The following is a 69,144-nucleotide window of genomic DNA, read 5'->3' as shown; positions in this document are numbered from 1 at the left end:
GAGTAAAGCAGCTTCTGAAGAGGATGCTCTTGGCAGCAGCAGGCGCCAACCCCAGGCAGCACCTACGAGCTTGAGCTCTGGAGGTGTCTGCCCTGGCGAACCCTCAGTCACGGGCGTCCCCACGGCCCAGCTCCAGCTCCAGGAAGGAGCCAAGCAGAAAACCCAGCTCAGAAGGGAGGGAGTTTGGGTGCAGTTTGGTGACCTGGTCCTGGTGTGGGCTCATCTCTGCACCCGCTCCGGCTCTCCCACCTTGCTGGGGCCCGTCTTCTCTCTGTGCCTCCCACCTGCCCCATCAAGGACTGAGTGCACCCCTTCGAAACCACAGTCAGGCGTCCACCTCCAGTGGGTGTTTTTCCCTTTCAACCCTGTATCGATTCGATTTCAGAGCTCACTTTACAAATGAGGTCATTACTCTCCGGCGAGCCCCCCAAACCCTCCTGCGAAGCGGCGCAGCACGGCCCGCAGATCTCTCTCGTCTCCATCCTCTTCTGCTGAATTGCAAAGGAGCCTGGGTCGCTGTAAATAAGAGATTCCCCGCAGGACAGCGCCCGGCCGGGCCTCCCGCGGTCTCTGCCTGCCCCCCCGCGGCAGCAGCCGGCACGGGCGCCCGGACCCACGGGCGCCGGGACCCACGCTGGGACCCATGGCCAGACCCGCGACCGGACCCACGACGGGACCTACACCCGGACCCACACCCGGACCCATGGACGACTGGACCCACGCTGGGACCCATGCCCAGACCCACGACTGGACCCACACTGGGACCCATGCCCAGACCCATGCTGGGACCCACGCACACCGGGACTCATGGACAACTGAAGCCACACCCGGACTCACGCGTGCCCAAAAAAACGGTGACCTCTGCCGTTGAGCATCCCAGGCAGAGCCGGGGATAAACCCCGAGCCCCAGGCTGCCTCGGCGGCGGGAGCACCCTGACGGGGCGGCACAGGCGAGGAGGGGGCAGGACTCGTGAGCCCCCTCAGACCACTTTGCATCCTCTGGTTTTAATGGCGTTGGCCCTCAGGTGTGCAGGCGATCTCAGCGTTGGGGCTGGCTGTCCTGGAGGGCTTGCCGAAGGTTTTGCCACAAACCAGGGTGCCTGTCTCAGCAAGGCGGGGGCAAGGAGCTGGGGGTACACGCTGGCCAGCTGAACTCCATTAAGGAAAAAATACCAGGACACATTCTCCCAACAGCTTGTAAGCAGTGAGAAGATAACAAGGCAAAGAAAGCAGTCAACTTGGATTTCTCAAGAAAAAATCATGTCAAACCAATCTAGTATTTCTTTTTATGACAGAGCAACAGCCTTATGGATAGAGAGAAGCAGGAGTTGTCCTATATTTTGTCTTTAGTGCCTTTTGATGTTGTCTCTCATGGCACACTCGTAAGCAAGGGAGAGGAAAACTGAAATGATGATGAACTGGGTGCTCCCGAAACCTGCGCTAATGGAGAAGTTACCCAGTGTTCCTGCCAGGCTGCAAGCATGCACAGAGAGGATTTCAGAAGGGTTGGCTCTGGGCTCATGCATTCATTAATGGCTTGGTTGATAGAATGAGAGTCTGCCTATTTATTTTGCATATGTGATGGAGCAAGAAGGACACAGGAATAGGATTTGAATTTGAAATGATCTCGAGAAATAGGAGAAACAGTCTTGGGGGAAAAGTGAAGCACAGTTCAACAGGAGTAGATGAAGTTTTGCCCTTAGGAATGATCAAGTGCACAGAAGCAGGAGGGGGACTGGCTGGCAAGGCAGGCTCTGAGAATTGCAGTGGACCTCAAGCTGAACATGAGTCCACCATGCCACCCTGAGAGAGAAAGTCGGACGTTGCCTGGGCTGCCTAGACAGCAGCAGCATTTCTGAGACGTGGAGTACGAGCTCTCCTCTCTTTGCCCTGGAGGTGCATCAGGAAGAGCAGTTTGGGGCCCAGCAATTCAAGAAGGATGTGGGAGAACGCCAGAGAAGAAGGATGAGGAGGATCAGAAGGAAATGCTGAACCACTGGGGGACATTTACTCAAGAGAGAAGACTGGAGCGGGGACATTATCATCTTCAAAGATATAAGCTTTGGGGCTTACACCAACCTAACATCACTCCAGCTCCCTGCAATTTCAGCCACTCCTGCCAGTGAGGATGAGATGGGTCCTGCCTGCATGAGAACGGGACCTTCTGGAGGCTTCCAGAGCTGGCCCCAGCCCAGCCTGGCTCTGCAGGCTGTTGCCATCTCCCCTACCCCACACTCTGAGAAGCCTGTGGGCCCCGGAGCCGTACTGCTACGTGCCCAGGAAGGACACAAAGACTGGCCCAGCAGCCAAGGGAGGGGTTTGAATGCCGGGATCCCCAGGGGACCCTTCTGCAAGGCTCTCAGCTGGCACGGTCAGCGAATGAAGATTAAATAGCCAAGTAAAGTTGCTTTGCCTCTTATCAAAGGGCTGTTGCTCTCCCCTCCGCTTGCAATGACTCATGCTCTGCTAAAGCACTTTCCCCAGCCTCATCTGGGATGCATTACTGCCTTGGACCCCACTCCATTTCCTTACAGATGTGGATTCTCCTGGAATGTCTGCCTCCTCCTCCTTCTCTCTAGTGTTTCTGCTTCTCAGGTGTCCCCCTGCCCAGCTAACAAAGCAGTGCCCTAAGCAGGGCTCCCCTTGGCTTGTGCCCAGCTCCTGGGAGCCCCTTGTAACACGTGCCCCGGGTCCAGCGCTGGCTCTGCTGCCGGCTGCCGCCGGGGCTGCGGGCACTGCGTCCCTTCCCTGGATGTTTCCTCGGGGGGACTCCCCAGGTGTGAGCTCGCACCCCGCAGGGGAAAGGTGGGTGGGAGCCAGCTGGGCCACGCTCTCAGCCCTCCTGGAGGCTGCTGCAAGGAGAGGGGTCGTGGCTGTACCGGGAAGTGGCCGCTCATCCCATGAACAGCAGAGCTGGAGTGGGAAGCCAAACCATCCTGGCAGGAGTGAGAAGCAGCCAGGAGACAGTCTGGGATCTGGCAAGCCTCAGGCATCATATGGAGATGGATGAAAGATCATATGAAAGGAGAGAGAACTTTTGCCACCAGGTGTGATGCTCAGGTACACGAGAGGTGAGGGACCACCTGCGGTCCGTCTGGAGGTGAGCAGGAAACTGACCCTCCCTGCAGCGAGCACCCAAGCTAACCCAGTGAGTGCCCACTGCAGTCATTGCTGCTCTGACAAAGCAGCCAAACTGTTTGGAAAGAGGATGCTCCCAAAAGGCTCCCCCTTTTTCAGAAGCCAAAGAGGCCTGTCCATGCCCGTTCCTGCCCGCTGGCCCCAGCTCTGCCTGCGTGGGTTCTCTCCACGGCGGGTTTCAGAGCCGTCCTACTCTCCTGGACCAGTTTAATTCTCACCTGAAGAGGGGAAGGAGGAAGACATTCAAATTCAAGGTAGTGAGCACAGATTCATTGGATCTTCATTATGAGCTGCCAGCTGACATTTCAGAGGGGGTGATCGCACACCCCTCTGTTTAGTAAGGTTTAATTTAACTGTCTCAGAAGCCCATACATCTTTCAGTGCCTGGGACAGTGGTGAGTCAAGGAGGCAGCAGAGCTAAATCAGATGCCAAATACTGATTCCTCTGCACATCCCCAGGGACTGACAACTGGAGTTACTCTCACCATCTGTCTCCCGCATGCAGCCCCTGGAGAAGATGCGCACTCCTTCAGCTAACAGTGAAGACAGCAAAAGGACAAATGCTTTCATTTCCAAGCGTATGGATTTTCTGTTCAGGTATTTCGGGAATGCGCTACATTAGGGGAATGTGTTTTGTTCGTCTCCGTAATGGGAAGTAGCTGCTGCACTTTGCTGTACTAACAGGTGTTGCACCGTGCCCGTGCTTTACTGCATGTCACGGACGGCTGGACCGAGCCCTCCGCATCCCCTGCCCAGGGTGTGTTTCGGGGCGGTGTGTTTGTCCTTTGAGATCCTCAGAGGAAAAAACGTGTAAAAGATTGGCTTTATTGTTCCCCGTGCTCTCGCACACCAGGCAAGCTTGGAGACTGAACGGGTTGGCCAGAAACTTGGGTCATATGATAAAAGCATTTTCTTTCTAGATAGGACACATCTTCATGGGAATGAGTCCGGTATTAATAAACCATCAACTAGCAGCCAAGTTTGTTGTGTTAACTCAAAAGTAATGAGGTCGTTGTGAATCACTGGGAGTCTGGGAGGTGGGGGTAGAAACCAGCTTGGAAAAATACTAGATTAGGCCAAAACCTGGAACTGAACCCTTTTTATTTCTTTATGGCTGAAACTATTTAACAGTTTATATTCCTCACATTAGTCTTCTGTTTCATGCTTCCAAGAAAATGAGAGGGGAAACCCCAGGTACCGCAGAAACCATCCTGGCCACGGGGGACGCAGGAGCTGGCAGAGGCAAGGGGCTCGGGCAGCTCTGGCCTCTGCGCCCCCAGGCAAAGCCCCCCAAGGGGGGCAGTGCCCTGCCCCAGCTCCGCAGGGACCCATCCCCGGATCGCCCGCGGACAGGGCTGGTGGTGATGCTGCTGTGCCGGAGGACCCGAGCCGGGGAGGGAGGATGGGCCGCGAGCTCTGCCATCCTGCCTGGTCTTGGCCTGATCTTGGACACCAGGAGGAGGAGGCTGGGGCCACCTCCCTGTTCTCCCCAGCTGCTCACCTCTACAGCAACAGGTCTCAAAGGCTTTTTGTTCCTTGAGGGGCACCCAGTGGGCAGGGCACCCACGAAATGTGGGGAAAAAACCCATTTGCAAAAGTTTTCCCAGCTACAGGTGTCTGGGGACTCTGGGGAAATGGCTCGGTGACAGGGTGACATCCAAGTTAGACGAGTTCTCATGGAGAAAGGGAGCCGCGGTGGGAAAAACCCTTCTCCCCAGCTTTGCATATTCATTTATTATGATTAACAGGCTAATCCAGTGCCCCTCCCTACACTCTGACAACCTCAATATGCATCTGCGCTTTGAATTACCTTTTTCCCTGCAAAGTCTGGCTCTTCCGACCACCCACAGTATTGTCAAAAACTCCTTCTTATCCCCCTGCCCGTACTGTCTCCCAGGGAGCTCCCTCCCTTTGCGCATCACCCTGGGATGCCAAATTCAGCTGGGAGCAAAACCCCAGCTCCAAACACTGCTGTGCTTTGGGGGAGCTCATCCCCAAATCCAGACAAGTCAGCCTGAGCTTCTCTCTGCTTCTCAGGCTCCACACAGTTGTGCCCCTGCCATGCCTTCCTCAGCTCTTCTTCCCATGCTCACTTTCTGGGAGGTTTTCCTCATCTTCCTCATCCAACCACCCCGACCTCTCTTCCTCAGTGCCCACAGGTGTCCGAGAGCACCTCTGCCTGCACGGGCATGCCAGGCGAGGTGGCACCTCACCTTCCTCCCGCCCACCCTGCAGGGGAGCCGCCTCTTCCCCTGCATCGAGCCCTGCTCCTCCTGAGGGCAAGTGCAGGTCTCTGACCTTCTGCACCGATCCCGATAGCTCTGCTCCGCATGCCGGCATTGCCACATGCTCTAAAATACCAACTGCAGAAGCCCGCAGCCAGGAGCATCCCAAGGGGCTGGTTAAAGCCCACAAGGTTGCTGGAGAGGCATTGCCCCGCTGCCCTCAGACCTCAGGAACCCCCTGCCTTTGCTCTAGCAATGTTCTCTGGTAGTCCCAGAGCAGTGAAGGTTAATCCATCTTCTTGGGGGTGAAAACTGAAACAGGAGAAGGAATATATAAGCTCTTCCAAACTGTGAGATGCAGCAAACCCATCGGATCAATGGGATCAGAAATGCCCCACTCTGACCGTCGATGTTTTATTCAGCACTAATTTGCAAGTCTGTACATTCGAGATGATATTGAAATTACTCTAGTTTCCAACAATGGTAAAACCAGGGCTTACACAGACCTGGAGGAAGTTCGTCTGCTTCCCCGCCAGCATGGCTCCCACGGCATTTCTGAGAAGAGAGGAGAACAATTCTGCAAAGAATGAGCTGAAAAGTGACATATTCGCCCTCCTTTGTTTTCATTTCCATCAGCCGAAATCTTCCTAGTCTCTAATTCCTGAAAGACTCTCATTGTAATTAACTTCGTAGGAACATGTGAGCAGCACGATGCCGCAAGTTCCTCAGCAGCGGAGGCAGCCAAGCAGAGAAATCCGCAGGAAGCTGAGGCTGTGCTTTGGTAACACCCGTCCCCACGGCTCGCATCTGCCTGGCACGGGCCCGGGCACGGAGCAAAGCTGCTGCTCCCTTCTCCCAGGGTCCCCTTGCTTGCATGGAGCTGGGCCCATCACGGCCGCAGCCCCCGAGGCACCTGCCCGGACCCCAGAGCCCGGAGGGTTCGTGCTCCTGGCAGCCCCAGCCAGGGCCCTTGGCTGCGCTGGCTGCCGCTGCTCCCCCATCCCCGGGGGGTCGTTCAGAGCAGGTACACTTTTTATTGGATTTTGTTAAATTAAACATATGATCCCATATTACCTGACCCAGCTCTGAAATCTCCCAGGCACAAGTAAGCTCTGCTGTCTCAGCTTTTCATTTACATGTTTATTTACTGCCTTTCAGATCACCCGGTTTGCACTGTGCAGCCTCTGATGAATAAATAACCAGTGCCCTTGTAGGCCAGATTGATTAAATGTATTTAATTAATGAGCCCAGCTCCCCTTGAGGACTCTCCCAACTAAAATACTGAAACCAGCCTCTTGTATATGACACCGCCAGGACCCATTGATTTGCAGCAATATGAGAGAAGAATAATTCAGTAACTTCATTGACGCCATAACAAGGACATCCCCGAGGACGGGGAAAGGCTGCCGAGGGGTTGGGTCACCGGTGGTTCACCCGTGGCTTGCTCCCCCTCACCACTCGGCCACGCAACGCCTGCCAACGTCTTTATTTCTGGTGACGGTGGCTGTCTGTCCTCCCCTCGCCGGCTGTACCCTCGCGGTTGGAGGGACTGGGTGCTGGGGAGCCAGCGCTGCCGAGTGGCTCCCAACGGGCACCGAGGGCACACGGGTCCTGGAAAAAATGGGGAAAGAGCAATTGTCCTCCAAGGGAAAAAATAATCTGCTGCAGTTCAGAAGGTGCTTACTCCTTTGCTCAGGTCAATAAATAGCGGTTCAGGGGAACAGGCAGGGCAGGGATACTGTGTGAAAGGAGCACAGAGACATTGCTGGAAGCCAGGGGAGACGTGCTGGAGGAAGGCTCGCAGTCCATCCAAAACGACCACGGGAAAAGGTATGGAGGAAGGACTTCAACGCGGGCTCTCCATCAGAATCGTGCAAAGCAGGGTGTGCCAGGAGGGAGCTACCGAGCCGTGCGTGCGAACGAAGCAGCGTGAAGGTGCCTGGGAACCGAGGGGAAGGGGAGCTGCGCTGCAGGGCCGGCGCTGGGGCGGTGGGGTGGCAGCAGGGGCTTCACCTCCCGCACACAGCTGGTCCAGCGCGGAGCTCTCCCCTCCCATGGCACGTGTCTGCACCCACATATGCCATCTCCTCCAAAGGGGAAAGCCCAGCCTGGTGCAGACCAACGCCGCTCCCTGGTATCTGCCCGGCGAGCTCGAAGGATAACTGCTTTCCAGGCAGCAGGCGGGGGGAGGCGGAGGGTGCCCCAGACATCAGACCTGAGGACCCATGGCCCCAGCGCAAGCAGAAAACCCAAAGACGAGCGCTGCACAGAGCTGAATTCAGGCAGAGGCAGCACTGGTTTCAAGGACAGCGGTGTTTATGGAGGCGGCGCTGCCTGCAGCCAGAGCGATGAGCAGCCTCCTGCCCAGCCCCTGGGCTGCAGGCAGGGAGGCAGGCAGCAGGCAGCAGGCAGGGTGAGGAAAGGGGTGCAGAGAGGGGTTCTGGCCCTGTGCTTTCTCGCTGACAAATGCCTGACCTACAAAGGCTCACGAGGAGCCTTTCTGAAATCCGCCGCTGAATCTTCTGCCCTAATTCTCCATTAGCAAATGCGATGACAGGCAGATGTTAAGAGCTCCCCCGGGCCACTCCTCACCAGGCAGGTTGCTGAGACATCACGATCCGGGGCTCAAAACCTGCTGTGAGCAGCTCTGTGCACGGACCCGCGGCGATTTGTACCTGGGGCCAGGAGCTGCTGAGCTGTGGCTCCCGTGGGAGGCTGTGTCCAGCTGCTGGGGACAGCGGGGCTGCAGGGGGCCGAGCGGCCAGGGACCACAGGGGATGCTGCAGCCAGGGTGGCGGGGCTTTGCCAGGGCGTGCATGACGTTACCCCGAGAGGAGACAACTGGGGCTGCTCCTCACCAAGGTCAAACCTGGAGGTTTGCAGGAGAGGGGAAGCTGGGGCAGGACTGCGGAGCCTGAGCTGGGCTGGGGCAGGGGGAGCTGCCCAGGGCCAGCCTGAGCAGCCGTGTGCTGAGGACCACGTAGCTAAAGGGGACAGACTGGCTTCTGCCAACAGACATGCAGCCAGGGTGTTCAGGCAAGCTGCCTCCCAGCTCCCCAGCTTTCCCTGTGCGAAGGCAGATGGCAGGCCCCGCCAGCACCTCGCCCAGCCGCAGACCTTGCCCTGCCAGGCTCAGCAGCATCCTAGAGAAGATGCCGCATGGGTTTATTAATTAGTCCATTAAATTATTGCTGAAGCTAATTGAGACCCACACGTTCCCCTCCAGCTCCCTCCCCACCGGCCGGCAGCTCGGGCAGGAAGACGCAGCATTACAAAGGATCAGTAGCGTGCAGCTAATTAGCTGCCGTTGGGAGCATCCAACGCCAAGCGAGCCGCATGTCCTCCGTGCCGCCTGACACAGACGTCTGCCAGGCTCATCTCGGTGACGATCATCAGGTTTTAATTAGTCTCAAACACTATTCCTGTCACAAACACTCTGCTGGGGGTTGTTTGTTTTAATTTGATCAGCGACAGGCAAAGAGAGGGGGAAGAAGGAAGGTAATTAAATTTGACTAAAAATCTTGGAATGCTATTAAGGCTGATGTCCTCATCTGCATAATCCGCTACCCGCAGCGCCCAAAATGTCCCCCCGCTTCCCTCCCCCCGCCGCCCCTAGGTGGCGCTGCGCGCCCGCGGGAGCTGCGCGGGGCCCCGCGGAGCCACGGGGCGGGGGGGGGGGCGGAACAAACCCTGGCTTGCTTTGAGCAAGTTGGGGGCTGCAGGTGAAGTGGTTACAATACCCACACCTGGGCTGAGTGGTTACAATACCCACACCTGGGCTGAGTGGTTAAAATACCAACACCTGGGCTGAGTGGTTAAAATACCAACATCTGGGTTGAGTGGTTAAAATGCCTGCATTTGGGTGGCTCCTCTTCTTGAGGCTGGGGCTTGCTGAAGGTAAGTGCTCCAGAACTCTGCCGAAGTGCTCAGGAGCAGCCTGCTAGGGATGGCTGAGCCCTGAGCGAGGTGCAGCAGGGTGTTGGGTCCTGCTGTGGGCGAGCCAGCAGGAAGAGAGGCAGAACGACGAGGCTGGGGGGCTTGCCAGCGTGGCCAGCTGTGACTCCAGGTCCCTGGACTGGCTGCGACTCCTGGCCTTGGGAAGGGGTTTCTGTCCCCAGCACAAGGACAACTAAGCAGCAGGTGGGTACAAAATCAGGCTGGACATTTCTACCCTCAGCCCTCCCTTTGCGTGGCCTTAAACAGCTCCTTTTGTCCCTTGGTGCTTCTGTTTCCCGACTTGTGTTTCCCTGTTTAACATGGAGAAAATACTATTCCTAATTTCCTTGCTTGGCTGTCCATAAAGCAATTATCTGATAATTATTTCTGCTCATTGGCAACTTAGTTCTAATGATGTTTGCTAAATGTTTGATTATTATTGCAAACACTGCTTTTGCGTGTGGAGTCAGGGCTGCAATTGCTAGAGATGGTTTCTGGGAGAAGTAGGTTTTACAGGCAGGTGCTTTGTTTTATAGAGATATCACAGTCAGAGCTAGAACTTGTGATGTTGTTAGGTTTTTCTGGTTATATAGATAAAATAATGAAGGTGATAAGCTTACACTGGGTCAAAAACAGGTGTTTGATGATTGATAGAATTAAACAGCAAAAATCCTGGATGGTTTCGGAAGAAACACAGAGAGGAAGAGGGAATAGGGGTGTTGGGGGAGTAGACGCAAGGAGGGACGTCCCCTGTCTGTGCCTGGGATGTGCCTTTACATCCAAGCAGAATCCTCTGGCTGGTTAAAGCAGGAGTATCTGCCCCCATGCCCCAAGCCTGGCAGCAGCAAATGCAGGACACGAGCCAGGACGATGCTCTGGAGCCGGTGGCTGCAGGCACCCAGTGCCTGCTGAGGGCTGCTGCTCCCCAGCCGAGCTCCCGCCAGCCCCTGCTGCCTGCGTCGGCAGTTTCAGACGTTTCTTGGAACCGATTGATTTACCTCCCACCACAGCCATCCTTTTTCAAGCCCTGGAGACTATTGTGCACTGCTTGAGAAATGTTATTAAAGGCCTTTCTGGATGATTTTCTGTAATCAGGGCCTTATACCAAGAGCCCTGGGGTATCAGGAGAGGGATCATCCCTCTGCCACATACTGCTTTCCTACAGAGGATTTGCCCGTGGCTCTTAGCTGTCTAAATGAACACAAGCTTTTCTTACACTGCTCCCTCTCACTGCAGGAGCCCTGGTGGCAAGAAGAGCCCAGAAGAAACAGTAGAGTGGGTTAGAGTGCAAAATGCCCAGGTGTTTGCTGAGAATAATGCAGAGAAAACTGGAGAGAAGCTTCATTTCAGCCTCCAGGTGGGCTCTAGGGGAAGGAGAAAATCTCAGTTAGAGGCACATAGCTGCCCAAGCGGCATCGGCTCTTATTTGCTTGGGAGATAGAGCCCACCCTTACATCATCTGGCGTTGCCCCTTCCCCACAACCTTGCTGGGAATAAAACCTTAGAATGAAGGAAGGAGAGAAAGAATACAGAGATGGAGCTCCTAAGTGTTGGGAAAGCCAAGGGATTATTAGTACTGCTCCAGGTGCTGGCAGAGCAGGAGAGGCTCTTACAATACAAATACTATATAAAAAAGGACTAAAGAGAGACAGAGCAGCATAAAGAGGTTGAGCTATTACAGGAGCAGAGGAGGGGAAGAAACAAAGTGATGTGGGCAAAATATAGGAGGCTTTTAGCAGCTGAGGACACTTTGAATGAGCCTGCGCTGGCTGCAGAGGCTGTGAGGGGTGTGATGGAGGGGCATCACGACTGTGCCTTGCAGTGTGGGCAAGAATAGAAGGAAGCTAAAAGGCCGCTCGCTCCTGGCTGGTCTCCGGAGGCAGCAGCACCCCTCTGGAGAGCACCCGAGGAGGAATTGCCTCTTCTAGTGGCACTGTGGAAATTGGGCCTCTTCCTCCAGTACAGTAAAGCTGCCACCACCAGAGATAGAAGACCGAGCTTGCACCAGCCCGGAGCTCGTTGTCTGACACTTGTTATAGCAGCACACATTACCTTTATGAGGTGATGTGGTGGTGTTCCTGCCTTAGAAAAAGGAATGAATTGCATTTATCATGGGCCCCAGCAAAAACAGGATGTCATAAAAATGAATTGCGCTTGTGAGCAGGGTAACATCTGTTGTTACTATGGATGTGCCTCGGGAGCTCCCTCGGAAACAGTCCCAGCTACGACTGCAGCAGTCCTGCACCCTGAGTATGGACCGGCCGAGGGTGCTGGGAGGACATGATCCTCTTTTGCACCTTCTGCAATGATAGCACAGGACTTGCAGGACTTCAGTCTCAAGGTTTTTTTAAATAGGAGGATAATGACACGTTAGCTGTCACTAAAAGGAGAGCTGGAGCGTCCTCTGAGCACCTTTCCCCAGCCTGCATGCTGTTGCTTTCTCTGCTGCCATGTGGCTGAAGCACGAAGTATTTGCAACGTGGCTGGAGAAAAACGGGCATCATCCAAAAGCCATTGCTGTTGCTATTCCCCCTCAATATTCAGCTTACATGTGGGGTTGTTTAGCTTCTCTTGTGCATCTTGCAGCTTTCTTTTGATCGCACAGTTGTGGGGCTCCTACCGAGCTGTGTTCCCTTCCCTCCTCCAGTGGCGTTTTCCCATGGTGAGCCACCGAAGCACTGGCACCTCCTTGCAGGGCTGCAAAACAGGCGTGGTGTGCACAGGACCGTCAACTGGGATTTGCACAGTGCTTTAAATCTTTCAATGAAAGGCAGCCCAGTTGTCCACTTTCTCCCTGGTCTCACGCCCTCTCTGCTGTGACGATCACGTGTAATGATCTGTCCTTATGCAGGCAATGTTCAGGAGTTTCAGGCTGCCCAAGCAGCCAAGGGCACAGATGTCCAAGAAAGCTCTTTTAATACAGTATGAATCGGAAACCCCATGAATTTCAAGAGAAATCCATAGCTTTGCAAGGCAAGTCCAGATTCACAGGGGTAAAAACTACCTAAAAGTGTCTAAAGGACCAACCAGTAGCAAGAGGAAAGTCATGCTGGTTCCCCAGTAAAGCCCAGAACTGGCTTAATCCTTGTCCAGACCTGGTGGCCTTCATGGAGCCAGTTCTCCTGGGCCTGAAAATCTGGATTTCCCTGCTGCAGTGGCTCCCAAACATCCTCCTGCAAGGTACTCAGCAGGCTGTATCTCAAGATACCTAAAGCAATGGAGGGTATGAACCCTAAAAAGCAGCACAACTCAGTATTTACGTCTAAAATCCAACATCAGAATAAGGTGTTGTGATAAAACTTCTTTTCTGGTTTAAGGTTGGCAATTTCACATGATTTCAGCATGACGACTGGAAAGCAAAGGCCCAAATATTTTCCTGTGATTTATTCTGCAATGATCTGCAGAAATAAGAAGCCTGTAAGTTTGCAGAATATGTAAGAAACTGCCGAGTGTGCCAGCTTAAACAGCTTTAGCAATTTGTTCCACTTCTTCTTCCCAGCCGTTGCACAGCCCAGAGCAGTTATGGGCTGCTCCACCTCTGCCCCAGTTGGTCTCTGGTGAAACTGGTTCTGTTCCTCTCCGAGTTTAAACCATAAATGGGTGGGGTAATTATTTCACTTCAATATTTATAGCTTTGTTGCCTGCAAGCATGTTTCTGCCCAGCTCTGGGAACCGTGAGCGCTGGTCCGATGGTGGTGGGTTCATGTGCTTCCTCCCTGGCTCCTATGGCCTGAGCATGGTGGCTGGTAAAAGCTGACAGGAGATCAGGGGTCAGAGCTGCTTTACAATGCAAATGCTAACTCAATTAAGCTAATATTATATAATATTATATAATATATATAGTTTCAACCATGCATTTCCCTTTATGAATTCTTCTGGGCATCCAGCTTTTATAATGGTTCTGTTTTCCACTTACCAGTTCCCTCTTAGTGGCTGTCCTGCTAAGGTAATGTTATGCTTTTGTGGGGGCTGCCCCATGGCAGAAGCAATCTTGGTGGCTATGGAGACCAGTTTCACCAAGGGGTTGGATATTCAGCACGAAGACCTCGACCTGGACGCCACGCTCACTGGCAGACTCTGCACGGAGCAGCCCGGCAAGCCCTGCAGCATCCCCTCGGGCTGTGACTGCACGAGTACGGATCCCTGTGCCGGGATGAGTGTCAGCACGTGTTAAAATGAGAACAATGTGGTAAGAGGCATATTGGACTACCATGCACTAGCATTTACCCTATTTCACTGAGCATGTGCAGACAGCAGCCTTTGTGCAGCAAGGAAATGTTCTTTGGTCCTGTTTTGTAGTGGTACTAGATAAAATTTCCATCAATATTGGAGGTTTTCGACCTCAAATGGCTTTGCAGCCCACAGAATAAAATTAGCAGCAGTGAAGCACGGCCACATCTGGAGCAAGCACACAAACCACGGAGGGAAGAAGTGTTCAGCTGAGACTGCAGAGGAGAACAAGGAGGCAGAGCATTTCTCCCCGGCTGGAGCTGACACCCCAAGTAACCTCTTCACACCACCAAGGTTGGAGTTTATTAAAGACCATGAGTCAGCCAAACCTTGAGTATGAATCTCATTCAGCAGTAGAGCACTAACATGCCCTTGCTCCTAAGAAAGACTTTGTCTCCTACTTCTTCCAGTTCCCAGGTCCTTCCCCTTCCACCAGGGACATGTCTGACTTCACTTACCCCCAGGTTTTGGTCAGATTTGTGCAATCTCTTTTTCCAGCATGATAAAAAGCGATAATGGGCAGGAGAAGTGTGGAACAATGTGAAACTCCATGGGGATTCACACGTGGTGGGCAACAGCTTCCTGCAGCATCCCCAGCAATGCCGGGACGTGGCTCTGCTGCGGCAGCAGGGCAAGTCAGGGTAAGGATGACGTGAGCGAGGTCTGGCTCATGCTGTGGCTCGGGGCATTTTCACTCAGTCCAGACTGATTTCTCCTCAAGCGCTGCAGCATTGGTATAGTCCTCGTGGTGTTTGCTAATGAGGTATTTCTGTCCATTACCTGTGAAGTAGTGTGGTAGAGAGAAAAGCACTTCTGATGTGGAAAGTGGCTTCCCAGGGCAAAACACAACCCCAGTGCTGACAGTGAGCCACGGCAAGGTCTGGGCTTCGCTTCTCCAGCCCCTGTGCTGCGGGAGTTGGGACCAGACCACCTGGCTCTGCAGCATCACAGCTTTGGAGAGAAACCCCCCGGAGCTGTGCGGGAGCAAGAGGCCAAGCCTCAGCAGCAGCGCTAAGTTCAACACTGCTGTTCGTAGCAGAGGCCTCCTTCCCAAAATGCAGCCCTCTCTGCCTCCTTGAGAGCCTTTGGGGCATTCCTTGCAGCCCCCCAGGTCTGGGATAAAGCCATCGCTCTCCAGGAGTCCAGCTTCAGCTCCTGGGTGGCCTTGGGAACTGTTTGCTGGGGCTGGAGACCTCTGCTCTGTTGCTGTCATAGCATCATCTCTGAGCTGTTCTCCTCTGGACTTTAGTCTCCCCACCCACAAAGTGGGGGACAGCAATTGCTTTTTACCCAGCCATGGAAAAATGAGGTATAAATGAGCCTTCATTATTGTTCCTTGGCCCAAGACGGCGAGGGCTGCCGATGGGAAAGGTGCTGTAGTTCCCAGTCATGCAGCAGCGGGCAGCGATGCCTCGGGCTGTGGCTTATGGGGGTGCTCTCCCGCAGTGATGCAGCTTTCAGTCACTCTAGCGAAGACTGGCAGAAATTCTGTTTGCTTGTCCCGGGAGGAAACCCCTGCCCAGTGTATGTGCACACCTCCCTTGGCACCTCGAGGAATATTATCCATTCTTGATAGAAAAAGGGACAGAGCTGAAGTGGTGTGAGCTGCCCAAACGCCTGCAAGATGTCTTTTTAAGGCAGGAGGGAGCAGGGATTATTTTCAGGTGAATCAGAGCAGCTGCAGGTTGCAGTATTTCGTCACAGACCAGCTTTGCAGAGAAAGGAGCGATGCTCTCCCTGCTGCCCCTGCTCCCAGGGGGTATCAGATGCTGCCTCTGATTCTCCCTTTGCAGTTTCATATGGAGTCATGGATTTCCACTTATCTGACACAAAGTTGTTTCTGGGAGCTGTTAGCTGGTCTATATTAGAGAAGCGGACAAGGCAATGTGTGTGTAGATGGACTGTCCAGGGGAAGATCATGTACAAATGTGTGCATTGTTAATTATTACTGTGTTTTCTTACAGTTCAGCAGCGAAAGGTTTCTCCTGCCCATTTGCTTGTTACTTGGCAGGCTCTCAAACCTGTGACCTTCTTCCTCCCTGTCATCTTCTGCCAGCTAATAAATGAATTTTTTGGAGGAAGGTGTTTTCAAGTTCACTGCCTCTAGCTCTTCTTTGCTGTTAATATGGCTGATAATGGGATTGAACTTTGCCCAGGTTCCTTTTTTACCTTTCAAAGCACCACTTAGAGCCGCGTTTTCTCCGATTTGCCCTTTTCTCCATCTCCTTTCTGCCTGAAGGATTAGATCTGAGGACAGAAGAGGAATGCAGAGACCCGATGAGGTGCCTCCCCACTGGGAGCTGCAGATGGATAATCTGTGTTTTTTAAACGGGCTGATCCCTCGGGAGTCCTGCTGCCTGCTGGGATCACTTGTTGTCCTACGGGACGTGTGGCAAGCCCCTCTCCAAGCTGGGTGCAGGGAGCCCAGCCCGAGAGGAGCCGTGCCCATCAAGGGGTGTCAGTGCAGCGCTGGCTGGACAGGGAGTGCTGCGCTGGTTGCAGCACTTTATTATTTGTAATTTGAACACGTTTGCCAAAAACACCCTGCCACTGGGGTCAAGCAGTGAAGATGCATGAATTTCCTTCTAGTCCTTGAACAAGATGACGTCTGTTCAGCAGGGGTGCTGGAACCATCGTGCCTGTTGATGTGACTGCTGCACTGGGCAGGTGGCACAGGCTTTGCCCAGAGAACTGCAGAGAGGACTTAATCAGGACCAAAATGCATGCTTCCAGCATCTTGCCTGGCTGCAGATGTCATCCTCGTCTGATTAATCCTTCCTGTCTCACCAGCACTGCCCCATTCCTGCAGGTTTTTTGGTCCCTCTGAAGTCAGTTGTGCAGAAGGGCTGTTGGTACGGGATGCTGCTGCAGAGGGTCCCTCCTCCACCTCTTCTGAAGATGGGAGCGGAGCCTGTGCCTGGCTGGTGAGGCATTGATAGGAGAGGGAGAGAGATGCTGGGCAGCACCAGGGATGTTTCTGCTCTGAGTTTAGCTGTGAAGATTCAGAGCTTTGCCTGAACGTCCTGGAGTTCGGGCACAACGCTGCTGCTGGCTCCGGTGTGCTCAGGTTTGGACAGGAGAGGAAACCTGCCTGCCCCTTTGGCAGGAGGGTGAGGATGGGCAGATGGGTGGGAAGAGGCTGCTGACTTAGAGAAAGACAGATCAGCTTCACATCTGCCTGCTCTGCCTCACTCGCTCCTCCAGAGGCAGTTTCTCCAGCTGATGTGCATATTTCTGCATTATAACACCAAACCATGGCTGTTCTGCTGAGCTCAGCATCCTGCTTCCCAGGCTGGGAGCAAGGCAGCAGGCTGTGACTGTTGTCAGATGGATGAACAAACCCAGTAATGGCCCCAGACTAACAATTTCATCCAAGTGATCCAGTCCCACAGCAGCCAGATCAACTGCCTTGACAAAGGCAGATGCTGCCTGTGCCTGGCCGAGAGCAGAGCTGGGCGTGCAGGGCGTTGCACACGCAGCCAACACTGACTTGCCCAATGCCTGTGGGAGAGTGGAGCCCGTCCGTGACGTGCAGCTCTTGGCCTCAGACACAGGCAGAGACTCACCTCAAATGGAAGGGAAAAAAAGCACCAGAGAAGTCAGGCCTGAGTGAGAGCCAAGGGATGTGGCATGAGGAATTATCCCAGCAGAAAACAAAGTAAAAGTGAAAAGCTGGCTTGATTTGCTCAGAAGTAACACTATCCAGGGGAAGGCAAAGACAGCTCCAGTGGGGAAGGCGCTGTGCCGAAGCAAAGGCTGCCCAGCGGATGACTGCGGAGCTCTCTGAAGAGGTTATGCTTTTAAAATCCTGGGATATAAATCTATGCCATACAATTGCACAAGTCTTCTCCAAGCCCCGTGAGGCTCTGTATCATAATGTATTGCTGGGCTTCACAGCCCAGAGATTTAATGCATGCGGGGAAGTGTCCAACACCCATACATCATCTGGGTGGTTGGTGGGAGGTGTGTCCCCAAGAGCTGGAAGAAGAATGCTGCCAAAGGGCGGAAATTTTTTGGCCCATTAACAAAGCTCATGTTAAGAAATACAAACTTGATGTAAAGATGCTGACAGCCTCCAGGAACAAGGGGGAAGAAAGCTGAAAGGCTCCGAGAGCACAGAAGGTTGGTCAAGGACCAGAGTGTAGAACGGGCTGTGGAGATGCCCCAGAGAGGTGCAAAAGCAGCAAGTTGGATGAAGAGCAATGAAATGTGGGGTGTACGTAAGAGAAGATGGGCACCCCTCGACTCCTGCTGGGCTTCCTGAGGGGAGCAGGCTCAGTTGTTGGGTTGGAAGCAGTATGAGATGCGAAGCGGGACGCCTTTCTGCGCAAGGTGCTTCCTCACTCCCATTCCTGATGGAGCATCTCCAGCCAGGTCCAGTTTCAGAGCAAAGTCCTGACCCTGCGCCTTCACACCTTTGCAAAAGTTCGCTGCACAGATCTCCCCAGGTTGCCCACAAGCCACCCAAAATCCCAGCCCATACCTGTGTGCCACGAGGACGTTTCTGAAGGCAGGTTCCTCAGCTCAGGCCCATCGATTGCTGTTGGGGGTTATAACTTCCAGGCGGCTGTTCTGTGGTGCATACGCAGCTTCATGTGGGGATGTGGGACAGGGGCTCCTGAAAAGCCTGCAAAAGAAATGTTGTCAGTCCCTGAAACACACTTTAATTTTGGAGCATTGATATTCTTTTTTTTTCTGGCTGCAGGTTCGAAGGCTTTGCAGTCACTGCTGTCCAGCACCTTGGCATCCGGCAGCAAATGACCAAGCCTGAACACTAGGGCAGAAAAGTGAGTTTGTCTTCTGACACCGAGCCCCCATCCAGCCCTCGACACCAAAGTGAGTGCTTTAAACTGCAGCAGTGGAATTGCAAAGCCTCTTCAGAGGGTCTAAGATTTGCAAGCACAGAACTTTTTTCCAACAGCTTCTTTCCTCCTCTGAAAAAATGGAGTATTTTGCCTCTCTTCTATTTCTTCTTCCCCCACCAGCCTCACCCTATCTGGCTTTTAGCTTCAGACTGCCCTTAGAGCTTAAATAAATTTGATCTAGAGCCACAAATACTTTATATCATGTTCTTTTGGAAGCTGTTCCCTTCTTCCCTGGGCTGTGGTCACGGCAGGGCCAGCTGATGGCTAGAGGGAGGTGGCGGTGGGAGGGAAGGCTGCGTTTCTGGGACCCCATTTCCTTCAATGCAGAGGAAAGGGGCATCAGTACCAATGACAACCAGGGATAGGGATAGAAACAGTTGTTGGGTTGTTTTAGAAGCATCAACGAGAATTTTTATAGGTTTATTAGTAGCTTTAAATGCATTAGTAGGAATGTGCGAATAAAAGGGGGATATTGTATGTCATTTAATCCCTTGCACTTACGTCTTCAGGTCGAGGAGAGGTGGGATAGTAGGTCCTGTGACCTGAGTAAAGATTTGCTTTCCAGCAGCAGGGGAGGGGTTAAATTTTTACAGATTTTTCTGGACCTGTAACAAGCCTTTGGAAATGCTGGGGGAAGGAGACTCCGAGGAGACCCACACTCACTGTGCAGATGGTCTGGGAGCCAAGCATGGAGGGCAAAGCCATGGTAGGGGCTTGCTCTCTGACCCAGACCACCTCTCCTCCCTCCCACTCCCCCACCATGAAATGCTGATTCTGCTCTCTCCTTCTCAGGGCTGGGGTGAATTTGAGCCCGAGAAGCTGTTCCATCCAGGGACTCCCCCTCCTGTGCTTCCCACCATCCTGGTCCGTGGGGTTTCCATGCAGCACGAGTTGCTGAGGAAGGGCAGCCTGCAAAAGGGGCGGCTGTGCCACCACTTGTCCCTGGCCGCTTCGCAGTCACCGATGGGCACAGCCAGGCTGCCTGGGGACAGTCCCTGCAGCGGGAGGGCCTGTGCCCGGGGTGGGATGCACAGCACCCCTCTTATCCTCTGCTCTGCTCACCCCCCGGGTGCTTCGGGGATGGGCAGGGTGTGCACAGGGGGCCTGGGAGGGGTGGGTGAGGCAAGGGGACAAGGAGGGAGTCCCGGACAGGATGGGGATGGGGACAGTGGGACCACAGCATTGGTCGGGAGAGAGGGAGGCCCCTGCCCCTACCTGCAGCCCTCTGCAGCCCTCCCGGACCCCAATCCACAAACTCCGAGTACCCTGACGTGTGCTCAGGTAGAGGCTCCGGGGTCATGTCTGCCTTGTCCCCACTGGGGCTCTGTCCCTGCACCAGGATGGCCAAGCGGGGCGTGTAGTGCAGGGATGGGGCAGAGATTCCCCGTGGAAGCCACCGCTGGGTCCTGTCCATCGGGCCACCGGACATCAGTGGGTGCAAGTGCTGACTGCAAATCCAGCAGAGGGCTCTCTGGGGGACGAAGCATCCTTCCTCCTCCTCCTCCTTCTCGTCCTCCTTCTCCTCCTCTTTCTCCTCCTCCTCCCCAGGCTGGCCCTAGGCTCCCCTGGGGCCGGCACCCCAGGGTGCCCCGCATTCCCCCTGGGGTGGGGAGCACAGGCAAAGGGCTGGATTAATTTCCTTCTCTTCTTTCCTCACCATACGCGTCCCCTCGCTGGATTTTATGTGCAGAGTCCCACGCAGGCTGCGGGGTGCTGCAGATGTGCCCGACTGCCGCTGCACCGGCACCTTCCCCGGGACAGCGATGGAGGCATGGTGCGTGGCTTCCCACGGACCAGTGACAACCTGTAGCATCCCTGGCGTGTGCGCTCCCGGGAGACATCGGTGCGTTCATGTACATTAGCAGGAGAGGACCAGCAGCATCTCCACATTCCTCTTCCCTCCTCCCTCCACCGCCCAGCAGCCCATACCCTTTCCAAGCTGTTTGGGGCTGGGGACTGCTCTGCCAGCGGCTGCTGCCATGAGGCTGCTCCTGATTATTCTGCCATCGCTTTTCTACACTGCTACAAGTAAGTGGCTGTCTTTGCAGGTCACGTCATCCAAAGTGGGGAGGGAATCAGGCCATTTGACCAGGGTGTTGGTGGGGGGTTGCAGAGAATTTTGTAGTGGGATTTGGGTGTAGATCCTGGTACACGGTACAGGGATGCTGGCTGCCTGAAAACAGCCGTGCTCCGCCAAGAAAGTACCATCCTGTGAAGAGAGTTTGTGTGCCTGCTAACACTGCTTTCTGCACTGCTTACTGCTGGCTTTTCTGGGCATCTGTGTTACCTGTAAACCCGGAGATAGCTGCAAATTGTGATTCTGCCTTTTATTCAAGAGAAGAGAGAGGGAGCACAGGAGTGGAGGGGGAGCAGATGCAGCCGCTGCGCCGATGTTACGGTCTGGAAGAGGAGGGAGCAGTGGACAGAAACCAGGCTGAAAAGCGACACTTTTTGCTGGAAGTTAGGAAGGGGGATGGCAGAAAGGCAGTAGCTCTGCATTATTTCCATTTTACGCTGAGTTGTTGTGGTTTACTGTTCTGGATGGCAATGCAAACTGTTCCCTCCCTGCCCACCCTGCGGGAGAGAGGAGGGGGGTTAGACCTTTCTCTCCAGGCAGTTAATTGTTTGTGTCTCTTTTCTCCCTGTGGGAAATGTAAGGGGAGTTGTGCATGGTGTGCCGTGAGAAGGGGGTTGCTGTCCTGGGCGGGGGGCAGCGGGGATGCGCCGTGGTGCGGAGAACCTGGGTGCTAGAGACGAACGGGACGAGCAGTGCATCACCCCAGACCACGTCGTGTGGCTCCAGGACTTTGCTGGCAGAACTTACACCGTGTCTTTGCAGACAGAGGCAATGCAGACTGAGGGCGTGTTTCATTCAGCCTGTTAGTTTCTAGAGAATTTGGTCACGGCTGTTTTCTTGGTGATGCGTGGGCTTCGTTTACAATCCTGGGTGGCCCTTGTGAAAAGTCAAGGCAGATGTTGAGGTTAATCCTGGCTACGTTTGGCCACCGCCTCTGCTTCCTTCTGTGGCCCCGCAGAGCCGGGGCAGGGAGGTCCCCGCTGCGGCACAGTGCCCGTGTCCACCGCGTCCTGCCTCTGCCAGGGAATCTGTTGATCTAACAGGCTGCATCGTCCAAAAATCACCTGTTTTCTCAGCGTTTTACCTTGCCTGAAACGTACACTTTTTCTCTGTGTGTTGTTGGGGTTTTTTTTATTTCACCTTCTCCTCTGTTGTCTCGGATTGTTCCCTGGTTTCTGTCCTGCACCATCCCTGGTTTCTGTAGCCCTGAGGGGGGTTAATGCAGAACGAGGTCCTATGGGGGTGGCTGGAAAGCATCAGTTTAGCTGGGAATCTGGGGCTTGAGCGTCATTCCTGAAAAAAGTAGAAGATATCTGTGTTTATATATATAAATATATATATGTATAAACTCGTCTCTCTTAGTCTTAACGTAGCTCCATATGCGGATATGCTCTCTGCAATAGGGACCTGGAGGCCCTGGAAAGGTTCCCATTCCCTTCTGTAGGTCCTGCATAAATCCAGACTAAGAAAACAGCCAGAAACCTGCGTGGCATGACAGTATGCAACAGAGAGCCTCCCTGGATAACTAGAAATGGAACCAAGACAGGAAAAAATCCCTCTGGAGGGACGCAAGCTCAGGTCTGAGGGCTGGGGTGAGATCCATTTCCATATGCAGGACTTGGAGAGGGTAAGGGACACGCTTCCCTCTGCAGGACTGCAAGAGGGCAAGAGCCAGGGGTCTCGTACTATCCCCATCCCCCCTGGTTTGTATTTTCTTACTCCTTCATCACCCAAAACACTGTCTTAAGGAGACATGTTTTTCCTTACAAGCTCAGCCCCTCGCCAGCCGCTGCCTCTGCTGCCTGCAAGGGCAGGACCTGACGGCACCTCCGAAATCTCATTTCTCCTGCCACCACTCTGGCCTCTTTTAAGAGGTTTCCCATTTGGACGATTTGCAGTGAGACTCTCTTAATTGTCCTTAATCTTTGTCCACGTTGTAATTCACTGGTTAGGTGTTTATCTTGCAGGGATCCTGCAGAGCTGTGCCAAAGCACAGCTCCAAGCCAGTGTGAGCAGGAACGGGCCAGCGGAGATAGCAACCGAGGGAGCAGCAGGACCACCATGGGCGTGCTTAAAACACACATGCATGAAAGCACATTAAACAGGTCAGCAAACTTGCTTCTTGGCAGGTTGGCTCGACCCCGGTGCATGGTCCTTCAGGCAGACTGAAGGCTGTCTTCAGGGGTGCTTGGGGATCTCTTTACTCTGGCTGCAGCACGGCAGGAGCTGCCCCTGCACCTAACACAAGCATTCACCGGTGCATTTTGGATGCAGGATGCTGTGAGGGAGTTAGCTGGTCCCCACGCACACATTCACCGGAGTCCTGAGCAAACAGCAGCTCTCCTGCACTAGCAGGAGCCCTCCCGGCATTGCACCCGTGGGCTGCGGCAGGGTCCCGTGCAGTGCTCAGCAGCGCTCGCTGCGAGCACCCACAGAAAGCTCTCATGTTCAGGAGCAGCTTCCAGCTTCTCTCAGGTACTCCACGCTGATGTACAGCGCAGGCTTGAGCTGTTTTGACACAAATGTCATTTTATTTAGTTTTTCGCACATGCTTTTATTATTGGGTGTGATCTGCCAGCATGAGGTATTTTTAATAAAGATGATAAAACTCTTTTATTGAAGCATTAACACTCAACAGTTCTATTAGAAATAAACTTACACTTAAACTTGGCTCAAATTTTTATGGTATTCGCTGCCTTGGTGAAACAGGTGCTTAGGAAAATCAAAAGGCGCAGTCACATATGATGAGTTTGCATTTGTTCATCTTACAACACATGAATTTGTTAGAGAAATTGCTTGTGCATGCCCTCTACGAGATATCCACATACCAGAGCTTTCCACTGGTCTTTATTCCCTCCTTGGATGGGTGTCCTTGCTCAGCTGCTGATTGACACCTGCCCGAGCCTCTGGTGCCCCATCTCGACCTGCTGGCAGAGAGCAGCTCCATGGGCACCAGCCCTGCTCCTTGTCAAGAGTATTTTTTGTACGTTGCTGTGGTGCTGATTTTAGTGTATGAAACCAAATCTTGCAAAATCAATTCCCCTTCCAGCTCAGTTATAACTAACAAGTAGAAGTAAAAGATAGGTTTTCTCTTTTCCTCACCCCCCTGGTTTTTGGCAGCAGCCCAGCCCTGTTCAGTCTGACCGCCTGGGAAGAGGTGGCGTGAGTCACGCCATTGCTGGAGGAGATGCCTCCAAGCAAGGTGTTATTCCAGGCGCTGGCTTTGTTCCAGGCGAATTGTTTGGTGACACTTCTGCTGCTTCCCAGCAGGATGGAGGTTGGTACCTAGGAAGCCCTATTCATTTTGGAGCAATGCAAGCAGGGAGGGCCATGCACAGGGTCATGAACAGCTGCGGGAGCCTTGCACCACGCATCTCCAGGAGCCCGTGCCAGGGAGCAATGTTGGCTGGCTCCTGGGTGGGCAGCTTTGGGTGGACCGGAATTTGCTCTTTACAAGTAAGAAACTGCAGTGCTAAGCGACTTGCCCTTCATCACGCAGGAGATCTCTGTCTGTGTCTATCCTCTTGGAGACATTTTGGCTTCATAAAGCAGAATCACACCCAGAAGCATTTAAAGTCACTGAGACTCTGCCCTAACAAGAGGTCTTGGACAAGGCTGTCCGGTAATGAGCCGCCCTGGACAAATTCCCTGGGAAATGCCGCGGCAGCAGGAGCCTCCTGCGCTGCCTGCACCACTCACCGGAGAGAATCAGCCATGTGCCAGCTTGTGTCTTCCTTCTTTTAGCTATATGTAACGTTGTCGTGGCATTTGCAGGCTGGGAAGGGAAGACCTCCAGCGCATGCAGCAGCCCTCACCCCGTCTCCAGTGACTTGTCTGTCACAGCCTCGACTCGCGTCTATTGTGTTATCAGAAGAAAATAGATGTTCTTTCTCCCAGCCAAAGGAACGAAAGATCACTCATAAATGAATTTTCAGTGATAAATTTTTTCAATATTTAATAGCAGATATGCTTTTTAATGTCCCAGGCAGACAGTAATTCGTTTGACAGTTGTTACGCGTTTTCAGTGTTCTGCAGTAGCATGCGTGATACCCCCGTGGGTTCAGACACGTCTAACACAAAAATATAGCCACAAGCATTTATAAAAGTCTAAAATTATGTCTTGGTTTGCAAAAAGATTAGTCAAAGGCAGGCACTTCCAAATCAGAGATCTCTGGAAATCCGATGTACTATACAAGCTCTACCAAGGCTACAACACCAACAACAGCTCAGCCTTCAAAACCTTATAGAAATGGGGTTTCCCTTCATGCCTTAGGCTGCCCCGCGGCTGGGGCATGGGGTCCCGGCTGAGTCAAGTGGGAGACGAAGAAAATCAATAGCGTGGGTCTGTTAAAAATGTTTCTTGGACCCGCTTTATGGCTTCAAGTGGACAGAGATCCACTTGGGATGGCTCCAGTTTTCAGGAAAGATTTATGGAGCCGTGATAGACTCTGTTCCAAATCTTAAAACACTTTGAATCATGTTGATTAATTCCATCGCATTTTGTGTGGATTTGAAGTCCTTATTTTCCCCAGAACAAACACCCCAGATGTGTCAGTAAATCCTGGGGAAGGCTTGTGGGACCCCCAGTCGGTCAGAGGTGTCCGGGCAGGGATTCAGGCAGTGCGTGCTGTTTATGTCTAGCTCAGACAGCTATTGCAGAAAGCAGGGATATTTCTAGTCTAATGGAAAAATTCCTCAGGTCCAGGCATGACCTGTCTGCAGGCAAACCCCATTGGAGTGGACGGGGCACCCGTGGTTCGGCTGCCGGGCCGGCCGGAGGGGACCGCGTCCGCGTGTGCTGCCTGCCGTGCGTTGCAAGCCCCCACCGGTCACCCCTGCGTCCTACCCATTCCCACATCACGCCACAGTGCTTGCTGATGGGATGGTTAACAGGGTGTGTGTGTGAGTGAGGCAAAGTGCTTTTAATTATAGCATGCACCATTAGCCATTAATAGTCTAGCAGTTGGAGAAAATCCTGAGCGACAAGCTGGGCCCCCCAGCCGTGCTTCCCTGGTGCCCGACGGCTGCCACTTCCCCAGGCCCTGATCAAAGCAGGCTGTGGAAACGTTTAGCTGGATCTGAAGCATGCCTCTGCCATGGATAATTGCAGGATATTAACGAACAGGGCCCTGCAGCTGGCTGTCTTTGATGGCTCTGATGGAAAGGGCTCAGCAAAAGGGGAGACAGAGCTGCCAAGACAGCTTTGCACCCGGGGACAGGGCTCTGCCTTGGGGACAGGGGTGGCCTGGGGGGCTGAGGAGGAGGGATGGGGAGGAGGGATGGGGTGGCCGGTTGTTTGGGGCTCTCCATTTCCATGCACTCCTCAGCAGAACTGCCTCTGACCAGGTCTCCTGGCTCCAGGGTGCTGTTTTGCCAGCCAGAAGTCCTCCGAAAGCAAGGCTTTGGGTCCTTCTTTTCCCCTGGGGCACGCTCGTGCCTCCTCGGTGGTTTCCAACACCTCGTCAGCTCACGCTTGCTCTGGCCAGAGCGCAGTCTTGTAGGGCACTGGTGTGGCAATGCTGATCCTCAGCAGCAGCGCAGGCACCCTCCAGCCCCTCGGCCCCACGCTGCCCCAAAAGTCACCGGAGCTGGGCACAAAACAGGATGCGGCCCCAGGAGCTCAGCACCCTGAAGGCGACAGCGCAGCATCTGCGAGGGGTCCAGGGGTGGGAGGTGCTGCCCCAGCGCTGAGCATCTCCTCTTCCTTTGGCAGAGCCTCCTCTGATCCACTCCCGGCGGGATGGGCACGCGTGTCCCTTGGGGCATTTTCCCTGCGGCAACCTCTCCGTCTGCCTGCCCCAGGCCCTGCACTGCAACGGGGAGGATGACTGCGACAACGGAGCTGACGAGGAGAACTGCGGTAAGCAGCAAGCCCCTCGCAAAGAGGGATGCCCTCAGAGTGAATAACCCCCGGACCTGGGAACGCCAGCATCCGGGACCACAAGCGCATGAGAGCAGAGATTGCTTTTCCCCTGGGAAGAGTGAGGAATCCTGGATCTGCTCCATTATCCAGCCACTTCCCCAGCTCTTGCATTTGCATGCCATCCCGGCACACTGGCCATGTGTGCCCCGGGGAGGAGCTCATCCGTCAGGGATTCTCCCGGGCTGGGGTGCAGGAAAACCCTGGATGCTACAAGGCTGGGGCAGTTATGTCTGGGCCATGGTGGAAAGGCAGAGGAGCTTTGCACTATCAGTCAGGACACACGGGTTCAGCAGATTTAAAGACACAAAATGAGTTCCTTTTTTCACACAATACACAGTGCCACTGTAGAGCTCTTTGCTCAGGGATGCTGAGGCCAGGAGTGTAAATGAGTTAGAGACTGGACAAATTCATACCGTCTGGGAGCAGGTTAATTGAGTGGCTTGTATGCAGTGTCTGACTCGGGTTATCCTTAAAGCAGGCTAGATGGGATGTTAGAAATAGAGGAAAGAAAACTTCATTGTGGCTGCGCTTAGAGACAGGCCACAGGGCTGGATGAACCCCTATTCTGCCCCGGTAGAGCTGTGGGACTGGAGCCAGATCTCAGACTTCGTGCGATCCAGCATCCTCTCCCGAGGCTGCCAGGGTTTTGCTCCTCACCGATGTCCGTGCGCAGCAGCCGGTGCCTCTAACGGTGGTCCCTGCTCTCTGCCCTGCAGTGGATGACAGCGGCTGGCTGCAGATCTTGGGTGACATGCTGGCTGCGAGGAGCAGCAGGATGGCGGTGGAAGACGAGGGTGACGCCTGCAGTAAGCTGTCCTCCCCGGGGCCGGGCACCCTTCCCCACCCTGCGGGTCTCCCCTGCCCTGTGCCCTCCCCTCAGCGCGTCCCCTCTGCTTGCCCACAGGGCTGGAGCTCTTCCCAGAGCGGTGCCGGTGCTGGGGAAGGGCTGTAGACTGCACGGAGCAGGACCTCGCCGCGGTCCCCTGGGTCTCCTCCAACGTGACCAGGATGTGAGTAGCAGCGGGTGCATGCACCCCTCTGCCCTGGGAGAGGCACGAGCAGGGCAGGCACTGCCACCTGGCAGGAAAACAGGCTTAAAGGGAAGGAAATAAAATCCCTGGCTTTTACTTGTTTTCCCTGGATCTAAAGAAGCAAAGAGGCCTTTCCGTGCCAACAGACTGCTCTCTGATGAGCTTCAGCTGCTCGCTGCAACCCTCCCACAAGCAGCATTGAGCTGGGAGCAGGGAACGGCCGGATCCTGCCCAGGGTGAGGACCGGGGAGCCTGCCTTCACTGCCAAGCCTCCAACTGAGATGCACAGGGTCAGAGACTGTCAGCAAGGTCCAGGCCTGGAGTGCCCTTTGTGCACAAAAAGCCAGGGCTAGGAAGGGAGGAGAGTGTCAAAAATCTCTGCAGCAAATAAGGCTTGCAGATTGGGATGGCAATTAGCAAGGTAGCATTAATGAACAGCAGCTGCCTTGCATTTTGTTTGTATTGCACAAGAAGAGGAGGGTCTAGTCTTCACTGTTCTCCTTTGATAAAGGCCTCTCCTCTGTCCTAGCCTGCTGGCCCTGGGCTTGACTTTTTTTCCTTTTGTTTTCCTGCTAGGGACCTGAAGAAAAATAACATCCGTTCTCTGCTGGACAATCAGTTTGCCAGGTACAGGAGTCTGAAGAAGCTGTGAGTATCGCCTTTCTTTATCCCGCTCTCTGGCTGGCTTCTGTAAAAGGGGAGAGCAGTGGATGTGCAGCTCGGCAGCAGTGGGGCCATGCATAGAGGAACAAGTGTGTGCCTTTGTTGGGACAGCTTTGTTTGGGGCAAGGCACCCTAATGGGACGCTATGTTTGTCCAGACAGCAGCTTTTTCAGCTCCTGGAGCCCATGGTGCCCACAGAAGTCAGCAGGCACCTGCTACAGGCGTTACAAGCTCCTGAGATGCTGCCCCACCGTGCCGCTCCCCATGGGCGGGCGAGCAGCGTCCGTGTGGGCCGATAGCTGCCCCGTGTGCATGGTGGCATGAGGCGCCTCGCAAGTGAGCTGCCCTGTTCTGGAGAGCTCGGACCCTTTGGTCGCTCAGCCCATCGCCTTTCTAGGCTGCTGCACCGGGGCTTTCAGGGAGGGACCCAGCGGAACGGGGTGAGGGGGAGAGGGGTGTTTGCTCTCGTGGGTGGGACAGCAGCTTCGTAGGGCAATAACCACGTGAAGCAGCTCACAGCAGCCGTTTGTGACCGTCAGGCATCTGCACTTTCAGCTTCCTTTCCTTTGCATGGAGTAAATGAGGCAGAGAAGGAAAATAGCCTCTCCAGGGTTGCTTGAGGCAAGGAGCCCACAGCAGAGCAGGGGCTGCAGCCTGGACCTCCGTCCCTGAGCGCTACAGGGGACAGCTGGCCCGCGGTGCTGGGCAGGCAGCAGGCAGCCCTGTGAGCCGTGTGGCTGGTGTCCTGCAGATGTGGGCACATCCCTCGCTTCCCTGGGGACCACGGACCCTGCGAATCCCTTAGAAAACATACTTCTTCTTCAATTGCTTTTCTATTCTGTTTTTTAAATAGGTTTTTGCAAAACAACAAGATCCGGTTGATCTCACCCAAAGCCTTTGCTGGACTTTCTCAGCTTAAAATGTTGTGAGTAAAGGCATCTGCGTTATGGGGCCCTGGGGAGGGGAGCCCTGGGACGGACACAGTCCTCGGCTCCTCTTGGCGTGAAGGCTCGCAGCACAGCCGGCTCGAGGCCAGGTTCCGAGCCCTTTTTCTTGCTCCTGCAAGAGCTGGTATCAAGCATGCTTTAAACTGGAGTTGCATCTATTTTGGGTGAATGTGGAGCGGAGCAGAGGCATTTCCCCTCCTACAAACATGGCTGTTCCCATCTCCACATTATCCAGCCTGAGCTGGGACCCTGCGTTTGAGCTGCTAAGGGAGATGGTGCCACAGGCACCCAAAGCCAGGGGCCATGGGCAGCTCGGGAAGAACAGCTTTAGCAAAAGCGGGTTAATCAGCAGCAGTGTCTGAGGGTCGATCTCCTCCTCTGCACTGGTTCCAGGTTCCTCAGCCACAACAGGATCACACAGCTGAAGCCCTGGGTTTTTGAGGACCTGCATCGCCTCGAGTGGCTGTGAGTTCCTCTGCCGCTCCCAACAGCATCAGAAGATGTGACTGATCCTGACTCTTCCTTGCATTTACTATAATTTCATTTCCTTGGGGTGGGGGAAAGTGGGCATGGTGGTTTCAGGGTGTCTGCGGTAGCTTGCCCATGCTGGGGGCCGTGGTGGCAATGGGTGCAATGCCCGGCTGGGTCTCCACCTCCCTGCCTTCCCCAGCAGCCCTGGGGACCAGGGCACACTTGGCCTCTGCTGCAGCTCTTTTATGAAACTCCTATTTGAGTTTCCTTCCCCTGTTACTGGGGTCAGATTTAGCATGGGCTGGACCTGGTCTTGTCTGAAATCTCGTTATGGCCGGCTGGTCCCCGTGGGGGCTGGCTGTGCCGTGCTGCCCTTGCTGGTCCGGAGGAGCCGCAGCAGCGGCAGGGTGCAGCGGCGGGCTTCATGCAGAGACAGCCTCAGCTCCTGGGCTGGAGCACCGGAGGCTTGTGTATAAAAGGCTTTAAGTGCGCTGTTAAACACAGAGATTTGCAGCTCCATCACCTTGAAAAATATGCGCCTAAATTGAAAGTACAGCTAATATCCTTCCCCTCTGTTTATTCTCAAAAGCTCGCTCTCTTTGATCTGGGCCCGTGCGGTGTGTGGTTTTACACACGGAGCTTATAAAGGTTTTGGTACAGAGAAGAAACTGTAAAGGCTGCTTTACAAGACGGTTCATTCCTGTTCTGCGTTTGCAGGAGCAGCTTGGGCAGGTCTGCCACCCCCCCAGCCTTCCCTCCTCTTACTCGCCGTGGGACCAGCGCAGTTATTCCTTAAATCAAAGAGGGAAAACAGAAGGATGAGCAGCTCATGGAGGGTGGTCTGTGGTGCAAAAAAGCCAGAGGACTTTTGAGAAGCCAAGCACAGCCCTGAATTCCCCAAATGATTTCTAATTTATCTTTATTTCACAGCAGAAGAGAGGAAAAAATCCAACAGACCCTGACTGTGAAGGAATCCAGACTCTGCAGCTGGATCTAGCGCTTCAGCCAGGGCTGCCTGGGCAGGATTCAAAGGGGGGGACAGGCTTCGGGAGGGGCAGCTCCCCACCTGGGGACGGGTGTCCATGGAGGCTTGGGGGGGGAGAAGGGACAGAGCCCCCTCCTGTCGGGGCAGCACAATGTGGGGGCTTCCCCCTGCCGGGAGAGTCCCACTGCCTCCTCGCCCTCTCCGGGTCCCCTCGTCTCACTTCTCCCCTTCTCCTTCCAGGATGCTGGACAACAACAGGATTGCCACGATCGTCCCTGCGATGTTCGCAGGGCTGCAGTCTCTGTATTTCCTGTAAGTAGGGGTGGGGGCAGCCCTCGGCGGGGCTTGGGGGACCCTGCCTCTGCAGGTCTCTGGCTGGTACCTCCTGCACCCCTTCTCCAGGCAGCTTCTAGCCTTTTTCGGGGCAAATCAAGGATGCTGTGGCTTCCTTGCTTTCCCTGGGGCACAAGGGGTGATGGTACAAGGGAGATGTCTGTCTTGCTCCCGTTTCCAGGAGCTGCAGGGGGAACCAGCAGGCTTTGCTGGTGCTGCTGCTTCTCTGTGCCATCTCCTGCGCTCAGCACACTCTACTTAAAACCAGGGTTCTTGCTTTCACTTGGGACAGGGACAGGGATGTCCCTGGGGAGCGTGGCCTGAGCAGAGCCTCAGCACTTACCGATGAGCAGGACGGGTAGCAGTGCCTGCAGTTTGGGTTGCTGATTTTTTTCCCGGAGTCAGCAACTGCAAACAGGATCCAATGCTTTCCCAAACTACTGCCCCTTGGCTGGGTGTTTTCACACCAGGTCACCGCAAGCCAAGGGGTTTTTAAGGTCCAGCCATTTCCAAGATGGACGTACAGGATAACAAATTTGCTTTAGCCACCATAAAACCAATTTTGCAGTCACTATAAGATGACTTTAGCACCTTCTCCATAGTCCAGAACACAGATCGGAAACCTTGGCAGCAGCCTGGAGTCACTGTTAGAGGAGAAATTTTGGCTGTTACAGTGGAAAAAAATGCGTGTGTGTGAGTGCACAGACGCACATACACACTCACATACATCTGACCACGTTTTAAGCTGTATTCCCTGGGTGTACACCTGCAAGGAGAGTGCTTCAGCCACGGCTGCTGGTCCGGGCTCACACCATCTCTGCTGGAGATGTAACTGCTGGAGTTGGCTGTAAAAACCTGAAAGTTGGTTTTGGGGGTGTGCAGGACTCTGGTAATGGCCGTAGCTGGGGATGGGGGGGACTGAGGGCAGCTGGGGCTGTCAGCAGGCTGGGGGAAGAGGGGCTGTGACCCCAGGATTTTGCTCCTCTGCAAAACCTGGGTAGCACTTGGTGTCCAGAGACCTGTCCCTGCTCTGTCCCAGGAGGAGGAGACGTGTGGGCCGCGGGGGACAGCCCTGGGGGACGGAGCTCCCCTCGGCCACGCATTCCCACGTTGCAGGCAGCAGCGCCGCTCTGCTTGGTGACGTACCCTGTTTATCCTTCTGCATTTTTGTTAGCAAATCAAATAAACTAAAACTGCGGTCACAAAATGTGCAGTGAGGAACACTCTGCACACAGGCATGTGCAAAAGTGCTGGGAAAAACATCAGCAGGAGTTCAGGCTATAAATTTGCCTTTACTGGCTGTCACTCCAGGGTCACTGGCTGCTGCTTTCATGCACTGTTCTCCTGGTGACGTGCCTGTCACAGCTCACTGGAGAGCATCTCCCGCGGCCGCTAAATGTGCCCTGTATCGTTACCTTTACATCTTTCCCAAAGAAGGTGAATGAAGCTTGGCGCTGCCCTTAACAGCCATATGTGCCAGGCCTTTGCCTGGGGTGGTGGCAGCTGAGCTCTCTCTGTAGTTTAATGCGGCCATGGCTGCTCCACTGGGGTGTGCAGAAGCCAATGCAGTCACGCTGCTCTGGGCTGGCTACTGGAGGCATCACCGGCCCTGAGCTCATCCCTGGGCATCCACACGAGCAGCCCATACAGTGCAGAGGTCTCCCCAGGTGAGGCCACGGACCAGCAGAAAGCCCTCGTGAAACACTGCATGGTCCAGGAGCAGCAGCAGGACCGCATCTGTGCACAGGGTTGTGTCCCGGGCAGACATACGGTGCCGTGACCCCTGTTGTCCTTATTGCCTCCCGACCAGGTACATGCTGAACAACTCTTTGACTCAAATACCCAACGCCTCCCTCTGCACGGAGATGCCGAAGCTCAGCTGGCTGTGAGTACCCTGCCTGCCGGCAGCGAGGCTGAGCTGCCTGCGGGGTGGGCAGGGGCTGCTCCCGCTCCCCAGCTGGGCTCCTGAAGCAGAGAAGGGGCAGAAAGGGCTGGGAGCATCCCGATGGGGGCAAGCGGGAGGTGAAGCAGCTGGTGGAGAAGGAGCAGATCATGCTGGGCAGCCCCCAAGCACGGCGGGGATGGGGAGGGAGAGCCCAGGGAAGTGGCAGCCACAATTGCCTTTCTGCAGGGAGCTGGAAGGGAACAGGATCCAGGCGGTGCACAGGGCTGTCTTCCAGGAGTGCCACGACTTCACTGTGCTGTGAGTACCTTGGGGGCCCAGCCGTGGCCCCCGCTTGCTGGTGGAGACCCTGTCCCTTTGCGGGCGCATGGAGAGAAATGGGGGGATAGCGGCACTTGGCTGGGCTCCCTGTTTCCCGCCACTCTGGGCTAGATAAGGGGCTGCTGTCTCGTGTTTCATGGTTTCAGCCCATGTTTGTACACAGCATCAACAGTGCGGTCAGCTTCATGAATTTTGTAGGGACTGATCAGGGGCCCCAGAGCCTTTTCCAGGGGCTCTGTGCTGGAGGACGGCTAACCCTGGGTTGGGGAGCTGGTGGGCTCATCCCAGCACCCTGTCACCAGCCCATGGGGGCTGCCCAAATCAAATGGGGACCTTCTTCAGGGGGGAGATAGTGGCAGGACGCGGCATGGAAAAAGCTTCCTATGGTGTGCGAATACCAGAGCTCACAGCCAGCCCAGACCCTTCTACTGGCATCCAAATCCCCTAAAAATATCCCTGAGGAAGGCCATAAACTTGTGAGCCGGCTCTCCACATGTCAAACAGCCTCCGTTTCCTCCCCTCTTGCCTGCAGCCTGCTCCTGCCCCATTCCCTCCTGGCCCCAGGGCTGAGCTCTCGCCCAGGTGCCCCCCCGGATCTGACAAAGGCAGAGGATTTGCATCAACGATGCACAGGCCTTTCCCAGGGTCTAGTTTTCCTGTGTATGATGGTCGTATATCTCCCAAAGAGATACATATGGCCCCTGGAGCCCCAGGAGACAAGGACATGAGAGCTGTGCACCGTGCAGATGGTATCTGCGAGCACAAGGCTACCAGCGGCCGCAGGGTGGTGGCAGGAGAGCAGAAGTGGGATGGGGAGCCAAGCAATCCTCCCACGGGATCCGCAATCATGGTTACCCGGAGCACTGGGAACTCATTGCAGGACCCTGTGCCAATGCTGCCGGATCACAGTAAGCAAATAAATCCAGGGCTTATCTGGACAGTAGCTGATATGGGGCTGGGATGGGATTGTCGCCGGCAGGAGCTGCTCTCCCCTCTCCTTCCCCAGACATCATTTTCCTGCAAGGCATAGCAGAGTACGCCTCTGCCCCGAGGGCAAACACGGCAGCAGCCCCATGCAGGAGCGGGGTACGCAGCTGGCAGCGGCAGAGCAGAGGCATTGAGTGCTCTGGTCTCACAGCCACTCTTTCCTCTCGCATAGAGTTCTGCAAAATGGTCTTCAACTCCCTGCAGCTCCCACCTGAGGTCCCAGCAGGTAACAGAGATGCTGAGCATCGGGCTGCTCCGCAGGGCAGCGCTGCACCTCATGGTCCCTGGCCAGGCGGGGAAGAGCAGCCGTCCCAGGCTGGCCCGTGGAGATGTGGATGGGGTGAAGATCCCCTTTGCAGTTTACCTGGCGGTCCCTGGGGACCGATCTTGGTCCTCCTCTGACCGCTGTCCCCACACGACTTCTCCGAGGATGAGCGCTTTGGAAAGCTCTCCTGTGACTTTCCAGCCGAAGATGGCTGCACAAAGACCCTGGTCCCCCATCCTGCCTTTCTTGGAGAAGCCCCAATAGCCATTAAACCCCCAAAATGTATACCACTACATTTTTTTCCTCCAGCGAGAGCTGCCTGCAGACCCCCATGCTGGGTGGGTGAGCTGCCGCCCCACCATCCATCCTTCCTCCCGCAGCCAAGCCCATTGGCTTTGATCAGCAGCATGTTTCCCAGGGCTGTTATGGCAGTACCATGGAAACGTCCGTACGGGCAAGACGGACGGCGTAAACACGCCCCGCCGTGACACCGGTGCAGGAGACAGCTTTGCAAGCAGAGGCAGCAGATGAGATGGGCTTGTGTTTGGGCTTTGTGGGATGTGCCAGGCTCCCCCATCCTGCCCAGCCACGCCATGAGCCCCGTTAGAGCAGGCTGCCCAGGTCAGGGTCTGAGCTCAGCAGCGCCTGGCTGCTTGATGTGAACCTCCGCCAAGGAGCACTGTCCCCGGCTCCTGGCACTCACAGGGTCCCCCAGCACCCTCAAGCATGTGCTGTCCTGTGAGGCTCTGCTCCTGCTGCTCTGAAACTGTGTTTCTTGGTGCACCATTCTGGGTTTTTACTTGTGAGCCCTTTAATCAGCTCTGCTCATCTTCCCCACTTCTGATGGGCTCTTCTCTGAGCTGTGGGCTTGTGTGAGATGGAGCCTTGCACCTGAGAGCTGGGCTCTGGCTTAGACCTTCCTCTTAACAGCAGAGCATTTGGCTGCTGGAGGTGATGGTTGTGGCTCAGTGCACTGGGAGGGACGCGGCAGGGCTGGGTGCACCCCACGGGTGAGCCCCATGCAGCACCAGCACCCCAGGTTGCTCGCAGCCAGTCTGGAGGTCGGCCACCACTCCCAAAGGGCGTGCGGGGCTCTGCCGTACCCACGCGCTCTCTCCCCTTCCTTCTCCTCCAGGATCCTGCGCAGAAACCAGCTCAGGTGGATTCAAGACGGGACATTTTCCAGCCTGAACAGGCTGGTGGAGCTGTAAGTTTCCAGCCATCGCCTGCCCCAACCCCACCGTCCCCACAGGCAGGGGCTGTGTGGAGGGCAGGGGTGGGGGCCTTGCTCAGGACCCCCGGGTGGAAGGCTCAGTGCCCTCAACCACTTCTCAAACACCTCTCTCCGCACAGCGACCTGTCGTCCAACAGACTAGACCAGCTCTCCTCCTCACTATTTAATGGCCTGGCTCAGCTCCAGCAGCTGTGAGTACTGGTGCTGCACTGCCCCAGGGGTGCCCCTGCCCCTTGCAAGTGACGGAGAGCCCTGCAGGACCCCTGCACCCCTGCATCGTGTTGGGTGGATGTCCTTGCTGCATGGTCTGTTCCCTCACCAGAGCCACGGAGGCCCCCGCAGGATGGGCTCCCTCCCTGCGGGTCTGCCTGCAGCACGGTGCCATCACAGACCCTCTGCTTCGGGGCTGCGGACCCATCCCAGGGGAATGGGGAGTGCTGGGAAAAGCCATAGAAAGACACCCCATTGCCCTTGCTTCCAGCTACTGTGATAGCTTCCAGGTGGGAAAAACACCAAAGGCTTGTCTCTTTTTCAGGAATATTTCCTACAATCCCTTGAAAGAGATCTTGCCTGGCCAGTTTGAGAGCCTGCCCCGGCTACGGTCCCTGTGAGTCCCGCAACATGCCTGACCCTACAGCGCTGCCTCCACATGTGGCAGCCCCAAACCCAGCCCGGGGCTGCTCACAGCATTCCCTGCACTGGTTTCTTTTTGCAGGAGCTTGGAAGGGCTGGAGATCCCCAACATCCACAACCTGAACTTCCAGAAGCTGACCAACCTCTCCCACATGTGAGTGGGGGGAGCAGGGGCTGCTGCCGCCCCAGCACCCGTGCCCAGGGTGCGGGGAGGAAAACTGGTTCACTCTTACACCCATGGGCAAGTTATTTTAGCCCACTGGAAGCCCCCAAGCATGATGATACTGTTTAAATCCCCCCAGGGTAAGAGGGTCTCTCCTAGCTGGGGCTTACTTAGAGCAAGGGGGGCATTTTGCCCACATGAAGGGGGCAGTTTGCAGAGCCACGGGTGCCCCATCCGAGTGCACGTGTGACACAAAGCGTGATCTGCACTTCTGAAGGTGCACATTGTGCAGGTGATGTGGGCAAGGTAGGCTCTCAGGCCAAGGCATGCTAGGCTGTGTGCTGAAAGCTGTGGTTAAGCAATCCCATTAGTGGTCCTTTTGCTTGGGTTTGAGATAATGACCCAAGAACCCCAGAGATGTGCAGATAGACAGGCTGGACAGGCACCGCACGCAGGGTGGAAACAGGACCGCGCAACTAGCTGTGAGTGCTTCAGCTTCTCTTTGGAAGGAGAAAAAAATCATTAATTTTCTCCAGATGCACATTTTAAAGTACCTGTAATGAAAGACAACTGTATATCTTCCTTTCTGTAATTGGTCTGTTTGCACTATAAATATGGTACATTTTCTACCTGACTTGCTAATAAGCAATCATTTTCTCTCCTTTTATCTATAATTAAGCAGAAATGAGCCTTGCATTGCAGTTTTGTAGTTATTTTCTAATGTAGAGTTTTGCTAAGCTTATATGGCTTGGCTTTTGTAAGGCTTGAAAAGATTAATATGAAATAATATGCAGGGGGAAAATGTGAATCCCTGTTAATGGAACTTGAAGGATTTGAATAAGGGATTGATTTTTAAATGTTAGTTTGTGAGAATCATTGGTTGGAGGAAAACACTTTTGTATTTATCAGTTGACAGTGCTGAATAGTGGCAGATTTAAGAGTGTGGCTGTGGTACATGATCCAAAAAGCACTGGGGTGCCTCCAGCTGGTTTTGCAAAGGCTTCAGAGTGTTGCTTATTTAGTGTCCAAAACCAGCTGCCGTACTGTGCAAACGGGGACCCCCTCGCTTGGCTCCCTCTCCTCCTGTCCCTGCAGATCCCTGTCCCGGCCCCAGGGCTGGCATCGCCCTGTCTCTGCTCCCACCCCGCGTTGCTGCTGCCTCCTTCCTCCCCCCAGCCTCCCCATCTCCCTTCCACTGGGCTGTGCAAGTCCCCAGGCTTTTGGCTAGTGAGGCAGGGGGCTCTTCTCCATCCAGACAGGGAAAAACGTGGCCAAGGGGCTGGAGGGAGCTGGCAGGGACAGGCAGAGAATGGGCTGTGGGGCTGGGGGCTGTGCACGCCAGACCATGTTTGCTCCTGGTCCCAGTGGCAGCCAGGAAACCTTCCTGCCCTGTCCCTGCCCCGACAGCTACTTCAAGAAGTTCCAGTACTGCAGCTACGCACCCCACGTGCGCAGCTGCAAGCCCAACACCGACGGCATCTCCTCCCTTGAGAACCTCCTCGCCAACATCATCCTGCGCGTCTTCGTCTGGGTCATCGCCTGCCTCACCTGCTTCGGCAACCTCTTCGTCATCTGCATGCGGTCCTTCATGGTCACGGAGAACAGCCAGCACACCATGGCCATCAAGTCCCTGTGCTGTGAGCTGGGTGGTGGAGGGGCATAGAGGGAACCGGGGCGGATGAGCTGCCCACCAGCATCTCCCCAGGGAGGAGCTGTCTGACTGATGCCAGCCCTCCCCAGCACAGCCAGGGCCCCTTTGCTGCCTGTTTTTCCCTTTGTGCTGATGGTAAATGGGTTTCTGGGCATCCCTCTCCGCCTGGGGCATCTCAGCCCCTGCCCTCAGGTCTGTGCTCACAGGCAGCAGCAGGCAGCTCTTTTATATTTATATATGCATGTGTGTGTGTTTATATATATACACATACACACATATATATGCATAAAGCCAAAGGCTGCCCAGCTCTATGATGGCTTTAAGGCCATGGCATTAATGCAAAGGGCTACATTTGCCTGCTGGTGTTTTTTTTCTCACTGTACCTTCTCTCCCCTCTTAGGCGCAGACGGCCTGATGGGCATCTACCTCTTCATCATCGGAGCCTTTGACCTCAAGTACTCAGGCGAATACAACAAGCATGCCCAGGGCTGGATGGGCAGCCTCCAGTGCCAGCTGGCGGGCAGCCTGGCCATGCTGTCCTCTGAGGTGTCAGTCCTGCTGCTGACCTACATGACCCTGGAGAAATACTCCTCCATTGTTTTCCCGTTCAGCCACCACAGAGCTGGCAAGAAGCAGACCATCTCGGTGCTAGCGGCCATCTGGCTTCTGGGCTTCTCCCTCAGCATCATCCCCCTGTGGTGTAAGGACTCCTTTGGGAACTACTATGGGAGGAATGGAGTGTGCTTCCCGCTGCAGTCCGACCCGGGCGAATGGCCCAGTGCCCGGGGCTATTCTGCCACCATCTACCTGGGTAAGGCCACCTCAGCATTTGGGACCCAGGGATGGGACAGTGTGGGGCAGGACGGGCTTCCTGGTGGGAGCGGGGTGGCTCAGCCCAGCTGTCCCCTCCAGCGTGCCACGAGAGCCCCCACCACCCCCGTTAGTGGGATGTCTGACTTTACGGGCACTGCCATCCTGCTGGGACCCTGTAAGATGGGGGTGCCAGCTCTGCCCTCCGTCCCAGGCTGGGGAGGGTCCCTGCTCCAGCCTGGTGCTGTGCCCAGCTTCACCCCAGAGCTGGCCAAGGCCATGGGCATCGCTGGGCTAAGGTGGATTCATGCCAAACCGGGGCTGCTGAGATGTCTCTGCCCCCTCTAGTGATAAAAGCAGGAGTCGTCCTGCTGCGGCCGGCCACGCCGCCCATCCCAGCTCGCGAGGTTTGCACTTTGGCTATGCTCAGAGCGAGATTTCTTCCTCTCCAGGCTTGAATCTGGCAGCCTTCATCACCATTGTCTTTGCTTACTCCGCCATGTTCTACTCCATCCACATCACGGCATCCAAAACAGCGGCGAGAGGCGTCTGCTCCCGGGAAGTCACCATCGCAAAGCGGTTCTTCTTCATCGTCTTCACTGATGCTCTCTGCTGGATACCCATCTTCCTCCTCAAGCTGCTCTCCCTGCTGCAGGTGGAAATACCAGGTGAACCCCCATTCCCCACGAGGCCCTGGCTGCTGCCCGCCATGAGTCCCTGGGTCGGGGACCCCTCAATGCAGGAGCTTTGGAGCTCTCTTCACCCATGCATGGGCTGCAACGGGAGACAGGCAGCGTTACTCGTTTCCCTGGGCCCCTGCCTTTCCCCAGAGAGACCCAGTCATGACCCCCATGGGGGGCTGCCTTCCAGCCATGAGCCCACAATGGCCATCGTCCCTCTTTGCTGCGTGGGCTGGAGCGGATGGGTTGCCCCCGGGCGGGGGGAAGCACCCCCCTCGGCTGCCTAACGCCGTGTCCTTGTTGGCACAGGCACCATCACCTCTTGGGTGGTCATCTTCATCCTGCCCATCAACAGCGCCCTGAATCCCATCCTCTACACCATCACCACTGCCTCCTTCCAGGAGAAGGTGAAGGGCTGTTTGCAGACCAAGCAGCTGGAGCTGCACGAGTCCCGCAAGAGCTTTACCCTGGTGACACTGCAGGCCAGCAGCACTTGACCCTCCCCGGCAGCACGAGGATGCCCGTGGCTCCCCAGCCTGCCAGGCACTGCCTCCGCCTCTGCAGCACATGGCTCAGCTCTGGGATGCTCCTGTGTTGGAGAATTGCTAAGCATGAAGGTTTCCTCATCAGCCAGCAGATACAGTTAGTATTTTATTAATACATGGATGGGAAGAGCGGCCCCGATCCAAGTCAAACAATCTGTTGCCATTGCATATGATAAAAAAACGAAAGTCCCTTAAATACAAAATACATGTCTTTTAAGTGAACATCACCTGGCGCTGAGCTCTACCGCCGGAGTTATATATTAATATTCCAACTGTACAAGTATTTATAGATAGGAAAAAAGAAACGTTTTAAAAAAAATATTAGGAGAAAAATCACTCCCCCAAATGTTAGTTATATTTTTATATATATATAAAATATATATATAAAAACACAGAATAGAGGCCAGGTTGCTTGTTTTTGTTCACCAAAAGAGAGACAGATAGGCTGTGTTATGGCAAAACTGACACTGGGAATTGCCCCATGCGTGGGTCATGTTGCCTTCCAGTTGGAACGATGTCTGGTAACTTAGGTCCCTGCCCGAACGGAGAAACCAGGTCGTGTCCCGGGTGCTGTTAGCTACGGCAGACAGGTTCTCTGCAGAGGGATGGGAAGGGGAATGGACGTCTCTGCAGGGAGTAGCATCAGGGAGGCAGCTCTGCACCCAGGAGGGGCATGGGCTCTGCCACCTGTAGCTGCCCAAAAAGCAGCGAATCCAGGACAACTCCACCTCCCCACTACCCCGCCTTACTGCAGAGTCCAGGACGGGACTGAGCCTGGCCCAAGCAGCTGGCACGCGCTTGGCCCAGCTTGGGCTACCATGCTTTGCTTGCTTAAAGGAAGCAGATGCTGTGCAATGAGTTGGGATGAGCACAACCCTGCCTTGGCCAAAGCTTTCAGCCCAGAGCTCTGCTGCGGTGCAGCTGGTGCTGGCGAGGCTGCTCTGCCCTCCTCCTCTCCCTGGGGCAGTGCGACGTGAACCCCAACAGCAGCAAGGAATTGGGAGCAGCAGCACTGGCCATGTCCCTCCCTCCCACAGTGCCTCCTCATAACCGGCCCAGTGGGGCATTGCCCCTTCCCAGCTTGTAGCCAACTACAAGGGCAGCTGCTCTGGGGCTCTAGATGTGTCCTGCTCCCTCCAAATGATGGGTAGGCTGGTTTCAAGGGACTGGCTTGCCTTGGAACATTGTCCATCCAGCCCCCACTGAAACCTAGTGCACATGAGAGGGCCTTGAGCCAAGTACGAGCAAGGCACAGGACTAGAGGGATTTTCTTCTTCTCCTATGAAATTCAGCACCAAAGGAAATGGCAATATGTTCCTTCTGCCACTCGACAAGGGCTGGCACTCGAGACGTACCTAGATATTAGATGTAGCCCCCCTTCTCCCAGAACAGCAGCCGCCTCCACTACCAAACAGGTTCTCACAGCGACTCCCTGGCTGTCCCCGCGGGGTGACACCGCACACACGATCCGCCCCTCGCTGCCCACCCCTCACTTCCTGACACAGCGCTACGACCTACGGACGCGGCACCGTCCTCCCCGCTCGCTTCTCCCCTGCCTCCGTGCCCTCCCGCTTCGCTCCGCACACCTTCACCCCTGCGGCCGCTCCCGGCTCGCATGGGGGGACCCAGCTCAACCTGGGCCAGCTGCTTCCCAGCCCTGCCCGCAGGCTGCCTTCCTGGGGTTCAGCCCACAGCCCCTCTCCTTCCCTCTGCTCACCAACCCCTCCTACGGAGACGACGGGCGGCACAGCTTCACCTCTGCGGACAACCTGCTGCGCAGCACGCTTGAGCAAGGGGCGGATGAAGCAGCAGCAGGGATGGTGGGACAGGGAATGCCCAGCCCAGGGTAAAAGGATGCTTATAAATATGTGCCTGCGAGCGTGCCAGACTCTGCCTCCTCCTCCACGGCCAGCTGCCTGCACCGTGCTCCCCTCCGAGAGCCCCAGCCCACATCCACCAGCAAGTCCACGCCAGACAGGACAGAGCATCTTCCTGGCACCTCAGATCTTCGTCTCAGGGCCGTTGGGACTCAGGGCTGGGAAAGAGTCTCGGATCCTCGCCAGCTCCATGGCACAGAGGTGGCCGAAGACCTTGTTGTACCACTCGGGAGACCGGCCCCTGGAGAAGGGAACAGGCAGGAGGAGGGTGAGCGGGCAGAAAAGACCCTGGCAGCATCAAGGAGCAGCACAGCACTTCTTGCTCTGGGACAGGCACTCAGCATAGCTCCAGCTGCGATGGGCTATGCGATGCTGAACGAGCCCTACATGACAGAAAAGGGAATGTGCCCCCCTGCTCCCCACCACAGACATGTGGCAAAATGGGGGAATATCTGTGACCAAACCGGGCTTGTGCCAGCCCAGAATGACAACCAGACTGCCCTTGTATCAGCCCATCCTTACACCACTACAACCCAGTACGGCTCGCCACAGAGGAAAGCACCAATGCCATGCTTCAGACCCACGGGGGACCACGTGTTTTCTGCAGAAGCTTTAAGGGACTTGCTGCCGCACTCAGAGCCACCGGAGGAACTGCAAGACCAAGCTGGTGGCTCCTTTCCCAGTAACCATCTGTCAGCTAAAACCTGGCCCCAGACCGGCACGCCCTTCCCTCCGGCCAGGCAGGCACCATGCTGCGTGAGCTGCAGCCCTGCCCGTGCCACCAGGCCAGGCAAGCAGCAGGACAAGCAGCTCCTGCGCCCCACCACTACCTGCTGCTCCACCAACCTCCCTGGCGGCTGATGCAGCCGCTGATGCAGCAGCACCAAGGGCCCCCGTTACCTGAGGTCAGCTCTGCAGATGTGGGTCACTCTGGAGCATCCCATGGCGCTGGGCTCGATGAGGTACTGGGACGTCAGCACCACGGCTTTGACGCCTCCCTCCACCGGCAGCTTGTCGTGCTCCACCGAGATGGAGATGAGCAGGCAGGCTCCCCGCGGCAGGTCCGTGCGCCAGCGCCTGCGGGACAGAGCAGCCCCGCTCAGCTCCCGTCCCTGCGTGCCCACCCGTGGGCAGCCCCTGCCCAGACCTCAGGGTCTGCACTGGGAGTGGGGAGGTGGGGAAGCCTGGACAGCCCAGGGAGGAGCACCCCGGGCTGGGGCCAGATGGAATCCACCAAACCAAGACCAAACCCTCCCTCTCAGGTCTTTCCCTGCCCTCACCGGAGCACCACAAAGTCCCTGCGCGGGTGGGGTGCCATGCTGTCCGTGACGTAGTGGTAGACCTCCATGTTCTTGTCCAGGGCCTCCACCACTTTGCTCTGCAGCAGGTCCTCATCCCAGAGGTGACGCTCCCGAAGCACCCGGTGCAGCACCGCAGCAGGAGGGGCCTCAACCTCCGTGGAGACCTTCCACAAGCGCAGAGGGTGCCCGTCCCCAACCTGACGGGCCGAGGGAAGGGTCAGGCAGGCTGTCCCATGGGACCCCCAAAGCGCTAACCCCGGAGTAGCTTCACTGATGGCTCCCACCACCATGGAGCAGCACCTGGCACCTGCTGGCTAGTGAGGGGATGGGATGGGATGGGATGGGATGGGATGGGATGGGATGGGATGGGATGGGCACAGGCAGCCAGCTCCTCTGCTAACAACAACGCAGCAGGTTCTCTGCCAGGACTGCTGGGTGCAGAGCACCCTCCACCCCAGAGCTGTCCAACTCTCAGCCCCTCCCCTGGCCAGGGAAGGGGTTGCTGATCCCTCCTCACCAAAGCGAACAAGCACCAAGGGGTTGTTAGCCGGTTGGCAGGTGCCCACAGGACCCGTGGCTCCCAGTGGTCACCCCGTACACATTTGCCTGTGAGACCCCAAGCTCCCCTCCACGCAGTGGCATTTACCTTTTTGCAGGAGAGCTCAGTGTTCACAGGCCCCGGGGTGCTCAGCCACCCCTTGAATTTCTCCGACGACTCTTTCAGCAGGTTTTGGATGCTCTGCTCCAAGTAGGAGTGTAAATCCTTGCTCTCCCCTTGACACACGAAGTCAGCCAGGGGATGGGGGTAAGCATCTGCTGTCCTATACGAGCCGCTCAGCTGCTGCAAGATGTCATGGGAGACCTACAAGCCAAGAGCACATAGATCTTCAGAAACCTATATTGACTTTGTGACCAGTCCTGGGCAGCCAGAAAACCGTAACTCCTCATCCAACCAAGGAGCGGGGAGGATGGACACAGCCTCCCTGGACATACATCCTGCAGCTTGTGACCTGCATCACCACGAGATGCAGCTGGGCTTCGCTCCTGGTGCTGACCAACTGGTGGCAGCTGCCCCACCGGAGGATGGGTGCCCTTATCTCACTTCACGCTGACTCCGCAGGACCAGCACCACACCGGCGAGGTCGCATCTGCCGCTGGCAGCACCTGGGAGGGCAACACTGGGCTGGACACACCACAGCCACCCACCTGGAAGAGCTTCTTGCAGTCAGTGATCATGTGGGAGAGCCCCTGCGTCGCAGCCATGTTCTCGTTGAGGTCCTTCTGGTCAGGCTTCCCCATGGTGCCTCGCTTATGTATCACCCTGCGGGGGAGCAGGTATTGCTGGGACCGGGTGGGCATCCCACCCACCTCTAGCTCCCCCCATCGCTCTGCTTTGTGTTGCAGAGCGGGGGACCCCCACATTGCAAAGCAGAGCAATGGGAGGCCGCGTGAGAGCACGTGCATTCCCCCCATGCCTTGCCCCGGTTCGGTGGCCTCCTCCCAGGATGGACAGGGAAGGGGCGATGGGGAGACGGGGCGTGCAGGAAGGCCAGAGCTAGTCCAACCCTTACCTCGGCGAGGTGCTTTCCTTCTTGGATGCGTTGAGGTGGAAGATGGAGGGGGCCAGGCACACGGCCAGGTTCCCAGCGGTCATCTGGTTCTCTTCCGCAGAGGCGATGTCGCTCAGGAAGTAGAGCAGGGTCTGCAGCACCTCCCGGTTCTCGTCCGGCATGAGGATAATGGCTGCCTGCACCGCCTGCAGCCGCTGCTCCTTCGACACGACTGCAGGCACGGGGCGAAGCTGGTGGTCAGCAAGTCTGTCCCATGGGCCACCACCCGTCTCCATCACCTCTGAGATGAATGGAGAGATGCCTCCTCCCTGGGAGACCCCAACTTTCATCCCCAGCCCAGGGGCGACTGGCCCCAGCCCAGCACTTACACTGGTAGATCTGCAGGAAGGTGTCCGTCAGCTTGCTGGTGAAGATGGGCTCTGGCAGGTCGCGGAAATACTGCTTCAGCAGGTCAGCCACGTCATATGCCGACTGCCCGTCGTAGTTGACGTTGTCGGGGCTGGTTTCGTTCATGTGCCGGAGCGCCTGAATCCGGGACTTCACCCCTGACTTTCGGAAAATGCCAACCTGCCGGGGAAGAGCGGGTTGGTGCTCAAGTGCAGAGCGGGCACGGACCTGGCAGGCGCCCAGGTGGACTCCCATGGGAAAGGCAAGGAAACCCCTTCCCCAAAGGCCTCGGCCCCCTGCAACCCAGAGGAGAAGCCTGAGTGAGGGATGGCCAAGGAGACACCGGTGGGTGTGGGGTGCCCACAGACAATTTCGCCCTCCCGCTTCACCATGACCAAGTGCCACAAGAGCTGAGCAAAAAGCACCCCTGCAGCCAGCTTTTTTCCCCAAATCACAGCACTGCTGCACAGCAGCAGGCTCAGAGCCGCCCCGCAGCCACGGCCGGCGGTCGCGGCATCACCTGGTCCAGGCACTGGCTGCGGATGTAGCGCATCGCCTGCTGGATGCTCTGGGGCAGGGGCTGCCCCATCCGCTGCACGTTGATGATGGGCGGCACACCGAAGACCATCTTGTCCCTGTAGTCGGGGACTTTACTTCGCTTCATGAACTTGGGCACAGTCCTGTGGGGTAGGACAGACAGACGTCACTGCAACGAACGGCTCCCTCAGCGCCACCTCGCAGAGGGGAGCAGGACCCCAGGTGACACACACATACACGCGCTTCTGCTGTGTTTTGAATATAAGCAAGGCAGCTTTCAAGCAGGAGCTGCAACACCTTCTATTAAGCCAAAATGCTTTAATACTTGGCTACAATAGGAAACCACTGTCCCACTCTCTTACGTTACTGCAGCATTTTTAATGCCCCACAAATGCCTGCAGCCCTCCTGGATGCAGATGATGCCAGAAGCCCAGGAGTCAGCCCCCGGCTCACGCTTGCAAGGATGCCCGCAGCCACGCAGAGCAAAGCCAGCTTTTGTGTCAGCTTTTCCCCCTCCCTCTCCACCACCCTCACACACCGAAGCTGCCCATCCCGGTCCCTCTCCCCACCAGCTCACCACGTCCAGGCTTGCTTGTGGGGCACGGAGTACTTCTCCATGATGGCTGTGAGACGGAGCAGGGAGCACTTCTGGAGCAGGTTGAGCTGGGCAGAGGACTGGCGGTTGATCTCCAGGGAGGCAGAGTTCAGGCTGGGCCGGTGCGAGTTTTGGAAACTGTGCCAGCGCAGCTTTCTGTGGGGAAAGGCCGGCGGTGGCGGAGCTGGAGACCCCGGTGAAGGGCCCTTCCCTCCCCGCAGCACCGCCTGCTTTGGGGGAAGGTGCAGGCATGGTGGCAGCCAGGCTGAGCCCAGGGACCCCAACGCCAGCCCCAGTGCCACGAGTGCGGCTTCCTCCCCCGGGTGCTCACAAACCCAGTGTGAGAGGGTGCCAGGGAGAGCATGAGAGATGCCTTCCCTTGCCTCAAAGGACTGCTCCCTCCCGCAGGTTCCCCTGAAACAACCAGCATCCTCTCCACTTGCACCCCAGGCTCACTGCACCAGCCCCAGCACCCAAGGGCTGTGCTGGGCTAAAGCCCCGCCGGGAGACCTGGGGAGAGCTCAGATGCTCAGGGTGACACATGCCTGCAGGACCACCGCACAGACCAATGCCATGGCAAAGGGGACATCTCCAACACCCGCTTTCTCAAGAAGAAAAGACACCCCAACGAGGCAGCGCTCTCTTGGGAGTCTGCTAAAACCCTTCCCAAGTCCATGCTGCTCCGGGAAGGCTCCTGCCCAGCTGGCCTGGTGCATCCCCAAGCCCAGAAGGGCAGAAGGGACATTCCCAGCTAATGCAAAAAGACACCCCTCTCTATCCCTCCATGCCCGCCTGGAGGCACATCACCCTCCAGCATCAGCCTAGAAAATTCACAGAATTCAGCAACAGCTGGAGTTTTCTTAGGGAAAGCCCAAGGGAGCACGAGCACACTGGAAGTGAGCGCCTCCTTCATTTAGACCTGTTACTAGTAAATGAAAAAACATTTAATCCCGGGTCTGTGCAGGCAGAGAGGTCGCAGCCTGTGCACAGCAGCAGCAGCAGCAGCAGGGCTGGCAGTGGTGGCTCGCAGCCGCCAGAGCGCACCAGCGACCCACGCTGCGCTGCCCTGCCCGCACCGCCCCGCACCTCGCCGCGGGTCCCCCAGCATCGCCCCGCTCCTGCCGCCCGAAAGGGCGACCGTCACGCCGGGGCTTGCGGGGCACCGGCCAGACCCCGCCGGCAGCGGCTCCGGTGCTGCTCCCCGAGCCACGGACTGTGCACCCCTGCTGCAGAAGCACCCCGGGGATGGGGAATGGGCTTGTGGTGGTCCCCTGGCCGGCAGCCCGCCGGCAGCTCCAGGGCCGAGCCCTTCCCGCACACCAGCAGCAGCCCAGGCATGACCAGGGGGAAGAGGACGCAGCCCCAGCCCCAGCCCACACTTACCTGCAGGGCCTGGTGAGCGATGCTCCCACCCCCGAGTCCCGGCGTTCCCGCATCTCGATCTCTTCAGCCTCGTTGAGAGAGTTGCCCGTGCTGTCAAAGTCGCTGGCAGAGGTACCAACATCAGACATGGACCGCTCTTCGAAGTGCAGATTGGAGGGTTCCCCTCCCGAGTCCGACTCCTCCTCTTCTTCCTCCTCCTCACCCCCCTCCTCCCCAGCCAGGTCGGGGGAGATGGCTTTATACCAGAGCTCCACCTTCTGCTGCAGCCCCCACATGTGCTGCAGTATGTCGTCGAGGTTCTCATAGGTCACCTCCTCGTCCTCCTTGCAGAAATCCTCGCTGCTGCCAAACTCTGGCACGTTGTCGTACACGCTGACCCGGCTGCCCAGGGAGCTGCAGGAGCCCCGCCGCCGCCGGCAGCTGAAGCCCCGCAGGGAGGACGAGCCCTCCACGCTGCTGCTGCTGCCGCCCCCGCCGCCTCCCACCAGCCCGACGGGCGCGTTCCCGGATTTCCAGTGGGTCAGGGAGCTGCCGCCCAAGGGACACAAGCTCTCGATGGAAAGGGATTTGGGGAAGGTGCCCGGCTTGTGGTCCCGGGGGATGTAGACCAAGCAATCCCCCCGGCGCGCCTGCCGGTGCTGGCAGTCTCCAGCAGCCCAGTCGCCGCTGGCTGTCACGGCCGTGTCGTAGTCCTCCAGGTAGACTCCGCTGTGTTTTGGGTCAGAGTTCGCCTTGCTCCCGCTTGAGCCTAGCAAGCGGTTAGTCCTGTACGATACCGAGAAGAAGTGTTTTTTGCCATGGAAAGAGGCAGATATTCCTCTTTTAGGGGAGCTGGCCTTGGTGGCTGCAAGGTCCCTGTTAGCCTTCAGGGAGCCCCATCCTGGTGTGGCCGTGATGCTGCCGTGTGGGGCCACCTTCTCGTCTGGGCCGGCTTTCTCTTTGTCCTTCCTTCGGAGGGATTCAATCCTCTTCAGGAAGCTGCGAGACCGTCGTTTCTTCAGCTTCTCCTTGGAGCCCTCACTGCGGCTCGAGGGCTGTTCTGGCAAGGACCGCTCGCTCAAGCTGCAGCTGGAGGCGGCAATGGCAGCGGCGGTGTGGATGGGGGACGGGGGGTCGGGCGGCGCGGCCCTGACGCCCAGTGTGCCGCCCGTGCTGCCCGTGCTGCCGCTGCTGTGCAGGGACACGGCCTCCGGGTTGGTGCTGAGGTCCGTGAGGACGCTCTCGCGGCTGGACGCCGGCTGCATGGCGGAGCTCAGGACCGCGGAGCCCTGGGAGAGGACATCGACGGACCCCACCCGCGACCACCTCTTGCTGTCCCTCTGAAAAGCCCACCGGTCACTGATGGCACACTGGTCTTCCTCCTCGGAGTCTTCATTCTGCAGGTGGTCAACAACAGGGGACGATCAATCAGTCAGAGTCACAGAGGGCTGGCATGTCCCCGTGCCCTGGTCTCCTGGGACAAGCACCCCAGGGGAGGCCACCTTCCTTCCCCAGTGCAGTATGGCCCTCGGGCATGGCAAAATGACGCCTGGTGGCTCCTGGAGCCCTCTGCTGCAGAAGGGGACCAGAGTGGGTTTAAGGGGCCGTGCTGCTGCTTCCAGGCTACCTCTGGCAGCTCACAGGCAGCTGGACACCCCTACGGAGCCTCCCTGCAAATCCCCGGCCACACACAGCAGTGCAGCACAGCGAGGGACGCAGGGCAGCATTCCTTCCCAGGCCAAAATAAGGGCAGTCGGAAGAAGCAAGGATACACCCAGGTAATAATTTCCATATGCTAAACACCAAGTTGGCGTGCATTTTAAACGTATTATTCATTAGGGTTTTGTTATTAATATGCCAGTATTAATTGTTGTTTGTGACACACAGGCTGGTGCCACCCGTCCCTCCGGGGTCAGGCTTCCTCCTGCGGACATGCTGCCGGGGCTCACAGAGCCCGGCTCAGCAGAGACCCCGAGGCTGCCGGCGCAGGCTGCAGGCACACAGCCCTGCGTGGACCAGCACGGCTGTCCCAGCACATGTCTAACAACTCCTGCCGTTTGGCTGCTGCTGCCAGAGCCTCGGCGAGGTGCAGGGGCACAGGGCACGCACAGGCACCCGCTAATTCAGCCAGGCACCTCCAGGGCCGTGTCCGTCCTGCGAGACAGTGAAGCAAATGAACAGCAGCGCTGGGTGCTGCGCTGTGCCCAGGGGCAGTCCTGGAGCACACCAGTGTTATTACTGAACACAGGATTGCTGCCCCACCAGTGCGTACACATTCCCCCGCACCCCTCAGCCCCTCACCTGCCCTTGAACACCCAGGACTTACCTGTTTACGCTGAAAGTGGACTTCCAGCTTCATGGAGGCACATGTGTTCAGGGTCATCAGCCTCCTGCAAGAAACCAAGAGAGGCTTTACCCCGGTCCTGGCCCCTGCTGGGGCCGCAGTGCTTGCTTTTTCTTTTTTTATTCTGTTTCTGTCTTAGAGCCCTTGCTGTTCGCTGTCACCTGTCACCCAGCAGCTGCGGCTCTGGGGATCAGAGGGACATGTGGAGCCCGGGGCAGCTCCAAGCCTGCTCCTACTGCAGCGCGGTGCCCCAAGCTGCGCCCCTGCCCGCAGAGCTCCGCAGGCGCCCCGCGCCCCCGCCACCCGCCCGGCACCCGGTCACGTGCGCCTTGGCCATCGCAGCCGAGGGGAGAAACCGCTCGAGTGCACGAGTGGCACAAGCCCTTGGTTGTGCGCCAGCGGGGATTTTGCAAGCGTAGCCATCGGAGCGGCACTCCGCGCAGGCACCGGGACGCCCTGGCAGTGCCTAAAAGCCTGCAGCCACCCCAGCGCCCGGCGTCTGCTCTCCCACAACCGCAGCGTCAAAGGATGCCCGTCTCCCACTACTCACGGCACTGCCGGGGCCACTTTGGTGCTGGCCACCTCTCAGGCAGTGCTTGCCAGGCGTCCCGGCTCTCTCCGCATGCTGAGGGTTTGCCTCGGCCACGAGCTGGCCCCGCCGATGGCTGCGGGGAGCAGCCGTGACCCCCACCCTGCTGCCGTGGAGGAGCAGCCCGGCCCCAGGGCTGCCGGGGGCGTTTCTGCTATTCCGAGGGCGAACCCCAGCGGGCTCGGGGAGACCCGTTCCCTCCAGCAAGGCTGCCGGGCGCCCTTGGGCAGGGCTGGCCCCCAGCCGGGCCCTTCACCTTTCTCCAGCCTACAGCTTCAAGTCCTGGGGTTTTTTTCCTTTACACAAGTGAATGCATCTCCAATTAATTCACTTTAATTACGACCTTCATGAATGCTACTACAAGCACTTCTGGTCCAGCATACAAATACCAGTCTGCACAGCCAAAAACAAACCTCAGGGACATTTTACCAGAAATTTGACTAACGCCCTTCTTGCATCCCACTGAAGCCCCCCGACCAAGAGCACGTTCCTGCAGTGCATCCCACGGCAGGATTAAATACATGAAGTCTGGCAGAGGGAGCACACGTGTGCTGGGGGGAAGAGGACGCATCCAGGGGATTAATTTTCTTTGAAGAGCTGAATTTTCCAGTGTCCTTCTAGAACTTTTTATGAGCCAAATACTGCAAGGGGCCACCTCAGGGAGCCCCGAGACAGCTCGGGGGGCCGGGGACATTCCTGCCCCACGTGGCCCACCCAGCCGCACTGGTCCCGCAAGTGGGCAGGGCTGACCTGCTCCAGGTTATGAGAGCAAAACAATCTCAGAAGCTCCTGCGGCCAGCCAGGCGATGACAAAAGGACCCAAAAGCTCAGACAGGGTGGGATGGCCAGAGACCTCTCGTCACCTCCCGCCTCGCTGCCACCACCGGGAGGGAAAACCAAGAGCCTGCCAGGCACCCAGGAAGCGGCGCAGGGGATCCCCTCCTGCCCAGCACAGCAGCCTCTCTGTTGGGAAAACAAATAATTAACAGCCCACTTTCCCACCCTTTCTCTGTTCCGTTCGTCAGCGGTGTGCGTGGGAGGGACAACGAGAGGCCGCGCTCATTTTTCGGCGTGGAGTCAGTGCGGGGGCACGGGCACGATGATGTGGCCCAAAAGTCAAAGCAGGACTGAGTCACCCGCAGCGCCCGGCGACACACAGCCCGTCTGGACGGACAGACCGTCTGGATGGACAGACACTGGGATGGGGGCAGCGGGGTCCCTCCTTCTGGTCCCCCCTTAGCACTTGCTCACGCTGGCAGCACTGGGAGAGTTCCCCCCCGAAACACACGCTGCCTCCCCGCAGCAACACACCCAGCGGCATCTCCCGGAGCTATTTTGAGCCCTGCTGCTGCAAGGAGTAGTGTGTCCTGGTGGAAAATGTACGGCGGGGCCGCGTTGCCAGGCGCCGGGATGACTAACGTCACACACAGCCAGCGAGCGCTTGTGAACGCAGAAATCCTCGGCCAGAGCAGCCGACAGAGCGGTTGCTCCAGGGAAGAGGAGGGACCCACCAGCACAGACTGCACCGCGCAAAGCAAATCACAGCGCGAACCGACAGCTCCCAAACCACCGCTGTGAGCACCTGCAACTCCTAACGACCCGCGCAAAGCGCTAACTAGCAGTGCGCAGCTTCCATGGAGCACCTCGCACTACACGGATGCTCAGCAAATCCCTCACTGCGTGTTTTCTCTCTTTCGCAGGCAGCACGCGCCTGACGACCGAGCGAAACTGTCCATGGACACGATTTCATCCACAGGCATTTTGACCTGAATCCGCCTTATGCCAATGGCAGAGCAGGACCCCTTCACTCTGATGCAGAGACGTGGTTTCCAAACTCCATTTCGTTCTCAGAGACATTATGAAGCATCCTTGCAAAATAAAGCAACATAAAACACACCCGGGGAGATGTGGCTCCCACCCCTGGGGACCACAGCCCACGAGGAGCCACCCAGGGCAGCCGGCGGTGGAAGGGGAGAGCGTGGGCAGCGGGGACAGCAAAACTGGGTCTCTCTTTGCACGTCTGCTGTTTTACAGTTCAGCTCTGACCAATCCATTTCTAATCAAGCTCTACAGGCCAGAGTTACCCAAGCTTGAAATTAAAACACAGCCTGAAAGTCAGACGAAGAGGGGAATTATTCCTGGGAAATGTTTCTGTTCTCTGGGAGCTCTGTATCTTCAAACCAAAAATGCTGTCGTTTCCCTGGCACCACCCAACAGCCAGCAATGCTTTCCGACTCAAAAGACTTAACGTATCCAAACTCCTTGTGGCAGAGGGAGCGACAGCAGCCGAGTGGGCTCTGAGCCGCAGCCGGGGTGCAAGGCAGGCACCCCACAGCACCCACCGCCCCATCAGCCCGGGGACCGCGGGCAGCCCGGGCAGCTGCCCTGGGCCCTCGCCTGGGCAAGTCCTTGCACTGGCTCCGCTGCCTCCAGCAGTGAAGGGGTGCAAGAGAGCGTTACCTGCATAAGGATTTGAGGGAGTCCTGGTCCAGGAAGCTGTGGTCCTTCTTCACAGCACCGATGTCGAGAGGGAACGACGAGTCTGGGGAGAAAAGCGAGAGGAAAATCAGCGGCCATTTCCGAGCCGGCCATTTCCGAGCCAGCCATTCCATCAGGCACAAGGGCCAGCAGCAAGCGTGGGAGGAGGGAGATGCTGCGAGGAGCAAGAGGAGGAGAGATGCCAAGGATGGAGAGCTGAGAGAGAGCAGCAGAGGGAAAAGGCGTGGGAGGCTTCTGGGCCATGAGTACGAGTCGGAAGAAGCCAGGAAGGCTGGGGCATCACATTGCCACCGGGGAGCTGCCACCCGTGACAGCCACGGCTGCGGGAGGGGAACCGACAGAGAGGGAGGGTCCCACCGAGCGGCCGGGAGGCAGCTCGCTGCAGGCAGGACTCGACCCCGGCTCCCAGCAGCGGCTCCTCCCAAGGGACCACTTTTTACCCACAGCTCCAGGAGGCAGCCGCCAAAGAGCAAGAGCAAGACACTGGCGTGGAGGGGTTGGGGGTGCCCTGGTGCCATGGCGGTGAACCCAAGCCAAGCGCAGAGGTGGGAGCGATGAGCCAGGCAGAGGAGAGGGGGGCAAATAAGCCCCACCAGGCTGGGAGCAGGAGGGCCTGCGGCAGCCCAGGTGCCGGGAGGGGACCAGTGTCATGCAGCAGATACCCCTCGCATCACCCCCTCCTCAGACCGCTTTCTCCCCGCAGGATAAACAACCCAGTCCCTGTGCTGGGGACCTTGGCATGCCCAGGACAGTTAAAGCCCACAGGAAAGGCTCCTGCTGGGCTGGGGTGCTAGCCCGGCTTGAGCACTGGGCGAGATGAGCCAATTCAGAAATAAACACCAGCCCTTTGCAGTGCTTTCACACGCCCACGCAGGTACCCTACACAGCTCTGCTCCCAGCTGAGCACATCTGGAGCCTGGGCTGCCCCTCCTAAGGGGTGATGGCTGCACACACTGCAGGGGGGACAGGGACCTCCTCGGCTTCTCCCCTCGGCACCTCATGGTGGTTTTTGGAGAGTAGCCCCCTCCCTAGCACTGCCCAGGAGACATCTTGGTGCCCATAAAGCAATGCATTACACACGCACTGATTGCTCATCAATGACTCCCTTCTCCCACTGATCCCTCAGGGGATCTGCCCTGGGGAGAGCTAGGAGCTGCCAAGTGGTCTCCCAGGGGCAAGAAAGCTGTACCAGTATGGTGGTACAGAAGCTCTCGCATCTCATTCAATCCCACCGCATGCCTCAAAGGCCATGGGTCAGCTCTCCACAGGCAGATATGCTCGCTGCCCTCAGGGTGGTGGCTGGAGGACCACCCAGAGGCGGTACCTGCCCAGGGTCTTTGGGCACTGCTCTTTCCACGTAAGTTAGGCGAGGGTGGCGAGGTGCCCAAGGGCCTCCATCCAGTTCCCTGCTCATCTCTGTGCACTCAGAGACAGCTCTGCTGGGACCAGCTACATAGGACCTGGACCATTAACCACAAGTGTCTAAGCCTGGCTGTTAATGAAGCCATCGAGTGCAATTACCCAGGGGACGCTGAGCCCTGCCAGCTGGGGAGAAAAACAGAATGAAACACTCGGAGGATGTGGAAAGTTTTGCTCAGAGAGGCTGGAAAAAGGGTCAGTTTATTCATAGACTCCATCACCCAGCACCGGCTCCTTGCCGCCCCGGGCTGTAGGCACTATTTGGGGCCGACACCTGGGGCTGGGTCTCACCTGCAGGAATCCAGCCAGGCCTCGCACGTGGCCGTGCTAGGAGCCTGCCCCCTAAAATAGAAACCAGAGGCAAGCAGGCAGCCTGTAAAGCCATCACCCAGGGGGCAAGAGCATGGCTCCTGCGCACGTGTTGCGGGGGGCGGTGGAAGTGCCCAGCTGAACAATAGCCATCGCTGCAGCCCACCGGAGACCAGGCTTCCCGCTATTGTCCCGGCCAGCCGGGGCCGGCTGCAGCCACCGCTCCTCGCCACCGGCCCCCCCAGCAGGGACCAGCGGTCCCACCATGGGTTTGAAGTAAACACAGCTGAGCCGGAGGCGAGACCCACCACCAGTCACCCTGCAAACCAAACTGCCCGTGGGTGCGTGGCAGAGGAGGTGGGAGCGGGTCCATCGGGGGGGTCTGCCCATCCCCTGTGCCCTGGGAGCCGTGCAGCACGGGGACACGGTCTGCTGCAGGCACAGGTCGCTGCGTACTCACAAAGTGCAGACCTTGCTGCCAAATAGCATATCGGGGCAGGGCAGGAGCCTGCAGGACGTGTCAGCGGGGAGGGAGGGAGGAAACGCTCACACTCCGCATTACCTACATTGGCCGCCTCTGCGCTCCCACCCACTGCAAATGCTCTCTGAACTACGGAGGAGCTGATGGCCCTCCAAAGCCTGCCTGCCTTTGGCCTGAGCAGCCGCCGCGGGGACTCCTCGCAGCCCTGCCTGAAGGGGAAAAGTTCAGGAATGCAGAAAAGTTAACGGCATGGCTGACTCTCTAGGCTACAGCCAAGTCCGAAGGCTTGAAGTTTTAACACATGATCATATAATTGCTAAACAATCCTCTCCGTCCTCTCATCTCCCCAGCGCTTTGTGAGCTCTCCTTGCAGCACCATTGGTATTTGGTTGAGATACAGGACATGAGACCAGGTACAGGGCAGGGACTGGGATCAGCCGGAGGAGGCAGCTCTCACCTTCGTAAAGCTGGGCATACTGAGGGAATCCCGCCGCTCGCAGCCAGTCGCAAGCTTTCTTGGCTTCAATTTCTGAAAGAAAGCAAAGAACCAGCCTGAGCATCGCTCCCAGCAGCAGCGATGCTCCCCACAGCGGCAGCCTGTTCCCCCCCTGCTCCCGCTGCGGGAGGGCTCCAGCAGCACCCGAGCCCGTGTTTCATGGGCACAAAGCAGAGGAAATGATCGACTGCAAAAACGGGAACTGGGGAGCCCAGGGGCATGCTGGTGGGCAGCGATGCCTGCGTGTGGAGGGGGGTCTCTGCCCAAGGGAGCAGAAATTGCTTGGCTTTAGCCTCTCCGCTAGCACAAGGCAAAGAGGAGGAGGTTACACAGGAGCGACAGGGCCACAAGACACAATTTTAACCTCCCAATGACACATTTCATTTCCGAACCCACCAAACCAAATACAAAACTTTGCCAGGCAAGAGAGGAAGACCTTTATTTTTAATAATTAGTTCAGAGCTTATGAAAGCTTAGGGCCGGTCACTTCATGTGTCTTGTGCAAACATCCTCCAGAAATGCCTGCCAAAGAAACTTCTCCTTCTCCCCCCTCCTTCCCACCACCCTGGACCACCCCACCTCTTCTTTCAAGCTGGCGATCATTCTGGCAGGCACCAAAACCCTGATGGTTTTCTACACCCCCCGCCTAGCCGGTTCCCACCCCTCACACAAGGTTCAGCTATCGCCTGGATGAGCCCATCCAATGGCCAGTGCTATTTCCTGGGAAATTCACAGATTTACAGAACTTGAGGGAAAACAGCCCAAAGCTCAGACAGGCAAAGCAAGCTGCTGCCTGGTGTCGGCAGTCCATCAGTCTGCTGAGATTTATATTTCTGACAGTAACAAACATTTGACCTCAAGTGTAGAAAACACGGCAGCAGGATCAGGGTCTCGCCCGTCCCTCTCGGAGGCACCACCCAGCACAGACCGGACTGAGGCCGGACCCACCCAGAGCGGACTGCAGTGAAACACCCCAATTTCATCACCATCCACCAACAGCCTCAGCCGAGAGCTCTGGCTGCATTTATAATTAAAAAGCTACAGCATGGGGGGGAAGTCCAAACCAAACAGTTCAGTTAAGGATGGGACTAAGCCAAAACCCTGGACCCAAACACTTCAAAAGTTTTGGGAAGAAGGTTTGGAATAAGCATCAGCATCTGGGTCCAAACTGTGCAGCTGTCCTCAGCCGTGCCGCGAACCCAGCCAAAATCCATGTCTGACCCCTCCTGCCCTCGACAGGGCTCAAACCCAGTAACCCCAGCGGAGACCCCAACCCTGGAGCCCGATCGGGCCAGCCCAGTCCCTGCGGAGCACCGCATCCTTCCCGCGCACCCCGGCACCTCCGTGGGGGAAGGCGCCCTGCGGCTCGACCGTCCAGCCGGGAGGGCACCAGGACTCGTGGTCCGTGAGTGGTCTTTGGTCATGACAGCTCTGAAGAGCAGATCCCTCCTGCATCCACAGGGTAGGGAGGGTCCATGGATGGCCATTTCCCAGAGCCCCCCAGCCAATGGACCTGCCAGACCCCCCTCCTGCTCTGCTCTCCTCCTCCTTCGCTCACATCAGAGTCGCTGGCCATGGGGCCATCACGGCCAGAAGCTGCAGCTCAGGTGCCCCCAGCCACGAACAGGAACACCAACCTCCCAACCCACTACTGCCCCATGGCGTCCTGACCCTCTGCTGCCCAAAGCCCCCAGGGAGGAGTGGGTCCGGCGTCCCCCCCAGAGAGGACAGCAGAGCAAAGGGCAGCCAGAAGCAGAGCCGCGTGCCGAGCTTACCCCTGATGGCAGAGGGGCTGAACTGGTAGAAGAGCATGGCCGGGGTGCTGATCAGCACTGCTCAGCTGTCCAGGTGGCCAGGGGACGGGCAAGAGCCGTGTGACACCCAGCGTGGCCGCGGCCGCCCCGCGGGGCTGGGGATCAGCTGGGGCCCAGGGCCACAGACCGCAGCAGGATGCTCCCGCGCAGGACTGAGCTCGGCCGCCCATCGTCCCGGTGGAAACAAGAGTCAGAGCACGACATTTCCTTCCCCTCCACCGCCTCCTCCCAGCGCAGGGGCTGGCGGGGGGGCGAGGGGGAGCGTGCCTCTCCTCGCCCCGTTTTGGAGCCGGGTCCCAGGCTTTGCCCGCTGCCGTGAGTCCGGCATCCCCCCCCGGAGCCCCACGCAGCGGGAGCGAGCCCACCAAGGGCAGGGGGGCTCTGCCCATCCCAGGCGGGAGCCCTCCCCACATCAAAGCGCTGGCACAGAAAAGGTTTCCAAGTGTCCCTGTCCTGGACGGAGCCAGCGGCCAGCTTCCTTCTCCTGCCCGCCCTTCCCACAGACGTGCTTTCCCAGGGAAGTGCAGGAAAGGACGGGCAGGCAAACACTCCTGCCCAACACACAGGCGGGTGGTGAACCGCCCGCGGCCACAGCACCAGGGCCACGGCCAGACGCTGTGCACGGTGTCACCCATTGCAAGCCGTGTCCCCAGCCTTCCCCGGGAGCTTCACTGCCAGGGCAAGGTGACGGGGGGCCCAAACCCTGCACCAGACAGCCGGCAGCACAACCGCCTGTCTGCGGCCTCTGCTGGAAATCCAGCCTGAGCCCCTGGGGGACGCTGCCTGGAGACCCTCCGCAGCCTCAAGCCGGGCAGAACCATGCTGGGAAGTCACAAGCAGCAGCAATGGAGACGCGTTTCCAGTAGGGCTACATCTCCAGCTGTGCCGATTCTCTGATGTCTAATAAAGGCTCATCACACACTACACCCACCCCTCAGCAGGGCCGGGAAGAGGGTCTCGTTGCCTCCTCTGGCCAACAAATGATTTTCACGAGTAACCTAATATCTTTGCAATCTGTAGTTTAAATGTGGCGGAAATGATCCCATTCCAATTGTATTGCGGGAGGAGCAGGCACGCCGACACCGGCAGACAGGCACATAAACACACACAGACCCCGCGCTTCCCTAAGAAACAAGAGGATAAATCCCACAAAGCCACCTTCCAGCACACCCCGAACGCAAGCTCAGAGGAGCCCAAACACACCCCCCATGCACGGGGCACCCGCTGCCGCAGAGCTGCTCTGCAACGGCGCGAGTCGCGCGCGCCAGCCACTCTTGTGGGTCCTAACCGAGGAAGGAGGAGCAGATGAAGATGGGACACAAAGGTGACAGCGCTTCCACCCGGGCTTTCACAGAAGTCTGCGGCAGGGGAAGAGGGGCTGGTGGGTTCCTGGTATTTTCAGCTGGGTTTCCTAGGAAGACGTGCACAAGCCTTCTCTGTCCACGTATCTGCATTACCCCAGCTGTCAGTACCACCACCAACCTGCCGGCCACCTTCACCCACATCTAGCAGAGGAGCGAAGACACACACATACAAAGCTGCTAACCAGTTTCCTAAATGCAGCTGGACAGGCAGATGGGAGGCTTCATTACAGCTCCCACTTCAGAGAAAGCTCTCTGTGTGAGATGAGCCCTCAGCAAATGCCTGGATGTCCCCACAGCAGGGAACCAGCTCCAATGCACTTGCTGGAAAAAGCTCCTGATGGTGCACAACCCTTACGAGCCACCAGAGAATCCCCTCCAGGCAAAGCCTCTGCACTTCTCTCCCAGATGGATGGCGTTTCCCACGGAAAAGGCACGCACAGCCACTCTCCCCATCTCTTGTACCCAACAAGGGGCAACAAGAGTCTCTCATTTTGCTACTGGAAGTGGAAGAAAAGGATGAAAACCAATGCGAAAGTGGAAAAAAAGGACAAAATTCCCCCACTCCTCTTCCTGCACAGTCACTGCACTGCGGCGTTTCCCTGGAAATAACCCGCCAGCGGGGGAGCAGCGAGACCCACGCCAGGTCTGTGGCGGCTCTGACGGGAACGGCTCCTGGCCGTGGGATGTTTGGAGCCCGACATCTCTCCCTCAAGTGCTTTTGGGGCTGCAGCTACCCCACCCCTGACCTGGCACAGGCGTGGATGGGGAAGAGCCCGGGAGATGCAATAAAAGCTCTAACACAAGCGAGCTGGAACACCGGAGGCCAATGTAATTACAGACAGGAAAGCCACTTCCCAGAAACCCAGCTCTGCACTTTCGCTTTAAAAATCAAAAATCAAAAATAAAAAAACGAGAAGTCACACCCCAGGATCCCAGCTTCTCACAGCAAGTTTCCAAATTCCCCATAAAAAGTCCCACACAGCCAATTAGTGTGTGAAAAGAAAACCACATCATAAAATTGCCCATAGGTTACCTAATGGAAAGCCGTGAAGCCAGCTGCCCGGCAGATGCAGGCGGGAGCTCCGAGCCTCCGGCTGTCACACTCCAGCGCTAGCCGGGGGAACGCTCTTTTTTCTTTTCTATTTAGTGTGTTTTCTTTCCATCCCGTCTTAAAATAAACTGTTGCCTACAACAGTGACTATGCAGAAGTGGAGCTCAGCTTTCCTTCCCAGTCTGTAAACAGAAGTATTTGCCTACTTTTTACTGAAATGACAGAAAATCCTGACACCTCTCCCAAACCAGGGGTATGTGCCTTCACTGCTTGAAAAAGTGAGCTGAAACAACAGTCTCCCATGGGAAACGTGTATCCTACCGCTGCTGAACGTACTGGGGCCGGGGCACAGCCAGTGTACGTGAAGTTGAAGAGGAATTAACGCTGGCTGCGACGCCCAGTGCTGCGCCTGCAGAAATCAGTGTCGCCTCTCTGAACTGAGCCCACTCAAACACATCCAGGGGCCAATCCCGGACCCCTCCGTGCCGACCGAAGGCACCTCTCCCCTCCCAGAGGAGGCCCCCGCGCCATCTCCCACGCTCTGCCGGGGCTGCGTTCGCGGCGCTGGACTCGCAGCCGGGGCTCACTGCCCACGCCGACCCGGGCTTTCAGAGCAGGAGAGGCACGCCGAGTTTTACGCAGCCACGGGCATCCCCCGTCCACACACAGTTTGGCACTCAGCCCCGATAAATACCAGTTATCTGTTTCCAGCCCGGCCAGCTCCCAGCACCATCCAGCACACCGCAGAGATTTCAAAGCCGCCAGCACGGACAGGGCACGCAGACAGGAATGACAAACGCAGTTGGATGCTCTCCCAGATGCAGTGGGTTTCCGTAATTAACCTTCATGCAGTAAATAGGTCTCACAAGTTTTGGGAACTGCTCCTTGCTACGTCACCAACAAGGAATTGTTCAAATGCCTCCACCACCTCCAGCCCCGAAATGCCCTGTCTGCTCCCGGGGGCATCGCTCCCCCGGGGACGGCACCGCGCATGGGGGCGACGGCACGGCGGTGGCACCGCCAGCCCCGGCTGGTACCAGAGCCCACCGCCACCCTGTTCATGTCCCAGAGAGCCGCTGCGTGGTGCAGATGAACACAAGGGAAATCTGGGGGTAAAAACTATGCTAGAGGTAGCATAGAAATTGCTGGCCAGTGTCTGCGTGGGTGTCGGTACTCAAGCACCGGCCGGTACAACCTGGGCAAGAAGCCCTCTGGCCACCCATGGGGCAGGGAGACCAAAGCCGTTGGGCTTCTGGATTACCTCGTGCACCACCCTCAAACGTCAGCCCAAGCTCCTCCGCTCCCAGCTGCCCTCCGGCCACCGGCTGGGTGCCCTCCCTTCCTTCTCCATCACCCCTGGGCAGTACCCGGCTTCAGCAGACACTCGCGGCTGTCCTGCCCAGCACCCTGTGCCCCAGACGGCAGCAAGGCTGGAAACCCCAGCTGGGCAGCAACACCTCTGTTAGGACAGCGGAGAGGAAGGAAGGGCCCTGGGAGGCCGGACGAATTGCTGCTCTATTGTCAAAGCAAAGTTTCCAGGTAACAAAAGAGGCTCCGCTCGGCGGGTGCCCCCCAGCCCGGGGCAGAGGCGGCTGCATGCGGGGCGTGCACGGAGCCTGCCCCAGGCAGCGCTGCAGCAGCCACCCCAGGGAGCGCTCCCCCGCCTTATCTCTGCCCCGCTCGCATCTCGGCTCAGCGCCAGGCTTGCATGCAACCAGTTATCAACTGGATGCGAAAGCTTTGTTTCCTCTCCTGCAAACGAGCCTAATAGCAGTCTCAAGTCTGTTTTCTTCCGTTCTAAAGAAAGTCAAAATGTGGCCCCTTCAACCCAAAGTGAGTGTGCTTTGCACTGCAGAAACGCGACCGTAAGACCACGGCCATGAGGAAGTCCAGGGCAACACCAGAGCTTGGCTCTGCACCGCACCCAGCCAAAAAGCAGCTTCTTCCCTTGCAGGCTGGCACCTGAGATGGCAGCTGCATCCGATCCGCACAGGGAACACCACCACTTCCACAAACATCACTTTGAGCAACTTAAATTCACGTTTGCAGCCTTTGCTGTCTTTAATAAAGATGGCAAGATAGCACTGAAGTAGCCACATCAGCCCCCAACAAATGAGGCTCCATCGTGCCCTTGCAAAATGCAAACATGGTTGTTACCTTCTTTACTTTAAGAAGGGGAGAAAACTTCTCTCCTTTCAGTATTCACTCCTCTGGGACAACAAAGCCTAACATTCACCTCCAGAGAAGCCAGTATTCATCTTCTGCAGCAGCAAAGTGTCTCTTCCTCCCTTGGGGTGTTATTTTAGACGCAACGGTTGAGCAACCAACCTCCGTGCTCAGGAGGCATGGGGTGCACCAGCTGCTGGAGGGAAGAAACCAGCCGGGCTGCTGGACACGCCGTCCGCTGGACGTGGCTGCAGAACGTGGCGAGGTGGCAGAGACAGACTGAGCCGGGGTCTCCCCGGGACCGCTGTGACAGCTTTCCTTTGCAAGGCAGCGCTGCCCCTGCCCCTCGCTAAGCAAGCCGGAGGAAGGAGGATGTGGCCAGTCCCCTGGAGCGGGTGGCTGCTCCTCTCCGTGGCTGTAGGTCACACGCAGCACGGCAGACTGGACAAAGGCAGACCTGTGTGTAAGCCAGGTGAGGCGCTCCCTACATGGGCATCCCACAGGACATTATAGATGCCTGCTCCCCACAGGCATCTCCGCTCCTCAGAGTCCTGTAGCACCTTTGGCCACCTCAGGACACCTCCTCCTGGCCCTCCGCTTCACACCGCCCCGGGAGCATGAGCGCTGCAGTAGCTCAGGGGTTAAACGTCCTGCATTTGAGTGCTGCAGCTGCAGAGCAGATGTCTGGTGGGAACAAGGGGATGGAAAGGGCACTGATAGGAACAGAAACAAAGGGCCAGGAAGGTGAAGACCCTGATCCATCCTCCTTGCCTCCCCCACCTGCAGTTTTGCAGCTGCTCTGACCCCAGAGGAACAACAGACAGGGCAGGAGCCCGTCCCCTCCTGCGCCCCGGGGAGCGCAGCAACAAGGTCCCCTTGCACGGGAGGAGGGAGCCCAGCAGGAACCTCAGTTTCCATGTCTGAAAACAGCAAAGCAAGCTCAGGGGAGAGATGGCCTCCGGCTCCAGCCCACCCCGTGAACCACCCCCAGAAGGTCCGTCAGCGCCGGCACAGCCAACAGCTTGCCTCTGCCCGGATCTAAACTTGGGGTGAACGGTTACAGTCTTCTCTTTGGCACCAGTTATGCTATTCCCTTCCTGGGTTTCAGGCTGGCATTCACTCTGCTGAGCTGCCTGTATCTCTACAAATGCACGTCTGTGTACATGGGACAGGGAGCAGCTTTCAGTGCAGATAAGAGTTAGAAAGAAGTTGCTTGCATGGCTGAAGCACCCAGGAGGAACAAGTGATGCTGGTAAGAGAGACCACACTGCAGCAGCAGGATCTGCCTGCAGGTCACTACCCTTTACTGAGCAAAGAACGCCGAGACACCCCAGTACAACCCCAAACAGCTGAAAGAAAAAGACTGCATCCACCTGGGATGAAAAGGTAGAGCTTTGCAGGTCCACCTGCGTTCCCCCTTCCACACACTCGTGCTCCAGCAGCCCTGCGCCTGCAGCCAGTGAGCAACCGCTCACAGGGACAAGGGCAGCCTGCCCTGTCCAAACACAATTACTGTGTTTACAAAGAGCCTGGCGCTGCTTGCACAGCCTCCCCAAAGACTGAAGGTTTTATCAGATATTGTGGTTTCTTCTCAAAAGGTACCTAAGCCCATAACCATTTTCTGCAGCAGCCTGTGCAATATGCCAAGAAGAGAGCAGAGTTGTGCCTCCTCCTATTTAAGGTTCCTAATTATCCAACCATTAATTTATTGAATATATGGTGTCATACATACATGCATTTCTACTGTTGAAGTGGCTGTGATGGCTGGGTGCTCTCATTTCCACTACTGGAAACCCAGAAGAGAATCAAGATGAAAACAGCAACTCAGATGCTGAAGAAAATTAATCCATCTTGCCCATCCTGTACCCCACCCTTTCTAAAATTTCACTGTTGTTTTCCTGTTGATCATCCCACGGGTCTCACACGCACTTTGTTTGGACTAAGGGACGCCGTCCCTCCGAGGGCAGCCAGCGGTGCCGGAGCTCCCCACCTGACCGCTTTGGCAGCGCCGGGGCACGGCATGCGTCGGACACTGCAGGTACCGGCCAAGACCACACCTCCCCGACGAGGAGGGATAGCATCATGCATTTCTTTACATTGACAACAACAAGAGTTCATTTTTCTGCTGCTTGGAAGAGCACTGGACCCAGCACCAACAAAACGATGCACCCATAGCCTACTCCCGCCTCCAGCATGCTCTGAGGTTAAAGTCCAGAGAGCTGCATCCCGCTGCTGCCTTCGCCACAGCACTTGTACCGCACGCAGTGGAGACCCAACACAAGCCATCACCGAAGGCCAAGGAAGGTCAAGGCAAAGGAAAACGACAATAGTTCTGCTAAAAAGCCAGAATCAGCAGCAGCTCTCGCCTTTGCAGAGCACTCTCAACTCCATAACGCAGCATCTGCAACTGACGCGCATTTGCATCTCCAGTCAATGAACCTGCCGCGGTTTCTCTCCTGCACTACCTGCTTAGGAGCTATCCTCAGCTCCTTCTGCTTTTAAATCCAGGCATTGAAGAATAATTACTTGCTTAATACACAAGGGAATTTCCCCTGTTTTTAGGCATTTATTTAGAAGAAACACCAGTGTGTGTTACCAGAGGAACTCCACGGAGCAGCATTCCCTCGTGGTCTTTCTGCAGCCTTTTCCATGTTGTACAGAATTATAAACCCATCCAGTTCCCAGCTGAGGAATGCAAAGGCTCCTGCGGCCTTTGGTGGGAGTTCTGCGAGCCCCTGGGGACAGTGAGCCCAGAGCCAGGGCTGTCACACCCGGTTCGGTGGCTGCCCGAGCCGATGGCCAGGCACTGCCGCAGCCATGGTACAGAAATGCACCCTTGCAGGAAGAAATGGGCACTAATTTCTCAGCAGAGGCACGAAGGGTTGCTTTAGGGCTCTTTTCTTCCCTTTTTAAAGGCTGCAATACAAAAATAAGCCAGAATCAAGTGTTTCTCAAGCTCTGCGCAATCATGTGCCTCCTTCTTCTGCCTCACCAATCCCCCGTTACAGACTCTGAAGCATGACTCCAGCAGCCCACTGGCGTTCGCTTTGGTCAGACTCTTATCAACTGGTCCCTGCATCTGCTGCTGCAGCTGGTCTGCAGGGAGCTGTGGCAGCAAAAGCGCTCAGCACTTCTGCACAGACGCCTGCACATGCCAATCATTAAACTTGTGAAAATCCCATCCCACATCAGAAAGATCTCTGCAAAACTCAGGGTTTTAACACCACGAAGTCCTGTACGTGCAGATGACCACAATACCACCCCTCAGCCTGCAAACGGCACGCTGGGGTTCGTTTACAGAATGGCCCTCCTGCTCCGCTTGGCAGCCTCCCCCCCGACGGGGACATCTCCCCGCAGTCCTTCCGGAGAAAACACACACCAAGGCGTAAAACCAAAAAAACAAACCCCAAGTTTCAAAAAGCAGCCAAGTAACATTTCTTATGTGAACGCAGGTCTGCGTACACTGGGGCAGGACCTTCACCCTGCCCGCGGGATCTCTCCCACCTGGAGCGTTAAGGGCTGGGTGAGCAGCCCCAGCCCCTTTGCAGCGCCCAGCAGCACGGCTCGGGCACTGCCCGCAGCGCGGCTGCCAGCGGCCCCGGGGGGACATCTCCCTCCCCACCCCGCAGCTCGCCCTTTGCAGCCCTGAAGCCCTCCTCTCCCCGTGCCCTCCTTTCCTCTCGCTTAAAACTGCTTTTAAGTAAATCAGCGTCACCAGGCAATGCCACATGGCTGGCACCGGCACTGCCGCGCTCCCGGGGCTCCCGGCCAACGCCGGCTGCGGCCGCGGCCACTCTTGCTGCCTGGCAGGAGGTGGGGGCCAGGCTCACGGAGAGGCATTTTGGCTTGGGCTCAGGAAACACCCGAAGGTTAGGAGGAGCTGGCATGCCGCGCAGCCACCGCGCTTTCACCAGCTTGGCTGACTCTGTGAGAAGTAAGCCCAAATATTAAAAAGGCTGCAGATCTATTACGCCTACTGCATCTTAAGCGGGGGGCAGAGGGGTTGAGAGAAAAGCCACACACGTTGCGACTGAAACCAGCCTGCACTTCGTCGCATCCATTTCCCCTCTCCTTCCTATCACGCACAGCCGCACCCTCAATACTACTGCCTGCCTTCATCAGGGGTTCAGGGCTCACAACGCACCTCGCCGCAGCCCCCCTCCACGGGGGCACGCTCCCGACAGGGCAGAAGCTACAGATCGTTTCAAGGAAAAAAGAAGCTAAAGGAAAATCTGGTCTGTTTTTCAAGAAAAGGAAAAAAAAAAAAAAAAAAGCTTAACAACAAAACAAATTACACCTCCTAACCCCTCCCTCACCCTGCTGCATAAAAGCCAAAGCAAACTGACTCTCTGCAAAAGAAAACACTGTTTTCAAGAAATCTCTGACAAGAAAAAAGGTCATTTTACAGCCTTTCCCATCTCCCCCCAAAAGCATGTTTGCTGGCTGAAACCTCCTAATACAAATACAAAGCTGGGACACGAGCAGACTCACCATGGCAGAAGCTGTTAATCCTGGCTTTGTTCATTGGAAACCGTGGATTAAATGCAGAAAAAAATATCAGCATGACCACTGGCCTCCTTGATCCCCCACCTCGACCACCCCAGCACCATCCACTGGAGGCGAGAGGACTCCCGGCCAAAGACCTTCCCGCAGGCAGTCAGCTGGAGACCTCCGATTTTTCTATGAAGGCCAACTGTACCGAGCTAATAAAATCTGCCCTCATTTACCCAGCCATCTAATTTCTCGTTAGAAGCACAGAGGACATCCCCAGCCGCGCCAGGGCTGAACAGCGGGGGTGGGAGCAGGCGGGGAGCGCGCGAGACAGCCGGAGCGAGAGCGCACATGCACGCAGGCACGCCGCTTAACTGTTTCCAGCTCTCCGTAAGCCCTGCGCCAGCGGCGGGACAGGCTCGCTTCCCCCGGAGCAGTCGTCCCTGCGGCCGGGGGCGTTGCCGTCCCCTGCAGCGAGCGGGAACGCGGCGCCCCGGAGCAGGAACACCGAGGTGGCCTGTCCTGGCCGTGGCACGGGATGCCTGTTCCAGCCAGGTGGGTTGCAGCTTTCAATTGCAACAGGAAAAATTAGGTACCAAGATGTTCAAGCGTGAAACTTCCCGCAGGGCTGCACTGTGCTGGCACCAGCCTCGGGAAACGGGACTGACCCTGCAGTAAGCCCGGAGGGAGGAGAGTGATGGACACTGCCAAAACCCCCTTTCTCGCCCCTGCAGACGCTGACTGGTCAAACCCCTGACCTTAAACCTCAGCTGAGTGGCTCCTCGTGGGCGGCTGTCTGCAAACGGCAGGAGCTGCCAGCCGCTCGCAGCCAGGCAGGGCGGCGCGGGTAAACGCAGCCTTTCTGTGTGCAGGAGATGGGAGGGTTGGGAAAACTGAAAGCAAAGACTGATCTGTCATAAACTTCCCGGTCCCTTAAGACACCAAAGAGGACTAAAAGCTTTGGAAAAAGATGGTTCACGGACAAGACCAAGAGCACCTGCTATCCAAGATACGTAGACTTAATTGTCTAATTTTCTACAGATTCCTGGTCTGCGTTCAACCCATCGGTGCTTCGCCTTGCCCTGGGAGTGTTCCTTCCCTCCCCGCAGGCAGGACTCGCCTAACCTTTTCAGGCAGACCGAAGCTGGGGGAAACATCATGGTCCAAGTGAGAAGCTCCAGTTGACATGGGATTAGTCTGCGTAATGAAAAGCACATTCGCTGCAGCTGCGCTTCCCTGAGTCGGTGCTTTTGGCATAAATAGTTTACAGAATGAGCTGTGAGATCCCCTCGGTTGAGCAGGACCTGGCAGGGGAGATCCTAGGTCCAAAGTGAAGAAGGGGACAGTAGAGAGGAGCAGGCTGGTAAATACATCTGTGAGCAAACCTTGGAATGGAGCGGGATGAAAACACCCGCACACGTGACAGCAGGGGTGTCCAGCTGACAACGGCGATCGCCTTGCAGATGGGGAGGCGTCGCAGTGGCCATCCAAGTTACCAGCGACCATGTGCGAAATTTCCACCAACACGGGAGGAGTCAAAAGCTGCTTCCAACTGTGATCTCACATCCCAGCAATGCAGGGAAGTACCGGGCCTCAGAGACAGCCGTGCTGCTGCCCTTCAGCGTCCTTTAACGGAGGGTGCCTTGGCTGCTGCCCGGCCCAGCACGCAGCACGCACTCCACTAAAACTGCTCAGGGATCCCACAAAGCTATTTTGACATAGCAGGTCAATGAAATCCCTGAACAGAGAGGTCTTGATCCTCTTGGAGCTGAAAGCAAGCACTTCCCTTGCAATGAGAGTATTGCTAAAAACAAGCCAGCAGTGGACTTAGCCAACAGATAACAAAGAATAACCATATTTTAGCATAAAAAAGGCCTTTCTGTGCACGCATGACAGCAAAGACCCCAAACCCAGCTGCTGCTGCAGGTGCACGCTGGAGATGCAGGACGGTGCTGACCAAGGCTGGCTCTCCGCAGGGACACGCGCCACCCACACTCACGCCGGCAGTGGGACCGGGTCCCAGCCGGGGCGAGGTGTGCGGGGAGGCACCGCGGCTGCCACGCACGCATCCCGCCCGCCGCAACGCCCTCCCCCTCGACAAGGGGATTTTGGTCCAGCTCTCCTCAGGAAAAGCCTCTTCCACCACCATCCCTGGCCGGACTTTCCTGTCATTAATGCTACCGTGGCGCCACAGAAGGAAACCAGACCGCAATTTCCAGCTGCAGCAAAAGAGCAGCAGCTGCCTCCCGGGTCTCCAGTCAGCCAACATCTGTAGGTGGGAGAGAAGGGAGGAGAGAGCCTTTGCTGGCTCCAAAGCGATGGGAGAGGCAGCCGGGCGTCCCCTCATCTGGAACAAACTGAAATGGTGCCCAGGAGAGGAGGCTGAGAGGGTCCCTGAACCAAGAGCTCCTTCTGGGGCACAGAGAAGGTCCCAGTGCCACTGTCCCCTTCACCCGTGGGAGAAAGCGGGGAGCT

General features: G+C 56.7%; 2 protein-coding genes across 3 annotated transcripts; one reads left to right on the top strand and one right to left on the bottom strand.

The window, feature by feature from the left end:
* Positions 1-13,275: 13,275 nt before the first annotated feature.
* Positions 13,276-39,968, top strand: LOC309595699 (relaxin receptor 1-like; the record flags this gene model as incomplete). The annotated part of the gene is made up of 18 exons (XM_082322958.1): positions 13,276-13,432; positions 26,185-26,331; positions 27,111-27,200; positions 27,299-27,404; positions 28,002-28,073; positions 28,942-29,013; positions 29,429-29,500; positions 30,732-30,803; positions 32,635-32,709; positions 32,956-33,027; positions 35,436-35,507; positions 35,654-35,725; positions 36,070-36,141; positions 36,250-36,321; positions 37,738-37,967; positions 38,382-38,792; positions 39,244-39,459; positions 39,781-39,968. The coding sequence occupies 18 exons, from the start codon at positions 13,276-13,278 to the stop codon at positions 39,966-39,968; spliced, it is 2,268 nt and encodes a 755-aa protein (XP_082179084.1).
* Positions 39,969-40,109: 141 nt separating this feature from the next.
* On the bottom strand, positions 40,110-66,941 carry STARD8 (StAR related lipid transfer domain containing 8). Of its 2 annotated transcripts, none has more exons than XM_082323393.1 (14): positions 66,670-66,941; positions 55,745-55,816; positions 53,040-53,121; positions 49,973-50,036; positions 47,668-49,043; positions 46,267-46,440; positions 45,673-45,832; positions 45,134-45,332; positions 44,766-44,976; positions 44,401-44,515; positions 43,841-44,056; positions 43,174-43,391; positions 42,794-42,970; positions 40,110-42,134 (listed from the first exon to the last, which is right to left on the bottom strand). In XM_082323393.1, the coding sequence occupies exons 1-14, from the start codon at positions 66,740-66,742 to the stop codon at positions 42,017-42,019; spliced, it is 3,255 nt and encodes a 1,084-aa protein (XP_082179519.1). In that variant the 5' UTR covers positions 66,743-66,941; the 3' UTR covers positions 40,110-42,016. The 2 variants fall into 2 exon arrangements, with proteins under 2 accessions (XP_082179519.1, XP_082179520.1); XM_082323394.1 differs by lacking the exon at positions 66,670-66,941 and adding an exon at positions 57,559-57,723.
* Positions 66,942-69,144: the final 2,203 nt, after the last annotated feature.

The sequence above is a fragment of the Platalea leucorodia genome, assembly GCF_965183815.1.
Source record: "Platalea leucorodia genome assembly, chromosome: 10".
NCBI lineage: Eukaryota > Metazoa > Chordata > Aves > Pelecaniformes > Threskiornithidae > Platalea > Platalea leucorodia.
Note: the sequence above shows the minus strand (reverse complement) of the source record. Positions and strands in the feature narration are given on the sequence as shown.

What these genes read in the sequence shown, in the direction of transcription:
- STARD8 (XM_082323393.1), bottom strand. Translation starts at nt 66,742, where the DNA reads ATGCTGATATTTTTTTCTGCATTTAATCCACGGTTTCCAATGAACAAA. An exon ending in AAGGAAAGCACCTCGCCGAG is followed by an intron (nt 44,516 to 44,765) that starts GTAAGGGTTGGA and finishes GCTCCCCCGCAG; the next exon opens with GGTGATACATAAGCGAGGCA. An exon ending in ATCTGCAGAGCTGACCTCAG is followed by an intron (nt 42,135 to 42,793) that starts GTAACGGGGGCC and finishes TCCCTTCTCCAG; the next exon opens with GGGCCGGTCTCCCGAGTGGT.